At 35.6% G+C, this 58926-nt stretch overlaps 2 long non-coding RNA genes across 3 annotated transcripts; both read right to left on the bottom strand.

Moving 5' to 3' along the window:
* Positions 1-19527: 19527 nt before the first annotated feature.
* Positions 19528-20268, bottom strand: LOC110934519. Its single transcript, XR_002588404.1, has 2 exons — positions 20045-20268; positions 19528-19893 (listed from the first exon to the last, which is right to left on the bottom strand). It is a non-coding gene; the product is annotated as an uncharacterized LOC110934519 (long non-coding RNA).
* Positions 20269-21630: 1362 nt separating this feature from the next.
* LOC110934520 lies at positions 21631-33313 on the bottom strand. Of its 2 annotated transcripts, none has more exons than XR_004891526.1 (4): positions 33261-33313; positions 32620-32669; positions 22867-22887; positions 21631-21680 (listed from the first exon to the last, which is right to left on the bottom strand). It is a non-coding gene; the product is annotated as an uncharacterized LOC110934520 (long non-coding RNA). The 2 variants fall into 2 exon arrangements; XR_002588405.1 differs by lacking the exon at positions 21631-21680 and adding an exon at positions 22611-22693.
* Positions 33314-58926: the final 25613 nt, after the last annotated feature.

Below are 58926 nucleotides of genomic sequence, written 5' to 3'. Positions count from 1 at the left end.
TGATTCTATCTTCTACCATTGATAGAACTGTGTTTTGAATTCTATCGATGAAGCCTGTCAGACTGTTTTCGATTGCCTTTCCAACCTCTTCGGCAATCACTTCTCTCACATGTTCGGTGACTCTTGGCACCGCATCATCATTACCTTTATCAGCCATCTCTATTTCTGAAATGTTTACACAAGTTGTTAAAACATTCCATTTATAACACATGCTGTTCTTGTTTGATTCAATCAAGTTCATAACTTCATTTAATCGTTCTTGCTTTTGATTCAATCAAGTTCACAACTTGATTTGATCGTTCTTGCTTTTGATTCAATCAAGTTCACAACTTGATTTGATCGTTCTTGCTTTTGATTTCTTGTATTTAAATGAGCTTACTTGCTCTTTTCATGCATATTTGTTCATTTCTCATTCTTTACGTAATATAAAATTTATTAACAGAAGTTAGTTCTTACCGGATGGTCGATCAAGCTTGAACCGAACACTTATTGACAACCTGAGGCTCTGATTACCAACTTATAACACCCTTGAATTTATACTAAAATTTATAGCTATTTTATACCAAAAGATGATAGCTTAACATAAGTTTCAAAAATATTACACATCTTAGTCTACTAAGGACTAAGGTAGAACGTACTAAGTCGTTTAAGAATTTGTTTACAACCAAAGAACAACAATTTAACAAGTTCAAAACATAGCGGAAGCTTCGAAGTGGAGTGTTCGGTTCATCATCAAATCACTTGATCCCATCCATGTGACCCACCTAATTACCTATGATCAACCAATAAATCATTAGCCTTGACGTTTATAAATAATAAGATATCAAGGTTTAACATAATATTGAGAATAACAAAAATATAAAAGTTTTCCAGGCTCCACCGTAACTTACGGTGCCACCGTAAGTTACGGTGAGTGCTGGAAATTCTTGGATCCACCGTAATTCAGTAGAAAACCACCGTAAATTATTAATCTCTACCGTAAATTACGGTGACACCGTAATTTACGGTAGCACCTGGGAATTCATGTTTTTGTTTGGTTTAAACATTTCAACCAAAATTCCAACTCTCGGATTTCAGTATTCTGCATTATCAATGCAATAAAAGTCTGATATTTCTAGCACGTCATAATATAACCAACTACATACAACAATCTATCATATTCCGGAATGTAGATCATGTTTTACTTGATTATTTGACCCGTTTGGCTTGTCTATGGAATTCCTTCCTTTATGACAACTACCAACGAGTTTAATTTATTATTCAACCAAGTATTCAATGCAACAATGCCATCGCTTCAATTCATAATAACTAGTAATTTTGATAATCAACTACAATGATCTAATTTCACATAATGTAACGAGTCATGTTACGTACCTTTAAGGTAAACCCTTCAAACATGCATCCACACCGGTTTGTCCGCTAGATGCCCCGGCTTCCTTCCCTAAAGAGTTCAAGCACTTTATGTTTAGAACTCCATGTTTTACACACATAACGCACATTCGTCATACTTCATATTTATGCGTTTAAAAACTTGACAATTCAGTTTTTAAGCCTCCTTTGAGGCATTTCAACGAACATCATGAGGGCAGGATTTCTATATTATTCGTATTCATGTTTATGGATTGCTTATTAGTTAACTTAACTTCAATTAAGCCATCATATATCATGTAACCATCACATCTTTCTGGAACTATCTTCTAAGGTCAATTTACACTAAAATAACCACTCAAACCCTAGAGTTCATTATCATCATGTAAAACCCACAACCCACCTTCAAGGTGTTCATGGAATTTTCCTGAATTTGGTCATGGTTTAGCATGAAGTCAGTTAGGTTTCACTTCTAAACACCTCATCACTTCTAATCAAACCTAATAACACACATGCGACATAAATTCTCAGATTTTCTAAAATCATGAGAATTTTAAACGAAGAATTAACACAAATTTTTACATACCTTGGAATCCTCTTGTGATGAGGATCACAAATCTATGTTTAGATTTCGATTTGGTCTTGATTTGGGCTTTCAATTTGAGCTTTTTGTGACAAGTTAGGGTTTTGGAAGATGGGGGTCGCCCCTCTCTTGCTTCTGTCGACCAGGCACACCAATTTTGGTGTGTTTGGTTTGGTTTTTGTCACAATTAGAATTCAGCTTTCAATTTTTGACAAGTTCAGTCCCTTAACTACCATTTTCTCTAAGTTTAAGTGTTTTAACCATTTTATGAGTTTATTTAAAAACTCAATTTTAACTAGGTTAAGTTCCTAGTTGGTAAATTCTTGTTTATTAACTCTTTCAATTTTCTAATATGAGGATTTATATTTTCGGGTGTTACAGTCTAGTCATGTATTGGTTTTCCTGATTTTGCTCAGATTGATTCTCTTCATTAACTGGTTCATTACTAGCGTTTTCCATCTGATAATTAGTATAAGTGTAAATTATTAGTGTTAAGTAATTATTAGTTAGATATAACAAAGCAATTACACATAAACACATAAAACCTTACAACACATATCTATAACCAAAATTGTCGATGTTCTCGACTTCTACTTTGTTTGATAGCTTATATAGGCATCAATACACACTATCTTTCTTACAATGTTTTATTTCCCATTTTACAGAGTTAGATTTCACTATTACTATTATTATACAGACAGACTTTCCAACCCCACTATTCTTTGATCAACTGGCAGTTCAGTAGTGACGCTCCCTCTCGTCGTACTTCCAGGAGATTTGTTCCCCTATTTCCCGGATCCTATTCCCTGTACCTATCAGTTCTTCACCAAACTGATGAAGTTCGGCCAGGTTTTCATAGCTCATTGGCGGATTGGGGATATGTTCTGGATCAAATTGAGGAAGTAAAGTATAAGGACTATTGATCATATTTTGGAATTGCAAGTCATTTGTCCACCACTCTTCCATTTGGCCTAAAGGTCGTGTGTGGATTAGTGGGTCTGGAATAGCTGGTTCTAAGTTTATTGGGAATTGGCTGTGGCAGGGTAAGAGTAGAGATTATTGCTGATAGGTTCTATGACATCACAATTCGCCAGTAGACGGTCTATTTCGTCTTGAAATGTGATTTCTTCCGGTTGTTTCGAGCTCTCTCCGATCTCTATTCCCTTTTACTTAATGTCTTGTCTTATTTCTATCTCTACTGGTTTAGAACTCTATCCGGTCTCGATTCCTTTTCCTTTGTCTATGGGGTTTTCTATTTTGGGAAGTCTCCTAGTGGCTGGCTTCCTCCTGCGCACTTTCCTCCATCCTACATATCGTCTTCTCTTTTTAGGTTTTGCTTTTTCCAGCGGTGGAGCTTGGAATTCCAGGGGTTCCTCTATGTCAGCAATATAACCAGTAAAGTCATGGGAGACTTCAATTGGTACTGGGTAGAGGTTGAGATTTTAAAATGCTTCCAATATCTCATTCATGCTGTGCAGCATATATGCAAAATGCACAAAAATGCTAAGTTAAAACTTTGGAACAAAGTTTAACAAATATACATTGAAGTTTTATTGCACACTACTTCGTACAAAATATAACAGGAAAGAGAACAAGCTAGGATTTATTTATTTACTATATGGTAGTTTTCTTCTAGACCAGGCTTATTGATAGTTTAGAGGTTTGCATTTTCTGCTACGGTAGCTAGCATATACAGATTTGCCCATTTTTCATCTAATTGGTCTTCCCAAGGTGGATTATTGCCTAATTCCTGAATTTCTGGATTAAACCTCACTTTCTTGACTTGGGGTTTCTGGCTTTTCCTAATGATCGAATTTCTTTTCTCTGGGGTGAGAGGATTCTCATATTGTGCTTTTCGAACAAAAATCCCTTGTTTCGGATCTACTGGGTATTTGGAGGAAGAGGTTCCTTTTTCTGTAGGTGCAGTATCTAACTTGTGGTAAATAGCAGAAAGCTTTTGTTTACCCATACTGTAACTCAACAATTAATTAATTAATAAAACGTATACTCACAGAATGACAATTAGAATTAATCAATAGGCTAAAATCAATAGTAAGCTTAAATCAGTGGCTCTGATACCACCTTTTTCCTGTCACGGCCCTTAGCCCCGGTTTAACCCGGTCCAGAGCCGCGAGGCAGGAAATCCCGTGATATCTGTTTAAATGACAGCGGAAGGTTTCTTAAACAGGATCTTTTTATTATTAAAACTGCTTGTTTTATATAATATAGGGATAAATCCCATAATTTACAATAAGGTGATTTCACAGGGAAATCTTTATTTCTCAAAACATGTTTCTTTATTTATTTACATTGAGCCACTTCTCTAAGCTGGTAGTGCTCCACGGCACTTCTCTTAGCTCACAACAAATCACCTGAAACATGTTTGAAAAAGATTTTGTCAGCGGGGAAATACTGAGTGAATCATTCACTTTACTAAAACGACTCGTTTGTTATAATTTATAGTATTAAGAGAGATTACAATGTTTCTGATATCAAACCAACTACCCACAGTATTTGTCACTCGACTCATTTCGGTGACTGTGGTCATATCACCATTGGCTGCCCCAATGAATGACGAATATCACTTAATTTTAGGTTCGCCCACCTAAAGTGATAACACTAGTAGTAATGTGCACAATACCCCACATACCGGCTGTAATTTGGTGATTACATAAACTTAATCACTGTAATTATAATTCTGAAAATAATTTGGAGTATTGTAAAACATTTGATAAAAAGAGAATGACTCACATTGCAGATTTAACGAGCAGAATATAAGCCTACTGATTAGCCTCGATTAACCTAATTTAACATAATGCACACACAAACGGGTTAGTAACTAATACAGTAGTTACGACAATTCACGAGATTAAACCCTCACAACGATTAATACGGTGCAATACTGAATAATTCAACGGACTCACGACGAATAACAGAGCATAGTCCGAATTCGAACAGCACTCAAATATTCAAGTCGAAATCACGACGAATAATCAAAGTATAAGCTCAATTTGAGCAGCACACAAACAATCGTTGGATAGTTATAATCGATCGGACGTTGAATCGTAATAGCGATCGAGTTGATACCCTGTTTGAGGCAGCACTTCGTGAATCGTGTGTGTTTTGGAACTGATTTTGCTATAACTCGACGTTCACAGTGAATTTCTACGTCGTTTCAACTTCCAGTTTCAAGTCCCAAGGTCCGCTATTTATAGTAATTTTTGGGACATGCTTATGGACCGTATGCCATTTCCCTTACGGTCCGTAAGGGAAGCAGTCTATTTATAGGGTGGCCAGGTTCGGGACTAGCTATGCTGAGTTGACAGTTTTTAATTTTTAAAATTTGACAACGAGATTTATAGATAACCGTCACTAGGGTTTTACCCCCCTGAGTTTTAGGGGCCCTGATCCTGATTCCAATTGTTCTGGAAATTTTAGGGTTTATGCAGAATCACTTGGGTGTCTCAATTAGGGTTTCCTTAATAGACAATTATTATCCTAAGTATTAATTTTAGTGAGAGTTGTTACATGAGGTAAGAGGATTGTGGGTTGTTCTGATTGGAGGATAGGAGGGGAGCTAATGGTGGGCGAATTTTGTGGACTTTTTGGTGGGCTTAAAGGAGAACTGGGCGGGCTTGGCGTTGGGCTGGGGGGTGGGTGAGGAAGGATGGGATCTGAACAGTGAGTACAGGGTGTAGTTGTGGATGGAGTTTCTGAGGTATGAGGCAAGGTGGGAATTTTATGTGTGTTAGGTGTGGGTAGAGAATCTTCAAAATTGGTGAAAGAAAGTTGGGAAGTGTCGGAGGATGCGGAAGGAGATTGAAAGGGAAACACATCTTCGTCAAATTTAGCATGTCTAGTGGTGCAAATTCGTCCCGTTGAAGGGTCTAGACATCTAAAACCTTTGTATTTTGGACTATATCCAATAAAAATGCAAGGAGCACTTCGTGGCAATAGTTTGTGTTTGGTATAGTCTCGAAGGTATGGATATACAAGACATCCAAAAATGCGAAGATTGGAATAGGAAGGAGGTTGTTTAAAAAGAATTTCAAATGGTGATTTGTTTTCAAGAAGTTTTGTTGGGAGTCAGTTTATGATGTATGTAGCGGAAGTGAAAGCATCAAGCCACAACTTTGGTGGAGCATGAGCATTAAACATCATTGCTAATCTGGTTTCAGTGATATGACGGTGTTTTCGTTCAGCCCGTCCATTTTGTTCCGGTGTGTGAGGGCAAGATAATCGATGATGTATGCCATCCTCTTGAAAACAATTTGAACACGGTGGTTTGTAAATTCGGTTCCACCATCACTTTGAAAAACTTTGACACTTTTGGAAAATTGGTTTTGGACAAAGTTTAAAAAGATGGTGAGAATATTATAAAAATCGGATTTAGCCTTTAGAGGATAAAACCATGTAAACCGAGAATAATCGTCTACAAATATTGCATAATACAAGTAGCCATCCGTTGAGGCTATGGGTGCGGGTCCCCAAAGATCACAATGAATTAAGTCTAAAACTTGTTGCACACGTTTGTTATTTTCAACAAAAGGTAAATGTTTAGCTTTTGATAGTTCATAAGAATTACATAAACCTGGTTTGGGCAAGAGGGATGTAACAAAGACATGACCAAGTTTATTTAATGTAGTGATAGTATCAAAAGAAACATGTCCTAGGCGACTATGCCATTTATCGAACGAAGCACGAAGATGTGAAGCGGAAAGAGCGGCAACAAGAGACTTGTGACTTTGAGTAAGAACATAGAAACCATTTTCGCAAATGCCTCTTGCAAGAACTTCCCCCGTTTTTCGTTCCTGAATATGAAAATAATTGTTAGAGAATAAAACATCTACGGGAGAGTCATTTGTGAGTCTACTAATTGATAGTAGATTCTTTGTGAGATTTGGAACAACAATAACATTTTTTTAAAGATATGGAGTTAGTTAGAGATGTGTTCCCGATGTGAGTAACAGGCAATGTTTGACCATTACCAAAAGTAACACGCATGTTACCCTGTGTGGTTTAGAATTATTTAAACCATGAGTATTATTAAGCATATGTGTGGTTGCACCTGAGTCGGCCATCCAATCCAGAGTTTCGGATGCAATGTTACTATGGGCTAGATTTGCATCTAGTGTGACGGCTTTTTGAGCATAAGAGGCTAGTGTAGGACAAGAACTACCATAGTGAGCATAAGAGGCTAGTGTAGGACAAGCACTACCATAGTGACCCTCTTTGCGACAAAGCTGGCAATGAGGGACGTGTTTGGTGTAGTGACTACCACGACCCCTTGAGGAATTGGAACGTCCTCGACACCGAGAAGATGAGGAGGCCATGTGTGTGATGGAAGAAGGCAGAAGAGAGGAATAACAGTTAGGGAAAAAAAAGAAAAAGAAGAAGGGCAGGGATCTCAGGCTGATACCATGAGATTGTGATAACTCTTGAATGATTTGTTATTGAGTATTATGTCTCTATAAATACAAGAGATTATACAATGTTAAAGGAGGGAATTACTCCTTGACAAAATTAAGAAATCTACACATAAATGTACAATTGAATAATAATATCTCCATGAATATTTTGAGGCAATAATTATGGATTGCCTAATAGTTGGCTTAAGGTTTTGTATTCCTTAAGCATTGAAAGAAGCCAAGCCTAAATGTGACATATTAGAATTTAAAAACCGTTCAGTTCAGTACAATACAAGCTGAACAAAAGAGGTAGTAATTTGACCCGTTAACTTGTGTTTGAGTCAATTTCTATCATTTTCTTGTTGAAAAAGGTTGATACTGTGACAAATATAACCTTGGCAATCATATAGACACCCTAGTTGTTTCTTGTTTCTAAAAGCTTAACAATTTAGAAGTTAGAACACACTATTTTCGGTCTTCCTAAACCAACCCCTTTCTATCCTTACAAATAGTGCATGTGTTTGACTTGTTACTCGACCCATCCAATTTATCATAAATCAGCCTAAAGCAAGTTATTACATTTGTCATGTAAATCAACACCCCTTTCATTATCCTATGCCACTATTATCACAGCTAAAGCTTCCACCATTCCGATTCAAAATGATGCACGACAATATTAATGTACGTAATTAATAACTATAACTATTTTGGCCTTTAGTTTTGGAAAAAAAATTAAATACTTAGGGGCTCATTTTAAACCATTATAATTTTATAGATCAAGAGTAAATGCGCGATTTACCTAGAAGTCTATTCACCGATGCGGGCTTTCTCTGCACGCTTAAAAGTAAGATGAGCTCATAAAGAGAGGGTTGACATAAGCCGATTAGTAACAACTGAAAATAAAGGTGACATAATGAGCGGGTTAGGTGGTTTGGGCAACTGGTTGATGTGCAGATATAACCACTCGTTCATCTGAATCAGGTGACGGATCAGCTATTTTTATAGATGCGCCAGTCTCTGTCTGTAGTTCTCTTCTGATAGACCCACCTTTTACCAATTGAACTCCAACTTTGTCACCATCTTCATTTGTTGTGGTATGAAAGGAGTTAATTTGATTATATTCTAGACTAAATTCTTTGGAACAAAGGTATTGGAGATGCCAACTACTACAGTTGTTGGATTACATAAAAAATGTGATGACCAAAAATAGAAAAAATAAGTAAATGTTAATTAGAAACAAAAAATCTGAAAAATACCACTGTCAACTTTCAAGCTGTTCTTGGACATATAATGAATAAGACTCCATAAGTCTCCCCCTGCCCCCACAGTGGACCAAAATCTTTAGGATCTAAGTAAGAAAGCACTGACTGTACTTAAGCTACCTGCAAAATTTTTAAAATATCAAATGATTCATGATACTATTAACTTCATGAAAGCTTTTCTGTTCTAAAAATAAAATGTAACATACCGACCTGCAGTCAACTGATTGCCACCAACATTTTGACTCCCAAGTGTTCTTCTGAAGGAAGAAAATGCAGAGTTTGCTAACAAAATATAAAATAAAAATTACAAAAAGTAAACAATCTGAAAAGGTTAGTCCATATACAAGTAAGAGAATATCAATGTTTCTTCTTGTTACTAATTTTAGCATATTACATGATATAAAGCAGAGAGAATCAAGACCCATCCCAAATATTTTTCTTTCGCTCATAAATTAAGAAAAGGCAAAGCAGGGTAGAATATAGTCATAAAATCAAGATGGTAGCATTTAGGCTAAATGGCTAATATTAGATGAAATTTGTGCATATGTCACTAAAATGCAGTTCAAGGATACCCAATTTAAACCAAGTATGAAAAAGGGACCTTTTTCTAGAGATATACACTTTTCTTAATCAATACTGAAATCCAAGTAAGAATTTTATTATCACCATAAGACAAGAAAAATACATGCATATATGTAGGAAGCAATAAAGAATCTGTATAACAATACCTACATGCCAAACTTGAAATCTGATGTAGTCGAGAACATTTTACCAAATGAATCTTCCAAATTCCAAAAAATAATCGATTTTCACATCAAATCCAATTTGACCCATTTACGGTTGTCGATGCAGCTGCTAAAGCTTTGCCTTTGATGTATATGTGTGGATTTGAACGAATTACCATAACTTTTTTGGGGTTTCATCACCCAAATCCCTCCCTTGTTCAAAACGGTTTGATTTTGCACACTTAGAGGAATCAAATAGATAGTGGAGTGATTCACGAAGTTAGATACTGCCAGAGGGTTTGTACACGTGGTGGTCTGATGGGTTTCTGACGGGAGAGAAGAAAGATAGTGAAATGTGTGTGAGTGACATTTTTATAGAGAACCCTAATTCCTCTTCTACAATTTGAGGATTATAAGGAGATAGAGGGGAGAGTGGGGGGTTATTTTGTGACTTGCTAAACCTGCCTGTGATAGCCTCTCAAAAGCAGTTTGGGACGACGAGAGATTTAAGGGAAAACATAATTAACCGGTGATAACTGCTTCTGAATAGAAGAGAAGGTGTGGAACTGCTATGAACCGCCACAATTACAGTTTTGGTAACTGCTTAGGGAGATCATGGGAAGATTAATGTGGAGCAAAACCACCAATTGAGAAACCGCCACAATTCACTCGATCTATCTATCAAACTACTTCATTCTATTTTTATAACCCGTGAATACTCACGGGTTGTTAATCTATCTTTCTAAACAAAAAAATATATACATATATATTAATAAACGAAAAATTGTATGATAAATAAGGTGTATAAATAAATGACATGTGTATACTTCTGATATAAATGATTTATGTTAGTTATCAAAAACGGACTGTAGGGATAAAATTATAATGGCAATCTGAATTTAAAATACTAAAAAAACAAACGCATTGTACCACAAACGTAAATAAAGGGGGATCGAAAAGTAAATGTAAGATATATGTTTTTTCGAGTTTTAAATAAAAACTGAAAGTCTATTACTGTAGCGCTTCTGCTTGTTGGAGTTTCGTAACCAATAACTTGGAATTCGTTTTAGACCAGTTGAAAAAACAATCGTCACCTAAGGAAATATGTTCAGCTTCAAGTATATCATGCCATCCAACAACACCGTACCCATGGTTGATAAAATATGAAAAAAAATTGTTAGTAATACATATACAAATAGGGTGAAAGATAAATAATAAATAAAAGATAATAAATTGATTGACAAACCTTCTTTGACCATCAATATTGTGTGTACGAAGATTCTTAACCCAAGTATTTCCTTTAACAACTTTGATCTTTACTTCAGAAAACTCATTTAAACCACTTAAGTCAGTAATCAATTTGGGAAGAATCTACATTTGTAAGAACATTAAAAATATGTAAATGTTATTAAATGAAAAAAACTAAAAATTAACCAAAAAAAAATAAACATAAAACAGCATAGTATAATACCAATTCATTAGTTACTGTCATTGCGAAAAAATGATAGTTAGGATCGTCACTAACTTGTAGATAACCTTCCACATTGCTAATATGTTCATATTCTTGCTCAATCAAAGGAGTGTTGTTTAACAAAACTTGACGACAGTGTTTATTGAATATGGTAATATTAAAATGTTTCACGTCGTTTATTTTAAAACACAAAATATCACCAGGATTTAACCTTAGGTCTTCAATAAATTTAAACCAACCATCAGCAAAACAATAATTTGGACCAATCTTTCTAATACGGATTTCCCATTTATGATTCTTGGATACGTTAAGTATAACCTTGTTATCCAGTAAAGGATAATCATAATGTTTTGAAAGAAAAGTATCTAGTAGAACCTGTAAAAAATTCAATTATTACAAATTTATGAGTATTATGTTTTTAATAAATCGAGATAAAAAAAAATAAAAATCTATAATAAAATTACGTACCTTTGGACTTTGTAAAGGATTTTGAATAATTTTACAAAACGGTTTCCCCCACTCTTTATTTGGATCATGACAGAAGAGCTTGAACTTGAAAGTACGATCACCAAGATAGTTGAAAATAATGAAGAAAGATCCATGGCCAAAGTAGTTTAAAACCTTAGACTATCCATCCGTAAAGTAGAATACATCTTCTATTAATTTGATAACAACACACCATGAATGCGTTTCATCAAATTTAAGACTAACAGTTGAGGATTCTAACTTATTCATCCATATAAATCTACTCATACATATAGGTATTTCCTGAAAACCAAAAGAAGAAATGGAAAATTTATTTCGAATAAAAGATAAAACAATACGAATCATTAGTTTAAAAAAATAATGGAAATATTTTATAACCCATGAATACTCACGGGTTGACAATCTATCTTTGTAACCAAATAAATATATACATATATATTAATAAACGAAAAATTCTATGATGAATAAGGTGTATGAATAAACATTTAAAAACTATTAAACATAACAAAGTAAATGTATATCATACAAAAACCAAATATCCAAAACTTAAATGTAAAACAATTAATCACTACTCTTTTTTTTTTGGTGAGGTACAACCAACTCAACATTCAACACTTGATGAGTTTCATCAAAAGAAAAGTGAATTGTATCACGCTCGTTAATGAGAGCACGTTTCATGAATCTGGACCATTTGCATAACGCATAACGCCAACTTTCTCCTCTCTTTTCACGTCTGGTACGGTTGGTAAAGTCGTCTTGCTCAGGCAGATGCGAAAGTCTAACGGTCATAGGTTTAAATCAGCACCAAGTTTAGCCATACTTGAAACCTTATCAGGCAGTCGCTGTATTGTTTATAAAATCAAAATTAATAAGAAGAAGAATATAGAAATAATAATGTATTTCTATGTGACTAAAAAATATATAATTTTTATTATATAGTACTTGCTAAAATAATATTAAAACTTACAAAATCTTTAGAAGCCATACGCCTAAACTTATAAACACGAACATTTTCGTGTTCATCAATAGTTGCCTCGTCAACTACATCAATAGGTGCAACTACAATCTGAAAATAACATACAACAATGATTATAATAACAATATAGTAATTAAATATATAAAGAACCAAGCAAATGTATACTTACCTCATCAAGTTGTAAATCAGCATAATTAATTTCAACACCATTTTTTCCAAGAATTCTTAAATGGAAATAATTTGCAAAACCTCTTTAAATATTAGATAACAACTGGCCTCCAATTGAAACAAATTAACAATAACATCAAAACCAATGGAGAAACCAACTTTACCAAAAAGCGTTTCAATCTTGACGTGAAGGATTTTGTTGCCTACATCTATATTGGAAATTATATCATCTGAAGTATAATCATAGAAATTAGGCAGTATACACTCAGGAATTACCTGTATAAATAATTAAAAAAAAATGTTACTTTTGTAATCAGTTCATAAAACCTAAATATATTAACATAAATAAAATGAAAGAAAAACTAATCTTACAATAAAGTTAGATGTTGTAGGTAACAGAGATGTCCAGAAAGAGCTTTGAAACACACCATCAATGAAATGTGTTAGTTTGAATATAGATAAATCGACAGAATTGAAGAGCACCAAACATCCTTTTTTGAGTTTTAAATGTTTCACAACATTTGACCAACCATGGAAAAAGAAATGTTTTCCTTTGGCTTCACTTAAAGAAACATTAAATTTTCGACCATCTTGAGTTTGTATCATAATATTTTTGGGTGCTTTATCGTTACCCCACAATTTGGATGTAGCGTATAAAGGAATCGCCTAATAAAGCAAGGAATCCAAAATAACTTATAATTATAATTATAATTGTAAATTATAAACCATAAGATAATTTTGAATTGTATTTCATGATAACAAATAAAAAAATATAATAAATGTCTGAATTTAGAAAATACCAGTAAAACTTCGTCTGCTCGATTCATGTGTCTACAAAAGAAAGGTTCTCTAATACTAATTGAAAAACATAACATATTAATAAAATATAACTTGTTAATGGGTATAATGCACAACAAAGTCTAACATTAAAAAGAAAAAAATACCTGGAAGAACTTTCAGCCATATTTAAAAGCTACAAACACATGTAACGTAGAAAAAACAATTAACAATATGTATATTATAAATTATGAAAATAATTAAATTATTTTTTAATTTCAGTCATAATATTTTCTGATTACTTCAAAAACATATATGATATATGAAATAAAATGAATTGTGATAATATATTCTTATCAACCATGTGATAATATATTATTACTTAAAAAACATAAATTAAAACACATACCCAAACGTTATCAAGCATGTGATAATATAGGCTTATTAGTTTCAAAACGTATTACATAATCCATGGTGATTAGTTACATAAACAACAATGTCATAAAGATGTAAAAATAAAAGTTTCTTATACATTAATAGGTTTAATAAACATACACAATTTAATTATCTTACCTTGTAGATTTAATCCACCATTAAGACCAGCTGAGTTGATTTTGATTCGGACAACTTAGATATATAAACAAACTCTTTTGTTATTATACACAAAAACGAATTTCAGAATATATATATATATATATATATATATATATATATATAAAATAGGAGACATATAGTAACATATAAAAATTCAATGTTATTACATATCTTTTGAAATTTTATATTACAAATGAAGATACATATTTCCAAATATGTATTGATAGAAATCAATTGTAATTATTCCATTATAATTTGTTAGAATTAGATGGAAGTTTCTAAAAATAAAATATCATTACGAAAATAAAATCATGCTTGAAGAACCATGATAAAAGTCAAATGTTATTGAATTAAAAAAAAGAGATTTCTTCATAATCATCGATATATATTTAGGTTTAATTTATTAATTTTTTATTATTTAGGTTATATGCTAACATAACCTGAATTTCACATAACCACATCATAAGCATATTAACAACATATACATATTACCAAAAGAAATGTCTAACAAACCATAAGTACTATCCCAAAGTATCAAAACAAACCAACGATAAAACCACATCTAATATTCATACTTAACCATCTAACATAACATAATAACCAACATTCACGAACGGCCTCTTTTCTTTGTGATCTTGGGTATGACTTTGGTCAACATCAAACGCTTAGAAGGCTTGACGTACGTAAAGAAAAGAGTAGAACCGAAGTCGATGTAATTCAATTTCAAGAAAGCTGGCCACTTTTTAAAACCATACCTGAAACCCTTCCCAGACTTCTCGCCTCTTGTGCCCAACTTAAGTAGTTCACATTTTTCGTTCTGAACTGTAACATGGTGCAAGTTGTGAAGAGAAAGACACAGATGGCTTGAAACATCAGTCGGTAAAACGCTGAGAAAAATATAAAAGGATTAATTACATTGTTGATTAAAAAAAAGAGTAGAGCCGAACTGTATTATGTGTTATTAGAAGGAAACAAAAAATTATAAAGTATACCAATATGCTTTCGGCTTTCTTGGTGAATTTAATTACATCAGTTTGTTTTAACTTTTTTGATGTAGAGCATTTACGGCCAACTTGAAGGGCGGTTGATGTTGTGGATCTGAATGACTTAGACTTTACTTTAGCCTACATAATTGAATAAGACACAATAAGTGTAAAAATCATATACATAAAATTGTACAACAATAAGATATACGGTCCTTTAAATAATAAAAGTAACCATTCATGGTTACGGTATCTTACTTGAGAGACAACGTGAGAAGACAGATTTTGCTTAGAAACAAATCAGGTGATTTTCCTTTTCGTTCAACCTAAAGAAAATAAAACAATTAACATATAGATATAGAAGGAAATAATTAAATGAATTATATACTAATTAACCATGTTTTTATACATGTAGTGTGTTGTTTGGTATGAAAAAAGATTTCAAAACAACATCAAACTGGGTTTTCACATTAACAAAAATGAAAGTTGAAAATATTATTTCTTTTTATAGAAAAAAAACATCAAACTATATTATCTAATCATAAACAACCTTTGTCGAAAGCCCTTTATATATGTAATGTGTTGATTTGACCTTAGGATGAACCTACAAAACCATAAAAGATTTAACATATTACATTTAAAAAAAATATTCATTAAAAGGATTACATAATGGAAAACAAATACACCGAATAGAATAAAAAGTTTATTATATGTATTGAAATAAAGTATTAAATTAAATTACTATATAACAAACAACCTTTGCAGATACAGTCTCGTGACCAAATACGATCTTTGACTTTCCTTTTGGGTCATTCTACGTAATAATGAATGATAAACATATAAGTACAGAAGAAAGTAATTAGAAGCATTATATAATATATATATAAGGCACATTGTGAAACACTTACATGAGACCGATAGGCATCAAAGGAAGATGTAAGGCGGTTAGATTCACCAACTATATCACCACCAAGATCTTCATTAACATCACTTTCGTTGGTAATAACCTTCTCTTTGTGTTCCGACTACAAAAAAATAATATTCAAAAACACCAACAATCTTAACTTCAAGATTAACTAATTACCTCGTATTATGAAAAAAATATATTGTAAGCATAATAACACTAACCGCAAGCAGTAAATCAAAACCATCATCTCCGTAAATAGGATCATCCAACACAACAACGTCAACCTTCTTGAAATACATTTGAGTACCAGTTTCATGATTAAAAACGAACAACTCAAAAGTCTCATATCCAGCCATTGTAAAAATAGAAGTAGTCCGGGAATCTAATTCAAGATCCCTAATCAAATTAGACCATCCATTAGTGAAAGCGCATTTGTCGGACAACGCCTCCATCTTCACATTTCAAAACCTGTCACCGAGATAAAGAGTTGCTGATCCACCTTTATAACTGCTGCCATAAAACTGTCCACAGAATTTGTCCGCCATGAGCTGTAAATTTGTTAACAATTATGTTAAACAAAATATGCACAAAACAAAATTGACATAAAAAAAGTAATTATTTTATATACAGTACTTACAATGAAATCATCATCAACTCTAATGGAAGTGATAAAAGAGTTATCCAAAACACATGACTTAAAGACATCGAGATACCATGTACATGGTCCAAGACTGTTGAACAACAGATAATCATTTTTTTGTAAACCACTGTCCGTAACGACTTTACCAAACCCATCACCTAAAACAGGACCCAACCCATAGTTTTCAATTTGAACAATCCATAAGTTGTCAGCAGCAAAAATTTTAATACAATCACCATATGGGAATTGTTCTCCCCACAGTAATGTAGCAAAATCATTCGGTATTTCCTATAATTTGAAACAAAAGACATATAAGTATCAACATATTTTTTTGTAAACATAATAACAAAAAATACATACCACTTTTGTAGGATTATGAACATCGACTAACTTCAAGAAAGAACAACTACTTCTTTTTGGATCCATATCTGTAAAATTATTATCAACATTTTTTTAGAGCAAGAAATAAAATGATAACATCAAAAAATAAACACATTCAAAACAAAGAAAATATTTTATTCTTCCAATTAACAATGACTAAAGATGGAAAATTATTACTGATAAATAAAGAAAGTATACATATAAATCAATAGTACAAACAATAACCAAATTTCACTAACCTATTATCTGTGAACGTAAATTTTAATCACATTGTTATCAAATAATTACGGTTTACCATGAAAAAGGAAATTAAGAAACATAAAAAAAGTGGGAAATTCTTGTAAAGATAACATCAAAATCGGAATCGGATTGTTATTAAAGAAAATTGTGTATAACAGTTGATTGAACATAAGAACATTGTTAAATCTTGTAAATATAACATCAAAATCGGAACATTGCAAAACAATAGGACGAAAACCTCTCAATAACCGGATTAAAGATCAACAACATACCTAATTTCGGTTGATTGTAGTGTATTTTGCAAAAGAGTATTGAAGATTGAAACCCTAGCCATCAATGGTGGTGAGGAAGCGATAACCGAGAGAGGAGGTGAAAGACTTCTTCTTGATGGGTAATGATGTTGCAGGTGATATGATGGTTTTGTTTTGAGTTGCACCAATTTTGAAGTAAATAAAATATAATTACAAATTAACCCCTCATAGATCTCTAATAGTTACAAAAGTTTACAAAATTACTTTCACTAACAATTTACTATAAACAATACACTCAATGTATTCGTTGTCATACATAAGATGATGGGTAGTAAATAAAAATGTTAAATATTAAAACACAATAAATTTGATACGAAAAACATATTAATGCTAAACTGTAGGTGACACAACGGTCTCTTCAAAAGATGCTACGTTATATAGTCCTTGAAAGGTCTCAGCTTCTTGTAAGTATTGAAAATCTTTCGTGCCAATTTTTATTTCAATCATACTACCCCAGTCGGACATAAAAGACCAAGTTTCTTCTCCTTTCTCAACTAACTTCTTAAGCCATGACTCAGATGAAATTGATTTTAGCTTTGTAAAAGAAGACACTTCTGACCATCCTTGATCTTGAAATTTAAATAGCTTCACATTTATAGCATGGGTCTTTACGACAACAAACATATGAAGTGTGTTGCGGATTTTGAAAAACCTACTTTGGCGAGCAACAACATGAGTACATTGTGGTATTGAAAGCTTTGAGAAAGTTTCAGAAACCACATCGAATGCAATCATATAACTTTTAGCAGGCGCCCAATAGTGTGGAGATGCAAAATATAAAACATTGTTGCATAAAGTGCCGGGAGACCACAAATACAACCTTGAAGCGTAATCTGGTCCTTTGAAAAAAGTTAAAGTTTTCCATTGATGTGTGTTCCGAGAATACACACGAGGTACAACATCATTAATACGACGTTGGAGGTGTAATATTTTAACATCGTTAAATGAGTCTAGATAAATCCTAACTGCATCTGCCTTGATATCGAAAAAACTTTTAGGTTTATTATGACACAAATTAAAAAATTTATTGGTGGTTGGATTCCACAGAATCAATTGGTCTGAAGGACCTTGGATGCACATCAGTAAAAGACCATATTGAGAAGCAAGAATCGTTAGATTTGAAAGAGGGGTATCAACGGGGAAGGAAATAAACTTCCTTTCAGAAATGTCTACCTTTCCTCCAATCAAGTTGTCAATATAAATCGAGGACATACTCAACGTGATTAGCTTACGATGTTCACAATTAGACATACGGCGAGAGTGAATAATAGAAAACAAAGGTGAAGACAATTCATAATGCCATTGCTTGCAAACTGATTTAAATCGTCCAACACATTTACTTGGTAGCCTTGATAGAATTTCGTGAGCAAACATTTCAAACTCAAGAGGTTCTATCCTAAAAAAATTCATATGAAACAAATGATAAGATTTATGTATATGAATTTGTGAAGCAAGCAACCAAGAAACATTAATGATCTACAAACATATAACAGAGAAATAATGAATCGTATAAAGATGAATGACAAGTTAAACAAAAATACCACAATAATAGATACAAAAGCAAACCGAAATTCCGAGTTGGAGATAATAACCTCTTGTGTAAACACATCTAATCTGACCCACTAACAAATGCTTTATTTATAATTCCATATGAAGGTAAATATTTATAATTAATGAAGATATTTTATTTTAAGCATGAGATGTCAAGGATTATATAAAATTTAATTAAAATGTCGACTCCATAATTAGATAAAACGGCCATACATCTATTTCATATTATAATAATTTATAAGTAATTAGGATACTCTATTTTAATCATTAGATGTAAAAGATTATATAATTTTTTTATGAAAATAGTGACTCGAAATTTGAATTTTGAAATATTTGTAATTAATGAGAATATTTTATTTTAAGAATCAGATGTAACCGATTATATAAATTTGAATGACAATATTCAATCCATAATTAGATAAATTGAACATAAATCTACAAAGAATAATTTACAATATACAAAGAATAATTAATAATAACTCTTTATTTATATTCAACATCAAGAACCACAATAAAGTGATTAACAATAATTTCATACTATTGATATAACAACATCGATGTTGGGTAACAAACTAAGATCACGTCAACGCATTAAAGTATTGAATTTCAATGTAGTAAAAAATAAAAGTTTTAATGCTAATGTAATAAAAAACCGACGTATAATAAATATAACTCTACGTACAAAAAAAATACAAATGCTAATTAATAATATCATCTCTTATTGATATAACAATAATAAACGAAAATCAAGATAAACCGCAACAAACATTGAGTAAAAAGCAACATCAAGTACTGACATAAATGTTCTGAATACGATTGAACGAAAAAAAAAACATTGAAAACTGTTTGAAGAAACTGAGATGACTATTAGATTCTGAGACTACTTTTCCAGCTTTGGATTCAAAAGACCCACCTTTACATTCAAACCTTCATTGTTCTCACAATCACCCTTAGGCGGTTTAGTAGAAGACTGGGAAGAACATAAATCCACATCATAAACGGCTTCCAAATTACGCTTAAGTTCAATCTCCAGCATCTTCAACCCAACATGGTATTAAGATTCTGATAGTAGTTAAAATATAAATGAAAGCATAATTAAGATTCTGATAGTAGTTAAAATATAAATGAAACCATAATCTAAAATGAACAACAAAATATAAATAAAAATTTAGTTGATACAATTAGAAAAATTAAAATAATAACTTTTGCCCACTTTTCCTTGAATGTCAGCATCTGATCAAAATTGTCGTTAATGAAAAGCCGTGTACCATCAAAATTTGAAGATATCCCCCATTTACCTGTTATTAAGTAACATAAATAAACATCACATTTACTCGAGATCTTGAAGCTTAAGATTGAGGTGTTTTCAAATTAACATGAGATTGAACACTTACCTGCATAACCCAACTTTGATCAAAACAAAACCTCAATTTCAAATAGAAAACCGTGACAATAAAAATAAGGATTTTTTTTATTAGTACTCAACAAATGATCGTTAAATAATTAATTAAAAGTGTAATACCATATAACAAAACAAATATTATATATATTTTGATAAAAAAAATTAATTATCTACATCAAAATTATTTGTCATTCTATTGTAGTTTCCATTTTACTTAAATATGATTGTCAATTAATAAAGAAACAAATTTATCTAAAATAACTTTGATATGTTATTGCATTATAAATGGAAATATTACTTTACAAAACTTTGGAAATTACGAATAGACAAAATCGACCAAATAATTTAACATAAATAAATTATCATTGTTTTGTTAATTATTATAAATATTTATAAGTTTCCTAAAATTAATAATAAGTTAATAAAAATATAAGATATACATCTAGAAATAAGTCAACATACAAATTCAAACATCAACTTATTTGGTAATTTGACTGTTATATTTTATCGTGTGTAAGATATATATTCAATTGTTGTATTTTTTTAATAAAAAAATATAAAACTAACATTCGTATTGAAAAAATACATAAGTAACTATCATAATTCGAACAAAATATCGAATCAGAAATACTCACATCAGAAAAAACTATGGAGGACAGACTCAGTTCAGAAATAAATATCTATAACTACAAAGGAAGTAAGCAATTTTAAAAAAAAAAATATAACCGTAACCTATTTATATAAACAATGTCTAATTAAAGAAACAAACTTATAATTCAAATTTCAAAAATTAACCTTAAAAACAGTAGTCTATTTATAGGAAAAAAATAAATTTTAAAAAGAAATTAAATGTTTCTTTAAAGCTAAATTGAACAAATGATAACTGAAAAATTAAAGAATATAAACTTCAAAACATTGATAATTTAATAAGAATAAAACACACTATATATATCAAAAAAAAATATGATAAACTAACCTTTGTTGCTTGACGAATGGTGGGATTCAGATTGTTATAACGGATGTAAGGAATCACATGAAAAAATACAACCAAAATCATTAACTGCGATAAATGTGGAATAGATGATTAAGAAAAACCCGGAAACTTGATTTTATACATAACAAAAATCAACAAAAAACATCTGATATAGATTTTGGTTTAAGAAAAAAATAAACATGTTCAATCTCTTAGATTAAAGATGTATACTACATAAACAACAGAGTAAAACAACATACCTTCAAGATTTATGGTCGGATCTACAAAATCAGAAAAAAAAAAAGAAGTTAATAGAGTTAAAAAATATTAAACATGTTCAATCGCTTAGATTAAAGATGAATACTACATAAACAACAGAGTAAAACAAAAAAATTAAACATGTTCAATCGCTTAAACAACTTACCTGCATAACCCAACTTTGATCAAAACAAAACCTCAATTTCAAATAGAAAACTGTGACAATAAAAATAAGGATTTTTTTATTAGTACTCAACAAATGATCGTTAAATAATTAATTAAAAGTGTAATACCATATAACAAAACAAATATTATATATATTTTGATAAAAAATAAATTATCTACATCAAAATTATTTGTCATTCTATTGTAGTTTCCATTTTACTTAAATATGATTGTCAATTAATAAAGAAACAAATTTATCTAAAATAACTTTGATATGTTATTGCATTATAAATGGAAATATTACTTTACAAAACTTTGGAAATTACGAATAGACAAAATCGACCAAATAATTTAACATAAATAAATTATCATTGTTTTGTTAATTATTATAAATATTTATAAGTTTCTAAAATTAATAATAAGTTAGTAAAAATATAAGATATACATCTAGAAATAAGTCAACATACAAATTCAAACATCAACTTATTTGGTAATTTGACTGTTATGTTTTATCGTGTGTAAGATATATATTCAATTGTTGTATTTTTTAATAAGAATATATAAAACTAACATTCGTATTGAAAAAAATACATAAGTAACTATCATAATTCGAACAAAATATCGAATCAGAAATACTCACATCAGAAAAAACTATGGAGGACAGACTCGGTTCAGAAATGAATATCAATAACTACAAAGGAAGTAAGCAATTTTTTAAAAAATATAACCGTAACCTATTTATAGAAACAATGTTTAATTAAAGAAACAAACTTATAATTCAAATTTCAAAAATTAACCTTAAAAACAGTAGTCTATTTATAGGAAAAAAATAAATTTTAAAAAGAAATTAAATGTTTCTTTAAAGCTAAATTGAACAAATGATAACTGAAAAATCGAAGAATATAAACTTCAAAACATTGATAATTTAATAAGAATAAAACACACTATATATATCAAAAAAAATATGATAAACTAACCTTTGTTGCTTGACGAATGGTGGGATTCAGATTGTTATAACGGATGTAAGGAATCACATGAAAAAATACAACAACCAAAATCATTAACTGCGATAAATGTGGAATAGATGATTAAGAAAAACCCGGAAACTTGATTTTATACATAACAAAAATCAACAAAAAACATCTGATGTAGATTTTGGTTTAAGAAAAAAATAAACATGTTCAATCTCTTAGATTAAAGTTGTATACTACATAAACAACAGAGTAAAACAACATACCTTCAAGATTTATGGTCGGATCTACAAAATCAGAAAAAAAAGAAGTTAATAGAGTTAAAAAAAATTAAACATGTTCAATCGCTTAGATTAAAGATGAATACTACATAAACAACAGAGTAAAACAAAAAAATTAAACATGTTCAATCGCTTAAACAACTTACCTGTGTAACACCTGGGGAAAATCCGCAGCAATCTTGAATTGCCACTTCACTCGTACTTACTTGTCAAATTTCGGGACGAAATTTCCTTCAAGTTGGGGATGATGTGACAACCCGAATTCCCAAGATCCTTCGACCGTAAGACATAAGCTCCTTCGATAATCTTTCGGATATCCTTCGAACGAAAGACATGAGATCTTTCAAGCTGAGATCTTTCGACATGAGATCCTTCGACAATTTTTCGGCCTAGTCTTTCGACTTAGGACCTCAACTTTCGGCCCAACCTGTTACTTGGTTTCCTATTACGACCGGCCCAAAGCCCCCATCATTATTATAAGAAGTTACGTAGAGGGCATATGACCACGTGAACAATTTCAAACCCTAGCTACCCTCTAGCAACCGCCGCCAACCCCTGCACTACCTCGAAGGGTGATTGCACCCTCGTGATCATCAGAATCCCGGTAAGCACATTCACATAATTTACGATTATTGATGGTTGTAATACATTGCATATGATCTATTGTGTTTAGAAACTATGTGTGCATGATTTACGTTGTTTAGGTGGATTATCAAACTTCATTTATTCATTCCCTGTTCGAGTGTCAATGATTGTTTAACTGTTGTTGGACCGATCAGGTTTACATACATATTGATTGTCTGTGATGTGGTTCGAATAGGGTACTCGATTAGTGGTAGTGATAGGGTAATGATTGAATGTTTAAATAGATAACATGGCTGTTCAAGCTTAGGATACCAGCCGGTTAATATGATTGATTGCCTGTAACACATAGACGGTGAGAGTAATTATCGAATCCGCGATTCGGGTAAACAACGACGTAGACCAGGATTGAATGAAACAAGTAATGCAAATAATAGTTGGGTTCCACTGAAATATGGGCTTAACAACAAACATTTTGGTAAGAATTACATGGGATTAAAGCGTAACTGGGCTGGGGTAAATCGCATCAGAACATGATGCCGGATGGTTGGACCAGGATGTAGTGAGGGGGGCGCTGGACTGTTTTGGGTCCTGTTTAAGCTATCGGGGCCGCCCACCTGTGAGAAATGGTTACGCGGGCCGCACCTTCGGCCGTAACTAGACAAATCACACGAAGGGCCGGGTGTTAAGAGGTGATGTTTGGACCTTGTAAACCGATATGGGAAATATCTGAATATGCATTACACGTTAGAACAATGATTCACAGATTGCTTGTTTAATTGATCACACGAATTACCCGCTATTTTGTTGACTGTTATGAACGTGAAACTCAAGAATTTGAACACCTGAATTTAATGGGCCGTACATTAGGTATTGGGCCGTGCGTATGGACCTTGTGTTATTATCTTGTTATATTGAACTGCAATTTGGAATTGGGTCGCAAACAATGCAAGGGGGCCGGGTCACATAATGTGATATGCTGATACATAAGGTTGGGTGGATACTTTGCATTGATTAGTAAGGGTTTTGTTATAATTCGATGAATGCATATATAGCTTCCTAAGTGTGATTTAATACTCCTGCATGTAATGAAACTAGATGAATGCAAATGAATTTGAATGATTCATGGATGTCGTAACTTGTGTGAAGCGTGATTCCTTATTACGGATTATGTGACAAAATACGTGATTAGATGTGAATACTAAAACTGATTGTTACCGGTAAACCATGATAGGACGTATTTAATCAACTGGTAAACAAGTAAATCATCTTGCCGAGCAAAACCAAGGTGAGTTCACTACATTCGAGCATGCGTCCCAGTGGGTGGGGACAGTCAGTGGGTATCCCATGGGGGGGATAAGTCTTTGGGTAAAAACGGGTATATTGGTTAATATTCTCACCTATCATCTTTTGTAAGTCCCTCATCGGGTATTAGTTAGTAGCGCTACTTAGGTTTGGCACCCTCACCCCGTGCTGTAGAGGACGGAGGTGAACTAATGACCCAGTCTGGCCCAGTACTAGATAGGAGTACGTGGGAAGGGCAGTCGTGTATTTCAGGAGCCGTCATTGTTCGGAAATGAGATATTAACAATATTACTTGCATTGGTCATTGAACTATTTTACATACAACGGGTAACAAACGTTTTCTAAAACTGTGAACTCGCCAGCTTTGTCTGATACACGTGTTACATGCTCGCAGGTCGTTAGGTATCTTGGAATTGGGAAGCTTGCTATCTGGGAGTGCTGGAGTGGTCATGGATCGAGGCTCTTGGATTAAATTACATGTGATACATTGGTTTTAAGCGTTAATACAAAACCATTGCTAAACAACTTATTACATGCTTCCGCTACACAACTTTTGAGAATTAATGTTATGTTGACAACTTATGTTGGTAAAATAATGTCATGATTTATTTAAATCTTTACCATTGGTTCAATGTGATTGGTGGCTCGAACTCTGATGCGTAACACGCCTCGCGGGATTTCCGCAGGTGGAATTTTGGGGGTGTTACAGTTGGTATCAGAGCCACTGGTTATAGTGAACTAGGTTTTAAAACGTTTTATAAAACCAGACTATAACCGAACAACTTCGAAAATCGATCATGACACTCAGCTCCAGATTGCAAGGTTCGTTTCTCTCTCACTTTACACATTACTTGTTTAACAGTCGCACACTCGCAACGTATATGAACTGAAACAATTAGCACCATAGTGACTTGATAGCGTGACCCCACACATCGACTCATGCGAGCCATAGACCTGTGATATCATCTGTTGTGTTGTTTGAACGGGGGAAACTTTGAGCGCGAGCTAAGAAGCACTGAGATAAGCATGCAAATTGCCTTATTATTATGGGTGCACACTTAATAATAACGCGGGGTGCATGCAAGTCCCAGTGAGACTTATCGAGCGTGAGGAGGGTTCTGCCCTACTATGTGTGAACTTAGTAGTACGTAAATATCAGTATGATGCTTGACTCTCATCTTGTTTCGACTTCCAAATCGGTTTATTCCCAACTATAGAAACATGAGTGAACGAGGACACGGACGTGGCAACATCACCATGACTCAGGCTGAGTGGACCGACCTAATCAACACCCGCGTGGCTGAGGCTTTAGCAGCCTATCAAGCTGGTACGGAATGTACCAAGTATTCTTACCCCCATTGTGTACACGGCTTTTCACTTCTATAATGCGAGTCCCAGCGAGGCTTTTCACTTATAATGTGTACACGGCTTTTCACTTCTATTATTTGATTAATGTGACACACAACAGCCTATAGGAGGCATAGCAGTGAGTGACTCTTACATGAACACAAATTTTTGAAACACGAACTTTTCACTTCTCATCAAACTTTACGAACCTCGATGTTAACAAACATTGCCTGAACACTCATCAGAACGCCTAGCAAACTGTGTAGAATGTTAGGTGCTTGTGCGAACGTCCCTGAGTTGGATGTGGTAGCGTCGAATGAATGGTTATTACCTTCCTCACTTATCTTCATTTGTTTGGACCCAACACACTAACGCCCTAAACCTCGAAGTGCGATCACTTTTGCAACACTCTTGAAACACACTGGGAATAATTCGAACCACTTGCTGGAATGGTGGACAAAAGGATGAGTGTGGTATCCTACCGACTTTAGTATTTGGACGACCCCGATTACCAGCAACGGACACCAGCGAACTGACTTCAATCTAAAACTTAACTCTGGTCAGCGACTCGTGGGAGTCAACTGTTACAAACCAATCTGAACTTTAGCAATGACAACCGATTTTAGTGTGGGATGTGTAAATTCCAACACAACGAGTAGTACCTTGGAACTCGGCACGAAGTGTTAAGAGAGGGGCATTGTGGTGGAAGAACGTGGCGTTCGGCTTCAAGCACCAACATTAGAGCAACAGTATTCGTGACACCCAGGTACTTGTAATAGTAGCCTACCGTATGGAAATGAAGGTGCTTTCGGCATGTATTGGACGTTGATAAGTCAAAAACGACCACAACCACGAGAGCGATGACAATACGGGAGGAATCCGCGTGACTGTAACAATTGCACCGGCAGTGGTGCTCACGGAAAGGAAGTTGGGATTGATGTGGGCAACGATAGGACAATAACAACATGGTGGTTTGGATGAGTAGTAAATCGCTCTGCTCTAATTCTGTTTAACCCTGATGATTCGCAAAACCAAACATGTTATGGAACCGGCTGATGGCAAGTCAACTGCGACCACACATGTTAGTTGGGACACAAACTCGACCCTACGGGAGACAGGCATGCGACACCGGTCTCACTCCTACTATCCTAGGTGGTTACGATATAGTAGTCAGTAATGGTTCACTAACTAGACAAATCACTCAGACGCACCCTGTGAGAAGAAATTTAGCGTCACTTTATGCATTGAAGTACCAGAGTGGTGAGAAGATTTGCATCATGTCGGTAATGACAGCCCAGAAAGCGTCTATGAAAGGATGACCTCACTGTAGTAGCAACTAACTCTAATAATCAGACAAAGGACGATAGGAACGAGGATCTATCAATTGTTGTGACTAATCTCAATGTGCAACTCGAAGAACTTTCAGGCATATCACCACAACTATTAGTCAAAAACTCGTTGATCTCACGACTAGGGGAAGCTCCGAATACTCGTACTCTTACCGTCTTGCATCAGAAGGGGTGCAAGAGCAGTATAAGCCACTATGAGAACTGTTCGGCAAGAAGGTTGTCAGACCTAGTTTTTGCTTTGGAAAGCCCCAGATATATCCGGGAGGATGAGCCCTTCTTGGTGTGTGTACTGATTAACGGGAACTCATCAAGGCGACAGTCAAGGAACTGTTTTCCATAACCGTGTATTGACGACCCGTCGACTAGTTGCAAGGAACGAGCTTTATCAGATGAAAGTCCAGGGGAAAAGATTATTAAAGCGACATATCCGACGCAATTCAGCCATGCGACTTTGTATCCCATGACCTTGGGGTGGTCATCACACCCGCAACTCTACGTATCATGTGAACCAACCATGTTATTCGATGACGTATCGAATCTTTCCCAAGAGAAAAGAATATCACAAACATTCTTGCATTTTATTAGAAGAGCCCTAAGGGAGGAGCCATACCGCACGAAGTCTCGATGAATGTAACTTCTGGGTTCGAGAGGCGTCTTTGGTAGGTCATATAATCAACGAAGCAGGGATGCACGTGGATCTCGCTAAGACTCGTTTTGGTTGGGAACTGATCGACACTGAAGAATTCCCCGAGATTACAACGATAACCTGGTCCCGCTTGATGTTACCGCAGATTAATCGCAAGGATTCCGGAGGTCACGTAACTTAGATCTCTCCAGTACAGCCGAGTGATGTGATTGCGAGAGACAGAACAGGAGGACGCCTTTCCAACTTTCGAATCTTAACTCTGCAAAGCGCTGAGCATCGTTTTACCCGAGGGTGTGGGTAATCCAGTGATACATCATCATGTTTGAATCGGAGTCCCAGTTACACGTCGACGCAACACAAGAGAGTGACGACTTACGTAATGGAGTTACAAAGAAGAACAGCACGACACACACAACCGGTAGTAGGAATCGTGGTCTTTGGATTCACTTGGAGGCATTACTTGGGCGGTACCGAACGCGTTACTTAGACCGATCACAAGGGCCTCCCGTGTACCATGGCCACGAAAGAAGCTTTATCAGTTGATGAGAACGCTGGATGGAACTTTTGGATGATTATGACCGAGAGACCTGAACGTGCACGACCTTGCAGTTCACTATCCACTCTGACACACTTGACCAGACTCACCTTGTTCGAAGTGAAGACCTGTTGGAAGAGAATTCACAAGATGAGTTCATGCAAGGCATGGAGGAGCAACTATTGGCAAGGCGGACGCTATTCGCTATCTCATGGAACAAATGTGGATTCCACTATACAGCAACCATATGGAACTCATACTGAGCGAAGTACACCGACTCCGATGTTCCAGCAGTTTGGACTTGATAGGAGATATTAAGATTTTAAGTCTCGTATGGATAACCGGGCAAGAAGGCCCCATAGCACTACATATGAACGATGTTGGACATGTGCGAAGGTCAAGGTGGAACATCGGAAACCTACTTGTTTGAGCAGTAACCAGGAACACCCATATGGGAACGCAAACAAACACCATGAATTTGTCATTGGTTTACTTAAAAACTCAGAACGGAACCGACATCACCTGGTGATCGTCAATTGTTTCACGAAACCAGCACACTCTCTTGCAATCAAGAAAACTAGTGGGTCTTCACAAACTGTGGATGTTCATCTGAGAGAGGCGGTCTCAGGCATGAGGTGCCAACTTTTGTTACTTCTGATATTGGAGCTATACCTGATTTATGACAGGCAATACACGATATCCTCGGCTTACGTCTAGGCATAGACATTTCGTATCACCATGGGGCAAACGATCAGAGTAAACGAACCATCCTTGCACACGAGGACATGCTGTGAGCATGTGTATGGTTAACTGTAGTAGAACTGGAAGGACGCTTATCTTTGGGTGAGTTCTACAGCAGCTGTTACCGTATTAGTATGCATATAACCTTGTTTGAGGCATCGCTTGGACAGTAACGCTAATCTCCTTGTTGAATTAAGGTGGGTGATAACCTAATCACAGGTCCAGGACTTGAGCTCAAAACTCTTGAAGATTGTCTAGATCGGAATTGTTTGATGGCAATGCGTAACTGTTAGGAAAACTGATGAGCTTAAGAAACTCTGGGAGTTTGATGTGGACGAATGTGTCATAATCGAAAGTATCACCCTAGGAGGGTGCGGTACGCTATAGTAAACATAGTAATCTTAGTTTTCGACGCGTGGGAACATTCGAATTACCAGAAGGAAACGGTGACATGGCTCACAAACCCGGACTAATTGATGTTTAGTCGTAATGGTATGTATACCATGGATGTAAGACTGTGTTGTCTGATGAAACCCTTATGATACCTTTGTCGAAATCTGAAGTCATCGGAACAGTATCGAAAACACGGACTAAGGAGTCAAGGTTCGCTAGTATAAGTTGTATGACCATTGTGTGGATTTGTTAAACCTCAATACGTGGACCGAAGTTTACATAGGAATGTAAGGATCCGTTGAAACTTCAGTACCCTCAATGGTTCAAGAGCTGGAACCAACCATGATTATCACTGGTGAATTTCGGGACGAAATTCCTCTTCAAGTTGGGGATGATGTAACACCTGGGGAAAATCCGCAGCAATCTTGAATTGCCACTTCACTCGTACTTACTTGTCAAATTTCGGGACGAAATTTCCTTCAAGTTGGGGATGATGTGACAACCCGAATTCCCAAGATCCTTCGACCGTAAGACATAAGCTCCTTCGATAATCTTTCGGATATCCTTCGAACGAAAGATATGAGATCTTTCAAGCTGAGATCTTTCGACATGAGATCCTTCGACAATTTTTCGGCCTAGTCTTTCGACTTAGGACCTCAACTTTCGGCCCAACCTGTTACTTGGTTTCCTATTACGACCGGCCCAAAGCCCCCATCATTATTATAAGAAGTTACGTAGAGGGCATATGACCACGTGAACAATTTCAAACCCTAGCTACCCTCTAGCAACCGCCGGCAACCCCTGCACTACCTCGAAGGGTGATTGCACCCTCGTGATCATCAGAATCCCGGTAAGCACGTTCACATAATTTACGATTATTGATGGTTGTAATACATTGCCTGTGATCTATTGTGTTTAGAAACTATGTGTGCATGATTTACGTTGTTTAGGTGGATTATCAAACTTCATTTATTCATTCCCTGTTCGAGTGTCAATGATTGTTTAACTGTTGTTGGACCGATCAGGTTTACATACATATTGATTGTCTGTGATGTGGTTCGAATAGGGTACTCGATTAGTGGTAGTGATAGGGTAATGATTGAATGTTTAAATAGATAACATGACTGTTCAAGCTTAGGATACCAGCCGGTTAATATGATTGATTGCCTGTAACACATAGACGGTGAGAGTAATTATCGAATCCGCGATTCGGGTAAACAACGACGTAGACCAGGATTGAATGAAACAAGTAATGCAAATAATAGTTGGGTTCCACTGAAATATGGGCTTAACAACAAACATTTTGGTAAGAATTACATGGGATTAAAGCGTAACTGGGCTGGGGTAAATCGCATCAGAACATGATGCCGGATGGTTGGACCAGGATGTAGTGGGGGGCGCTGGACTGTTTTGGGTCCTGTTTAAGCTATCGGGGCCGCCCACCTGTGAGAAATGGTTACGCGGGCCGCACCTTCGGCCGTAACTAGACAAATCACACGAAGGGCCGGGTGTTAAGAGGTGATGTTTGGACCTTGTAAACCGATATGGGAAATATCTGAATATGCATTACACGTTAGAACAATGATTCACAGATTGCTTGTTTAATTGATCACACGAATTACCCGCTATTTTGTTGACTGTTATGAACGTGAAACTCAAGAATTTGAACACCTGAATTTAATGGGCCGTACATTAGGTATTGGGCCATGCGTATGGACCTTGTGTTATTATCTTGTTATATTGAACTGCAATTTGGAATTGGGTCGCAAACAATGCAAGGGGGCCGGGTCACATAATGTGATATGCTGATACATAAGGTTGGGTGGATACTTTGCATTGATTAGTAAGGGTTTTGTTATAATTCGATGAATGCATATATAGCTTCCTAAGTGTGATTTAATACTCCTGCATGTAATGAAACTAGATGAATGCAAATGAATTTGAATGATTCATGGATGTCGTAACTTGTGTGAAGCGTGATTCCTTATTACGGATTATGTGACAAAATACGTGATTAGATGTGAATACTAAAACTGATTGTTACCGGTAAACCATGATAGGACGTATTTAATCAACTGGTAAACAAGTAAATCATCTTGCCGAGCAAAACCAAGGTGAGTTCACTACATTCGAGCATGCGTCCCAGTGGGTGGGGACAGTCAGTGGGTATCCCATGGGGGGGATAAGTCTTTGGGTAAAAACGGGTATATTGGTTAATATTCTCACCTATCATCTTTTGTAAGTCCCTCATCGGGTATTAGTTAGTAGCGCTACTTAGGTTTGGCACCCTCACCCCGTGCTGTAGAGGACGGAGGTGAACTAATGACCCAGTCTGGCCCAGTACTAGATAGGAGTACGTGGGAAGGGCAGTCGTGTATTTCAGGAGCCGTCATTGTTCGGAAATGAGATATTAACAATATTACTTGCATTGGTCATTGAACTATTTTACATACAACGGGTAACAAACGTTTTCTAAAACTGTGAACTCGCCAGCTTTGTCTGATACACGTGTTACATGCTCGCAGGTCGTTAGGTATCTTGGAATTGGGAAGCTTGCTATCTGGGAGTGCTGGAGTGGTCATGGATCGAGGCTCTTGGATTAAATTACATGTGATACATTGGTTTTAAGCGTTAATACAAAACCATTGCTAAACAACTTATTACATGCTTCCGCTACACAACTTTTGAGAATTAATGTTATGTTGACAACTTATGTTGGTAAAATAATGTCATGATTTATTTAAATATTTACCATTGGTTCAATGTGATTGGTGGCTCGAACTCTGATGCGTAACACGCCTGCGGGATTTCCGCAGGTGGAATTTTGGGGGTGTTACAACCTGCATAACCCAACTTTGATCAAAACAAAACCTCAATTTCAAATAGAAAACTGTGACAATAAAAATAAGGATTTTTTTATTAGTACTCAACAAATGATCGTTAAATAATTAATTAAAAGTGTAATACCATATAACAAAACAAATATTATATATATTTTGATAAAAAAATAAATTATCTACATCAAAATTATTTGTCATTCTATTGTAGTTTCCGTTTTACTAAAATATGATTGTCAATTAATAAAGAAACAAATTTATCTAAAATAACTTTGATATGTTATTGCATTATAAATGGAAATATTACTTTACAAAACTTTGGAAATTACGAATAGACAAAATCGACCAAATAATTTAACATAAATAAATTATCATTGTTTTATTAATTATTATAAATATTTATAAGTTTTCTAAAATTAATAATAAGTTAGTAAAAATATAAGATATACATCTAGAAATAAGTCAACATACAAATTCAAACATCAACTTATTTGGTAATTTGACTGTTATGTTTTATCGTGTGTAAGATATATATTCAATTGTTGTGTTTTTTAATAAAAATATATAAAACTAACATTCGTATTGAAAAAAATACATAAGTAACTATCATAATTCGAACAAAATATCGAATCAGAAATACTCACATCAGAAAAAACTATGGAGGACAGACTCGGTTCAGAAATAAATATCTATAACTACAAAGTAAGTAAGCAATTTTTAAAAAAAAATATAACCGTAACCTATTTATAGAAATAATGTCTAATTAAATAAACAAACTTATAATTCAAATTTCAAAAACTAACCTTAAAAACAGTAGTCTATTTATAGGAAAAAAATAAATTTTAAAAAGAAATTAAATGTTTCTTTAAAGCTAAATTGAACAAATGATAACTGAAAATCGAAGAATATAAACTTCAAGACATTGATAATTTAATAAGAATAAAACACACTATATATATCAAAAAAAAATGATAAACTAACCTTTGTTGCTTGACGAATGGTGGGATTCAGATTGTTATAACGGATATAAGGAATCACATGAAAAAATACAACAACCAAAATCATTAACTGCGATAAATGTGGAATAGATGATTAAGAAAAACCCGGAAACTTGATTTTATACATAACAAAAATCAACAAAAAACATCTGATGTAGATTTTGGTTTAAGAAAAAAATAAACATGTTCAATCTCTTAGATTAAAGATGTATACTACATAAACAACAGAGTAAAACAACATACCTTCAAGATTTATGGTCGGATCTACAAAATCAGAAAAAAAAGAAGTTAATAGAGTTAAAAAAAATTAAACATGTTCAATCGCTTAGATTAAAGATGAATAATACATAAACAACAGAGTAAAACAACATATCTTCAAGATATATACGCGGATCTACAAAAATCAGAAAAAAAGTTAATAGAAGTAGAAAGAACAAAGATTCAACATACCTTTAAATACAAAGGAATAACATAAATTCAACATCAGATCTTCATTCGGAACATATAATAACGAAGTTAAGTTCGATTTGGTGTACGGAATAACATAAAATCAACATTCGATCTTCATTCAGAACATATTATAACAAAGATTTAAGTTCGATTTGGTGTATTTACCTTTGATCTTGATTCAATGTTGAAAATCCGGTGAGAAGATGACGATTCTAGAAGAAAGAGAAGAGAGAAAAGAGTAAAGTTGTGGTAGGTATCTATGATTGTTATGACAATTCACATAGGTTTTATATGATCCGAATATATGCAGAAACAAAAGACCCGACCCAAAAATAAAACGGATCCCGCCTCTTTTTTCTTGGAATTGTGAATGTAGAAAGCAAAATAGGATTTCCCTCCTAAACTAAATTGCCACATAAGCCAAGATGGCCAAATACAAATGCCACCTAGCCCAAATCCATCTCATTTATATATATATATATATATATATATATATATATATATAGAATAGAAAGAAAACTGCCATGCATTGTGTCGCCCAGCCGTAATATTATTATTATTATTTTTATTTAATAAAAATCAGCGTCTCTTGTAGCCAGCCAGCCCATCTGTTTGACAATGGTTGGTCCATCACCATCTACCCTATTTGACGTTTCTTCTTCCTTCACTCGATCTATCTATCAAACTACTTCATTCTATTTCTATCACCCACTTTGTTTGACAATGGTTGGTCCATCACCATCTACCATGGCTGCTTGAAGCCACGGATATGCTTGAATCATCAAGCACAATACATAATACATGATAAATAAGTTTGTACATATTGGATGTAGTATATAATATTGATGTATTTGATCTTTATAGGCAATTAAGCATGTCTATTTTAGTCACTTTTGTTTTTTTTTTTTCCTGTTACACATGCTTTTATTAAGTTTTTATTAAACATGATTTTATCTTGCAATTCTAGCTTTCTTTTTCTCTGCTGCTCTTTTCATATTAGTTTGCTAGATTTAAATAGCTGTACATAAAATATTCATTTGTGTGCTTATATAGGTAGAGGATCCTGTAAAAAGTGCTTAAAGTGTGAGAAGTGTATTATAACACTATATATAATACTATATAACATCATATAAACACCGTATAACAATATGTAACACCATATAATACCATATAACACTATATATCATTATAATAATAAATATAACACTATAGGTTGTCTGATAGCATGTCTATGATAGATGTATAGTGTTATATTTGTTATATAATGATATATAGTGTTACATAATGTTATATGGTATTGTATGGTGTTACATATTGTTATACGGTGTTTATATGGTGTTATATAGTATTATATATAGTGTTATAATACATTTCTCACACTTTTCACACTTTAGGCCCTTTTTACACTATCCTTACCCTATATCTTTTAACCATTTAGAAAACAGGAGTCGCTTCTTTTGTCTCCATTCTAGAGATTATCATTGACTTTGAATGAGCTACCAACATGTTTTTAATATTGTTTAGTGATATAGTTTAACTCGAAATTGCATAAAATGTGTAACAGTATGGATGAGCATTTGGTACTGGTATCGAACTGATACCGTATCGGTACCGAACCGTACCGGGTATATTTGGTACCGGTACCAATTATTCCGTTTTTTGGTACCGATACGGTACCATTATTTATGGATAACACACCGCCTGGTACCGAACCGGTATATTCGCCCAAATTAATTATTGACTTAGGTGGTTTAGTTGAGTTTTCTGAAAGAAAAAAAAAAGGATCAAAGTTGTTGACGGAAATAATTGGGTTAAGAATCTTCGTAGAGAGAATATTGATGATCAAATAAGGTTTGCAAATCGATTACTCATATTATTGATTACTTTTATTTTACGTTTTAAAGCATTTTTCAATTTTCAATATGTTACTAATATAATTTTTTGTATAAAATTTGTTTACAATAGGTACAGTATTGTAGTATTGTTGGATGGCATGATATGATTCAAGTCGAACATATTTCGTTAGGTGATGATTATTTTTTCAGTTGGTCAAAAACGAATTCGAGGTTGTTGGTTACGAACCTCTAGCAAGCAAAAGTATTAGAGTAATAGACTTTCATTTTATATTTCAAACCACAAAAACATATTCAGTCATTTACTTATCTTTTCGGTTATTTTATATTTTTATAGTACGTTGGTTCGTTGTATTTTCATCGTAAACTCTATATTTCGATAATAATTTCACGCGTACAATTTCTTTATGATCAGTATAAACGTAATTTTTTTCAAACAATAAATAACATATCATTTCTTAACACCGCGAAGTTCGCGGGTATTATCACTAGTTTTCATGAAAGTAGTTATTTTTATGAGTTTAAATGGCTCAGATTTAATCTCAGCTAAATCCAATGATTAAGATTGATTTGAAAGTTGGTTAGACTTAATGGGTTTAATATATATATATATATATATATATATATATATATATATATATATATATATATAAAATTATTAACTACTGTAAAAATAGCAGGAGAATATATAAACTTGCCTTCTCAGTAAGTTATTTAAAAGTGACCTTATGGAACTAAAATTATAAAATAATTTTATAATTATCTTTGACAGGAGTTATATATATAATTTGAACAAAAGGTGTTCAAGCGAACCCAACAAAACATGTTCCAACCAATTTTACAATCATATTTGACAGTAATTATATAAGTAGTAAATGAAAATTTTAATAGATATTTATTTTTCTTAGAACGGATTTTAGGTATTTGATTAAGTTTCATATACGAAAAGTTGCATTTTATTTTTTTTTTATTTTGATTAAAGCCAATGGTACAAAGAACTTAACACTGCACTACCGCAATACTCTATATATTGGGTTTATAAAGAACATCTGAGCTCAAATAACATTAGCGTATTTGATGGGTGTAACCTGTAGAGTAGGCCAAGCTCCAAGAAAATTAAGGAACAGAGAGAGAGAGTTAGGACAATTTTCTTCATATATTTCAAGGGGTGTGATAAATATACCGAAGTTAAAGATTAATATACCCAAAAGTCAAATTTAGTAATAATTTAGTAATGATTAACTACTTTATTATATTATTTTATTATAAAGTTAAAAGTAATAATTATGTTTTATTAAAAAGTCAAAAGTAATAATTATGTTTTTTATCTTATTTTATTTTATAATACTTTTGTTGCTTTTTTATATTTTTTAGTATTAATATCAATATTAATAAATAAATAATTAAAACACTTTATTATACATCCCTGAGCGCCGCTGCGGCTGCCGGAAACGGCGACGTGCCACTAATCTTTCTCTTTCTTGTCGCTGTGACATCTAATATTTTCAAAAAAAAATCAAAAATACGTTCTTTATAATAATTTAATATTATCTAAATTTTAACTTTATATATTTAGAAGGTTTAAACAATAACTTTTTAATTGTATTATGTTTTAAGTCACAAGCATGATGATTCATTAGTTCAACCAGTTGGTCATACCAGAACAAAATAATATAAAAAATGTAATAAATTACGGGATATTTGATAATTAATATTCTATATACATTGGCAAGTGGCAACATTGTTCTACAGATTTTGCATATATTTATTTATCTATACAGTTGGTCATATTTATTTTTAACTAAAAAATGGACTGTTTTAATATCACCGTTCTACAGATTTTGCATATATTTATTTATCTATTTTCTTACTAAAGAAAATGAAGTGATTTTAATATAATCGTTCTACAGATTTTATAAAATATGTGTGATATCCAAATGTTATATTGAATTCACTTTCCATAGATATTTATTTATCTATTTTCTTACTAACTTTTTTTGCATATATTTATTTATCTATTTTCTTACTAAAAAGTTTTTAATTGTCTTAAATTTAATATTAGTTTGGTAAATACTTTTTCAAGAACAGTATTTTAGTAAATATTTTTTCCACCAACACTAGTTGGGAAAAAAACTCTATTTTTTATAGGGGTGTGATAAATACACCTAACATATGGATTAAAAGAGTTATATAAAAAAATTAGAAGAGTTGTTTAAAAAAATTAAAAGATATATGGAAACTTGAAGAGTGCAATGAGAATTTATTAGTTTGTGGAAACTTGAAAAGTTGACTTATGAGAAAAAAATAAAAAATAAAAGTTGACTTTGAAATGTATTTAACACAACCCATGGGGAAAAGTAAAAAAAATTGACTTTTTGAATGTATTTAATGGCTGACTTGTGGGTAAACGTAAAAAAAACTTTGACTTTATGGGTGTATTTAACAATACCCTATTCCAAATGCAAACATAAGAGAATTTAAATATGGCGTTCACATGAGACATGTTCCCATAGGGTCCACTATCTCCTTATTTCTAGGAACACCAACTACTCCACTAACAATCATGCAAAACAAACATGCAAAATGTAATGAAAACAAATAAAACATGTGGAAATTAATAAGTGCAATGGGCTCCGTCCATGAGTTTGGCGGGTTTCTTCACATTTCTTTTGGGCCGGTTGCGCAATCCACTAGACGAAGTTAACTGGGCCGTATCAAGTGCCCCTCCCTTAACAACCAGATCGTCCTCGAGTTGCGACACATATTCTTTTGCAATTGCAAATTCTGGAAAACGAGTGATGAGATCTTCATAGCATTCCCAAGTGGCTTCTTCCAGTGAATTATTCTTCCAATTAATTAGGAGTTGCAGCTTTCTTGCTTGCCAACGATGGTCTAAAATACCTTCTGGTTCAGGAGGGTCTTCTTTGAAGGTATCAGCCGGTGGTAGCGGAACGATTTGTGGGTTCCCATGGGCTAGACGTAACAGGGACACATGAAACACCGGATGGATACGAGCATCCGAAGGTAATTCGAGCTTGTAAGCGAGCTCTCCGATTCGTTCCATCACTTGGAAAGGCCCATAAAAACGCCTTGATAGTTTCTTTGAAGACCGAATGGCCACCGAAGATTGTCTGTAATCTCGAAGCCTTAAGTACACCATATCATCGACCTTGAATTGCTTATCGATGCGATGGGCCTAAGCTAAACTAATCACCCTTTGTTGTGCTTTCCTCAAATTTTCTTTCAGTAGCTTCCTCAAGCATTCATGCTCAATCAAACTAGAGTCGATCGAAGCTGTGGTTGAGCTCCGGGGTGTGTAATGATTTATGTCCGGAACGGGCCTGCCATATAAAGCTTGAAAAGGGGTCATATTAATGGCCGAGTGGTGAGACGTATTGTACCAGTACTCGACAAGGTATAAATAGCGATTCCAAGTATGTGGCTCATCACTTGCAAACGAACGAAGGTACGTTTGAAGGCAACGATTGACAACCTCCGTTTGGCCATTCGATTGAGGATGGTACGCGGTTGAATACTTTAGTTTCGTGCCCATATGCCTGAACATTTCCTGCCAAAAGTTGCTTAGAAAAAGAGAATCTCGGTCTGTGACAATACTTTTAGGAAATCCATGTAACTTATAAATATTATGTAGGAACAAGGTGGCTAAAATTACTGCTCCATATTTGGGTGGAAGGGCAATAAAGTGGGCAAATTTTGAGAACCTGTCAACAATTACCCATATTGCAGATTTACCTTGCGATACCGGAAGGTGGGTTATTAGGTCCATAGAAATATCATGCCACACGGTAGATGGAATAGGAAGTGGTTGTAGCAACCCGTAAGGTTTATGGTTCGGGTATTTGACCTGTTGGTAGACTTCACAGCTTCGAATAAAAGATGAAACAACTACCTTTAATTTGGGCCAACTGAAGTTTGCTGAAAGACGTCTAACCGTCGTTTTAATGCCCGAATGACCACCCACTGTTGTAGCATGATATTCATGAAGTAACAGATTGCGAACATCATCGCATGCGGGAATAAATAACTTGCTGTTGTGTAGAAGCAACCCATCTTTAAATGAAAAACGATCATCAGTACCTTTCATCATTCTAGCTGCCAAAAGCGATCCTTCTGTTGACTGATAATAGGCACGTAGGCGATTTAGCCATATTGGTTTGGTGGATGAAGTTGCAAACAACACTGGAATCTCAATTCGACTTAGCGCATCGGCGACCCGATTTTCCTTTCCCGGTTTATTAAAGATTTCAAAACCAAACCCCAATAGTTTTTCGTAGCCCAACGGTACTGTTCAGGTGTTTGCGCCACTTGCGTAAGAAGGTGTTTGAGACTTCTTTGGTCGGTGTAAATGTGAAACTTCCGACCAAGTAAGTACTGATGCCACTTCTTGACTGCTTCCGTAATAGCATATAGTTCTCGTACATATGTCGATGAAACTTGCATACGAGGACACATTTTTTACTAAAGAAAGCTATGGGTCGATCCCCTTGCGACAATACAGCACCAATAGCCACATTGGAAGCATCAGTGGTGACCTCAAAAGGTCGATTAAAATTTGGTAAAGTGAGGGTAATGAGAGATACCATAGAAGCTTTAAGCTGTTCGAAGGCATGAGAGGCTTCGGTTGTCCATTTGAAGTTTGGATTTTTTGAGCAAATCAGTAAGGGGTGATGCGACACGAGCATAGTCTCGAACGAAGCGTGTGTAATAACCCGTTAACCTGAGGAAGCCCCTAAGGTTGGTAAGAGACGTCGGTTCGGGCCACGCTTGGATTGCTTGTAACTTGTCGGGTTCGGCTTCAACACCATTGGATGAAATCACATGACCCAAAATAAGATATAGAATCCACCCCAAAAATACACTTTGAAGCTTTAGCGAACAGTTTATTCGCAGCCAAGGTTTGAAAAACGGCATGTAAATGGTGGTAGTGTTGATTACGGTTGGGGCTGTAGATCAAAATATCATCAAAGAACACCAGAACATACCTACGCAATGCGTCACGAAACACTTCATTCATAGTAGATTGGAAGGTGGATGGTGCGTTGGTGAGCCCGAAGGGCATTACCAAAAATTCATAATGGCCATCGACAGTACGAAAAGCTGTTTTATGAGTATCTTCGGCCGCCACTCGAATCTGATGGTAACCCGAAGTGAGATCAATCTTAGAGAAAACCAAAGCCCCATGCAACTCGTCTAACAATTCATCGATTGTGGGAATCGGAAACCGATCTTTGATGGTTATGGAGTTTAAGGCCCAGTAGTAAACGCAAAACCGCCAAGATCCATCTTTTTTTGCGAACGAGAAGTACCGGAGATGAGTATGGGCTAGTAATTCCATCTCGGAGCATATCCGATATGAGGGAAGTCATGACTTCCTTTTGATACTGAGGGTAGCGGTACGACCGAACGTTAACTGGGTTGGATGATGGGAGGGTGGGTATACGGTGGTCTTGGGTACGGTTAGGAGGTAGGGTTTTGGGGATGTCAAAAATGGAGTGAAAGGTTTTGAGAAGATGATGAATGTGAGGGTCTACATGGGTGAGGGGTGGTTGGATAATGGGTGGGGTCGTAGGGTTATGCAAAAGAATCAATGCATGAACAGAAGCAATAGTTTTTTTAAGCCAATAGGGTATGGAGGGTGGAAGGTGTAACTGGACTAGTGGTGGGTTCCCCTTTAAGAGTGATAGCTTTTTGGCCCATATTAAAGGTGAGTTGTGGAATTGCAAAGTCCGCCAAAACGGGCCCTAAAGTATGAAGCCAAGCGAGACCCAATATGATATCGACCCCCTCAACAGGAAGAACGAACACCGGGATTTTGAAGGCGGTGTCTGATAGATGCAACCCTAGCGCTGGGCACATCTTGTCGCAGAGAAGGTGGTCGACGTTACCCACCATGACTGAAAACCCAGGTATTTGTTGGCTTTCCAATTTCAGATAAGAGAGCAAGCGAGGTTGGATAATGTTATGGGTACTTCCAGTGTCGATGAGTACCTGAACGGGTTTATGATTAACATATCCGGTGACACGAAGTGCTTGTGGAGAAGAGATCCCAAAATAAAAGGCGGTAGATAGCGAGAAAAATTGATGAGTGGTATCATGGGTTGGTTCGATCACGGTATCGGGATTTGAATCTGGATTGGTGGGTACCTCATCTTCATTGTCCACAACTAAAAGGAATTGAGTGGGATTACACTTATGTCCATGGAAGTATTTTTCCGGACATCGAAAGCATAAGCCTTCGCTCTGACGTTTTTGCAAGGCTTCCGGAGAGAGTTTTGTAAATGGTAAGGGCGGTTTGGGGGTGGGTAGAAGAGGTGCGGAATTGGATTTAGGAGCGGATGGAATTGTGGAGGCGGTAATAGTAGAGGAGTTGTTGGATTGAGGAAAAAAAGAACGAGGCTAGTAAGTTTTTGGTTTAGAAAGGTTAAGTTTATCTTCAACCCGTTTAGAAAGACCATAAGCTTGGTGAAGAGTGGTAGGTTTGTGGATGGATAATTCCGCCATAATTTCGGGTTTGAGACCGGAAAGATAGAAATTGAGGAGCGCTTCGTTCGGTAAACCAATAACACAATTGCAAAGCTTTTCGAACTCGGCTTGAAAGGCGGATACGGTGGTAGTTTGCTTGAGTTTAAAGAGGGCAGCCTGATGGTTTTCGTAATCGGAGGTACCAAACCGTAACTCAAGGGCTCGAGTGAATGCCAGCCAAGTGCCAAGGAGTCGATTATTAGCGAGGTATTTGTACCAACTAAGCGCTTCACCGGTGAAGTGAAAAGCGGCAATTTGGAGGCGATCGTTTTCTAGAATGGAGTAGTATGTGAAGTAATTTTCCGCTTGGAAAATCCAGTCCAACCGATTGGATCCGTCAAACGAAGGTAAAAGAATTTTGGGTGGGTGTGGTGTTTTCGGGTCGGGGTGTGAGTTGGAAGGGCCGGAAGTAGCAAAGACACCCTGTTTATCAGGTTTGTCTTCTTTGTTGGTGAGGAAGGCGAGCAAACGATTGGTGGTGTCCAACTGTTGTTGCATGGATGCTTGCATGGAGTCGAATTGGGAGATGGATCTGGCTTCGGAGGTTGCGTGTTTTTCCAGAAATTAGGCGAACTGGTCGCAGAGGTTCTGGATGGGATCATCGGGTATGGACGAATCTTTTCTGGGAGGCATTTGGGTAATCAATGAAAGCACCAATTGATGGGTGTAGCCTGTAGAGTAGGCCAAGCTCCAAGAAAATTAAGGAACAGAGAGTGAGCTGGGACAATTTTCTTCATATATTCCAAATGCAAACATAAGAGAATTTAAATATGCAGTTTGTAGGATCGCGATCTGACCCGAATGAGTCGTTCAGAGGTGTTCTACTTTGTTTCAAGTGCGGAAAACAAGAAACAAAGCTAGGAAAAGCTGATTCTTCACTTAATCTACTGATTGTATTGATATGACAACGATTACAGCTCAATCTTCACACCAGCAGCACTTCGGTATGGAATACAAGGACTGGATACTGATTTCGCCTATGTGACCCCTATATATACTGATCTGATTTCGCCCATATGTACATATGTCCATATAAGCGAAATCACCAATATTCATTTGGGCGAAACCCCTACCAAACACCCTATGAGCGAAACCAGCCTTCTAATAACATACATTCTCTTATTTTCTCGTAAAACGTGCCCTAATCTATACAATTCAATGTAAGACTCGATCCAAGACGAAGTCGACAGATGTAGTGCACTAACAGACTCCCCCTCAGATGTTGACGAGTCGACTATCGAGTCACGACACTGCTGTGTCTTCACATCTTCAGTCTTCACCAGTCTCTGGGCTTTTCTCTCTCTCTATCTTCATCAACAGACTCTCTTTTAATAATATATGCTTGAATATCTTTAGACTCCCCCTCTCGATTTGCTGGCATTTCTTTGTTCTTCAGCAACATCTGATACAGGATCATTGTCTGGCTTGCACAGGTCTAAGATTGATGCCTGGCTTTAACTTTCATCACAGAATCTGAAACCTGGCACTTGCTCTGTTCACAGCGTTTAAATTCCAGGATCGAAACTTGGCTTTCTTCAATCAGAGTCCTCAGGTATTATAACCTGGCTCTTTATCTTTAGGTCCAAGATCGAAACCTGGTAACACCTGCACATTCTTAACCCAGAAGTAAGATTTTAACACTTTAAGAATTTGTATACACCAACACTCTGAAATAATCAGACGACTCCCTCTCATAAACATATGCATCAACAATCACTCTCCCTCAGATCATACACACATGATGAACCACTTGTTGATTTCAAATCATAATTTTGATATTCAATATACACTCCCCCTCACAACAATGTCATCATGTTTAGCACTTGGAATTTTGAAAATCAGCTTTCCAACATCAGTTGTCGAAAATCTTTTTGACTTTTTCAAAAATTTATGCTAAAACACACACAAAATCTTTTTGTATTTTTTGAAAGAAAGTAACTGACACCACTTGTAAAATAATGCAGAAATGAAATATTTACAAATAATATTTTTGTGAGTTTGCGTAAGAGGATCATATCAGTTTTTTTTAGACATGTCACTAACATCGTTAAGCTGCATTACATTTTAAGTTCTAAACAATTCACCTAGATTGTCAGTATATTTGTCCACTTAAATTTTCACACAAATTTCAACTGATCCGAGATACGATGTTAATATTTTAATGACTTGAACTTATCCGTGTGTCCTACTACTTGAATATACTCCCGTATCCAGATCCCAATATTCAGTCTTACAGGTGAGTATACCACAGATGATATCTGTTCAGGGGTTAGGTGCGAGGGCCGTGAGAGCTCAGGTCGATACTTCCGTATACGCAAAGAGATGACGGCTTCGACTTTTCGGTGTGTCCCCTTTAGAGGATCTTTTGATTACAACAGCAGCGACTATCAATTTTATTGTTTCATCAGCTTGCTGAGGGCGAGCTTATACTCCAAAGCTTTTGCAGAAACCATTATCCGGGGACTAGGTCAGTACTTCCATACAGCAGAAGTTCCGGGATAATACCCCAGATATCACTGAGCATAAAGACCTAGTATCTCAGAATAATGGACCTTTCAAACAAGATTTCAGGGGTTACCTATATATCCAAGAAGTTGTTAACCCACAAAACAAGCAAGTTTGAAATTTAGGTTTATATCTCGTCACAATTTACTAAATGTGTAAAAATCTACTGACACATCCACAGTGAGATTGTTTATCACATTTTATCTTTTCAAATCTTTAGCATGTTGTAACAGTCCACTGATGTACTATCATTTCCTCTTTTTCACAGCAAAACTCATTTTTTTTTTATTTTATCATGTTTTTGGCTTTTTCAAATTTTCTAATGTTTTTGGATTTTCTGAAAATTTCTACTCCCCCTAAAATGCAAACACATTAAAGAAAAATTTGAAAACACTAAGCTCTTGACCCACTTAAAACAAAAAAACTAAACAAACTGTACAAAAACTTGACAACTGACATCGAATTGCATCAATTCGCCATCCACTACGGCATAAACAATCAGAACTCCCCCTATCACAAACCATTTTCTCATTAGATCTCAAAACACTTAAGTTTGTTTTAATCAAAATGATTTTTCCGGAAAATGAGTTTGTGTTTATCACTTGTAGATTAACCACTTGTTAAAATCGGGGATATGGTTCATCATTTTGTCTATTTTTATCATGTGTAGTAAATCAAGTACAAATTAATGTCCCTGATTTACCGTTTTGCTATCAAGCAACCTCTGTACCACCTGTAAAGAACACAAACAATACCACTTGTAGGTATATCTGAACAATTACCAACTGTAGGAATGTTACGTCTACATTTACCAATCAGAATGCCGATACCTGCTTCGCACTTACCAACCTGGAAGCTCCGGCGTAGTCCTTTCACCTGTAAAATTCTAACAATTTAAGAACTTTTCATACAAACTCATTAAACATGAATAATGCCAATTCCTGATCCACGATATAAACTTGGGATCTCCGGCGTAGTCCTAAGACTTCATGGAAAACAAACTTCCATCCAAGTCTTCTCAGACTTGATGGCTTTCAACTCTTGCATAGTAGGGTTGTATGTTGCCTTTTTAGTAGCATAAAAATCTTTAACCCCCTTTGCTTTCCCATTCAACATTTTCCCAAATATTTTCTTAATACTCCCATTGAATGTTTTCTCGACATCAAACTTAGTTTTCTCGTTATAAAATTGATTCGAGATATCAACCTTACCAACCTTCTTTTTGACCTCTTCAAATTTCAGTGATGGAAAATCATCATCATTCACTGAAATTTTCACCTCACCTTGTGGCTCCTCTGGCTTTGTGGAACCAAATTCATCACTGACTTTCTCATTAACCTTTTTAACAACCCACACTTGGTTGTTTTCAGCTTTCTTTTTGTAAACATTTTTAGAACACTCACCAACCTCATAAGTTGAGTTTTCAAAAATTTTGAAGTTTTCAGTTGGTGGTTCAATATCAACAACTTTTTCTTTTAATTTCTTAGAAACTCCCTGTTTTGCTTTGGCATTTTTCGAACAGTTCCATGCAATGTGACCAACTTCATTGCATCTGTAACAGGTTCGAGTTTCCTTTGGAGTTGACACTTCAGTTCCGTTCTTCTTCCTTTCAGCAAGAAACTCCTGGTTTGACTGTCTCCAGAAAGGTTTCTTCTGTTCCTCTTCAGCACTCCCGCCTGACACAAATTCTGTTTTTGTTTTAGAATTTTTCTCATTTTTATGATTTTCTAGTGGAATAAAACCAAGACCTTTCTTTTGTAGCTACGATTTTGGTTTGGTTTCTTTTGAAAACCAGAACCAGAATTGTAACCCTTTTTCTTGTTTAAACGTTGTTGAACTCTTGAAGTGTATATTTTAGGTTTTCCAGTAAGATTTAAATCTTTTATTTCAGAAATATTAATTTCTGTCATTTTGAAAACCTTTTTGATCATGTCAAAACGAACACTTCTTATTGGAAACTCCTTGTCATAGTATAATTTGTCAGAATCATTTAAAGTGTATGCTACTTCAAATGTTTCATCATCCAAATTTGCTTTCGATAATAAAAACTCTTTACTGTAAGACCGTTTGACCGAGGACTTTGGACTGTTGACTGACGAATTTGACCCTCCGGACTCAAACTTTGACTCATGCTCATCAGTATCCAACACCTGATCGACCACCTTTTTGATTAACTCAGACGCATGATCAGTGTCAGACGAGGTGAACGTGACATCAATGTTTTCTGGTAATACGTCAGTTGTGTCAGTTTTTAGCTTTATATTTTCTGCTTTTGCAAGTTGCTCCTCATTTGGTTTTCTAGGTGAATATCCTTCCCAAATCGGAGGTGGACACTTGTTATAGCTAACAGTCGGTTTCTTACCATTATCTTTCTTTTTCTTTGACTTCTCGTCTTGAAAAGCTTCCATACCTGCAACAGTTGGGTAAATACGATCAATGAGATAATCAGAACTAGAGTAACTTTGCAATAACCGTCTAATTCTCTCATTCTCAATCTTTTCTGTCTCCAACTCTTGCTTCCATTTAGCACTTTCTTCGATGTAAAAGTTTATTGCTTTCTACTTTGACATCATAACAGCATTCATCATCGTCAGTGCTTGTTCTCTTTCTGAGTTTGTCTTTTGGAGACCAGTTATTGTTTTGTTCAAGACATCATAAGATTCTTTCACAAAGTTGAGATTGAACAGTAACTGCTCCTTCTTCTTCTCATATTCAACAATTATTTCATCCTTTGCTGAACACTCCTTGCATGCTTCCAAACACTTTTCACAAGGCTTGACAACTTCAACAATTTTTTCAACTTCGATTGTTTTAACCACTTCAATCACCTTTTCTGCTTCAGTCACCTTCTCTGTTTCAACCATTTTTTCAGCAACACTTTCAACTTTCTCATTCTGAACAACATCTTCAGTATTCATATGTTGTTGTTCTTTAGCAGCTCGTTTCTCCTTCAGTTTCTCCACGCGATCTGCAAAATAGAAATGAAAACTTTCAGGAGAAAGATGAGATTTTGCAATGTTAATATGCTTCTCTTCCTCATCGTCTCTACTGCTATCATCTGGAGGTGACTGATCAAACTATGCAGATTTTTCAGAATCAGCATCTGATAAACCAGAATCAGATGGTGTTTGATCAAAAACAACTTCTTTTTCTGAGCTAACATCGTTTTGCACACTCTCATCTGCACTCTGTGAACTTTCTTCAACATTTTCAGAACTTTCATCAGAAACAACAGACTCTTCTTCCACACTCTTCACAGTCTCGCCAATCGACTTCATCCATATGGCAAACATGTCTGGTTCTCTGACAATCTTAGCGATGAAAGCTTTGAATTCTCCCTTTTCATCAACAAACATATCCCAGCTGAAGCCTTCAGGTAGTCTTTCATCATCTTGATTGACTATACATGCTTTGCTTTCTGGTGATATGTAGTTGTTCCAGTTGAAATCTACCAAACACGCTCTCTTAGAATCCTCAATCTTCCTACCATGAGCTGTCTGTGAATCTTGTTGTTGACCAACCTGTTGATAAATGGCTTTCCGGTAGTAGTCATCTTTTCCGAACGGATTCTGAGCACCGCTAGCTTCTCTATTCTTGCACTCTCTCTTGAAATGGCCTTTCTCCCTGCATCGAAAACAAGTTACTTTAGATTTATCAAAACCTAAAGTAGATACATGAGCATCAAGAAAGTCATTTCTCCCAGTAATCATCTTAAACTTTTCAGCACGTCTGAGTACACTCGCAAGACACCATTTGATATCCATCAGTTCCATCTCTTTGGCGTCTATTTGATCGTAATCCTCTTTGGTGAGCATAGGATTCCCGATCCGACCAGCCACTAGACCCTCATAAGATAACAACACGGGAGCAAGTAGAGCCATGTGGTCTTTCGCAGTTTCTTCTGAAAAACTTTGACCTTCTGGAAGATTTAGAGCGATGTTGCACTGAATCACGTAACCATTTCCTGTCTTTGTTCTTTGAGACTGAAAGCTTGTATTTGACTCTTTAGGATTGACACTTGGAAATGATGAAAATCCACTGCTGCTTTTGTTTGATCCCTGATTATCTTTTTCTGATGACTCCCAAGCACTGAATGCAGTTTGGATTTTCGGACTTCTCTCAGATTCTGGAACCGGAATACTACCCTTATAGTACATCTTCATGTCCTGTTGACCACTCGGACTGTTCATCCTAGCTATCTTCTGTTGTTCCAGATCCTGACTTTCGATCTTTTCAATAAACTGAGAAATCGTTAGCCATCATAAACACCCGTATTTTTGAGAATCATCAAATACGTTCCCCATTCTTTCTGCGGTAGTGCATCAACAAGCTTATCTACCCACTCTTCACGATCTTTTGTAATACTTAACATTGACATGGATCGCACTAGGTGGCAGTAACGTTCTATCAGCTTCTTCGTATCCTCTCCTGGTAAGCTACTGAACAGATCAAACTCTTTCTTTAGCAACGCCTTTTTGCTCTTTTTCATTTTTTCACTACCCTCAAATTTTACACGAAGAGCATCCCAAATCGACTTTGATGTCTTGTCATGCTGTAGCAGGATAAAGATATCTTCTTTGATCGCTTGTTGAAGCAGACTGATCATCATCTTCTCGGCTGTATACATATTTCTTTCTTGCTCACTGAATTCTGATAACTCTTTGAGAACTTGCAAATCTGTTCGAGGCAACACATATTTCTTCAGTATACATTCCCAAGACCTAAGATGGTTTGCCTGAACCCAATTCTCGAATCTGTCTTTCCACCCATAGTATTCTTCGATACTCATCAGTTTAGGGGGCTTTTGGGTGGTTCCCGTCTCATTTTCTAAACTCATGGCTTGAACAAAAGCAGCTGGACCAGACGGTGTTGCAAACGCGTTATAGAACTCGGTATCCATGATGACTTAGCACGATTTTCAAAATCAGTGACAAATAAGCGAAATCAGGTATACTGGGTGTCCTTTTGAGCGAAAACACCAATTTATGTGACACTGGAGCGAAATCTGATGTACTCAAGAACGAAATTAGGGTTTTGTGGTTCACAAAAGTGAAATCAAGATGTCACAAGAGCGAAATTAGGGTTTTGTGGTTCACAAAAGCAAAATCAAGATGTCACAAGAGCGAAATTAGATGGACCTTGGAGCGAAATAAACAGCAATTGACACTCAAGAGCGAAATCAGAGTGTTCCAAAAAGCGAAATCAATGAATGTCTATATGAGCGAAATCTAATCGGAGGTTAATTTGATCCATTTTACTTTGAATTTAGGTCTCAAACTTTCCAGGGTTAATCAATGTCCAATTATCTATGATCTGTGAAATTTTGAGCGAAATTTGACCGTTAAATCTTGATCCGGTGAAGAAAGAAGGTGTAGAAGTAAGAAAACAAGATGAATTCCAGCTAATCCCTGCAGAACTCCTCCTCCTGAAGCTCTGATACCACTTGTAGGATCGCGATCTGACCCGAATGAGTCGTTCAGAGGTGTTCTACTTTGTTTCAGGTGCGGAAAACAAGAAACAAAGCTAGGAAAAGCTGATTCTTCACTTAATCTACTGATTGTATTGATATGACAACGATTACAGCTCAATCTTCACACCGGCAGCACTTCGGTATGGAATACAAGGACTGGATACTGATTTCACCTATGTGACCCCTATATATACTGATCTGATTTCGCCCATATGTACATATGTCCATATAAGCGAAATCACCAATATTTATTTGGGCGAAACCCCTACCAAACACCCTATGAGCGAAATCAGCCTTCTAATAACATACACTCTCCTATTTTCTCGTAAAACGTGCCCTAATCTATACAATTCAATGTAAGACTCGATCCAAGACGAAGTCGACAGATGTAGTGCACCAACACAGTTCACGTGAGACATGTTCCCATAGGGTCCACTATCTCATTATTTCTAGGAACACAATATGCAACTACTCCACTAACAATCATGCAAAACAAACATGCTAAATATAATGAAAACAAATAAAACATGTGGAAATTAATAAGTGCAATGAGCTCAGTCCATGAGTTTGGCGGGTTTCTTCACATTTCTTTTGGGCCGGTTGCGCAATCCACTAGACGAAGTTAACTGGGCCGCATCAGTATTCCTAACGTATAATGGCTTGTGTTTATTCCGGTTTAAAATTCAGAGGAGGAAGTACGAGTGGCTCTGGAGCAGGTTCCTCGAGATGTAAATTCTCGACATTCTCAAAGCTGAACAAGCTCCTCTTGATCTCTAGGTCAGTATCATTTTTAGTTTCCATTCTCTACTTTTATCTCATGATATATATTAAGACGATTTAATGATTATTTGATGTTTCGACCACAGATGGATCTAGATTAAAAGAACATGGTTAGGTCAAACATTCAATTCTCACCATATGTGGATGGATCTAGATTAAGAGAATTCTATGTTCTATTGAATTAGTGGATCAGTAGAGTTTATACTAGGACTTGTAATATTCTACCATTGACATGAAATTGTAAGAAGGTAAAAGACTGAATGATGATTATTGAATGAGTAGGTTACAATAGATAGGGATTACGAGTAACCCTAGAAACCTACCTAAGCCCGTAGGCTCATAGTCTAATACTCCCCCGCAGTCGTAGTGGAGGAACTAGAAGCTTAAACTGAAAAAAATATGAAACAAAAACAATAATAAACCCTAAAAAACTGTGTTCGATTTCGGTCAAAATTCCATAATGTTGCAATCTTCAATCCATAATCTCCGATCCACAGTTTTAAATGATCTCGTAATCCTACAAGAGGCATCTAATACGGCAGTGCGGCGGCGACGGGTAGCGGTGCAGCGGCAGATCGTAATCCTGCAGGCGTCGCGGCGGGAGACCGTAGTCTAATGATGTAACACCCCATGTTACGAAAGTCAAAGTCAAAGTCAAGGTTGAAGTCAAAGGAAGAAAAGATTGCTAATTGCGATCTGTCACACCTTGCTTAATTACTGATTTGACTTCTTTGACTTATAATCGAATCTTTTATTTTAATCGCTTGAGTTATATTATGTGGAGTATCTGTTAATAATCGAGGTTTAATAGAGATTTATCGCATGTTTTATCGCTTATTCTCTTTATCGCTAATCGTACCGCAATCGCGCTCAAACCTTGATAGGTAGTTTCTGAATATTGTTTTACGTGTGTGTGCTACTTATGTGTTACTTGTGCATGTTTACTTTATGTTCGTGGTGATTAATCGAAACGCAATCGCAACTCTATTGCAAAATGAACCGCAAGTGATACACGCAAGTGATTTATGATGATTGTATGTTAGATATAGTATTTGTGTGTCTATTATTAATCTATCGCACCGAACCTCGCTTAAACGCATCGTAACGCTCAACAAGCGAAACGGAACGTCGAAACGCAACTCTTCGGAGCCACTCGATCGAGTGACCAGTCGATCGAATGGCCATCCGATCGGATTGCCATCTGATCGGAGTGTCATCCAATCGAGGTGCAACCTGTTCGACCCTTGTGCACCTTTCCCTTTTTGGCAACCTATAAATACCCACCTTTATGATGTGACAGCTCCCCCACTCGACCAGCTCACTCAAGGCCTCCTTTCTCTCGATTTCTCGCAATTCTTGTAAGTTTTCAACCTAAATCTTGTACTTCTAAGATCTACATACACTTCATCATTTTCTCTTTTGAATCTTAACTTTTAACCGTGAAATCAACGGATTTGGGGTGTTCTAGGATGATGTCATCATGGAGTTCTTGTGAACTTCAAGTCTTGGCCTCATTCCACCAAGAATAGCTCAGATCTAAAGGATTTCCACATGATTTCACAATGATTTCGCATAGATCTAAACATTTTCAGTGATAAAAGGATTGAAAGAAGCTTTTCTAGCTTTCTTTCAACTCTTTTACACTCAATGCACTCAGAACCGATAGGATCGGAGCTCATTCAGACCTTCCACTCTTCTCTAGTGATGTGTCGGGTTGAGATCTGGATCTTATCAACGAGACAGCTGATTTCGGAATAAACATGAACAACCGTCAAGGAATAGTCAACTAATCGGATTAGGGTGATTCCTGTTCGGTCGGACGATTTGGTACTTGACGAGGTTCCGTTATCATACCGTCTCGATCAAACTGCAAGACTTTCAAAAATAATCAAGTTCAAAATGATTGGGTTCATTGGGACGGATTGCCGTCCGATCGGATAGCCATCCGATCGGACTACTATCCAACCGGGTTGCACTTGGTTCCACACTTAAACTCTTGTTTCAAAATTTTAAGGATCTAAACGTCGAACGGATTGCCGCCCGATCAGATAGCCATCCGATCGAACAACCATCCGACCATTTGACATTTGGAACTTCGACACTTAATCATCTTCATAGTTTTCAAAGAACATCAGTTCTAACGGATTGCTAACCGATCGGATTACTATCCGATTGAGTGGCAATCCTGCTGTGAACTTGTTCTCACTAAGTGTCCTGCCAATCGGATCGCTATCCGATCGAACGACCGTTCGATCGATGACCTGAAAGGTAGAGATACTTCTCTGTTTTCAAAATGCTACAACAAAAACTTCAAAGCCATCATACACAAACACATCCTTACCAAACGAATGTCAATCCAATCGAATGGCCATCCGATCAGATGACCATCCGAACGGATTGACAACCGATCGAGTGGCCATCCGATCGGATTACCACTCGACACTTTGACACTTTGCACCGTTTACGCATCATTCATCGCTTATGTTATCGTTAACTGTGCAGGCTAATCTTCCAGCGCTCCCTTAAATCCAATACAATGTTTATTAACTTAAACGCTATCTGTGAGTATACTCGAACCCTTTTTGCTTTACGCACTTTTGGTTGTTACATACGTTACTTATTCTAAATCATAATCGACACACAACACAAACACTATTTATACGCTAACCGTTATTGCATGCCACGTGTTTTTCAATGAATGCTTGTATGTTATGTTAACACAGTGATTGTTGCCTGACACCTTAGCAACGATAGTACTATAGTTTGGACTCAGCAACTGTCATGGACAGGGGTTGTTAAGGGCTTCACTTCACGTGTCCCGTGTGGATGTGTGTTGCGCATTCTTCAACTCGCAGTCACGTCTGTGCATATTTCTCTGTCAATAACCTGCTTGCCTTCACTTTGAACATGTTACATGCTAGTTATGCGTAAACGATTTTGAACTCTATTATATCTATGAAACTTGTATGCTCACCTTTACACTATGTGTATTGACCTTTATTTTAACGTATGTGGCAGGTGTGTTGAGATGCTAGGATGTTGCTTGCTTTCATGGAACCGAGTAGGAGAGTCTAGAAACAAAGACAATTTATTTATTTAATTAAATCTGAGTTGTCGGAACAGTTTTACTTGTTTTTGAGATTATATGTCTGTAGTAATTATTTTGCTGGATATGTTTTGGTATGGGACTTAACGTTAAATATTCGGTAATATTAGTTGTTATGGATTTCTCTTGGACAATCTGTTTCGCCCAGTGCCATGCCCCGATGTTTCCGTCATCGGTTGGGGTGTGACAAATGAGCGGCGGCGGCACGGCGGCAAGGGGCGGCTTGATGCAGACGCGAAATCAACAAGATGACCTGTAGCATCATCTGTGTGGTAAGAGATTGTAAGAACACTGGTGAATCTAGAACCGAAAACGAAGCTTTATTTGAACATGAAACTAGGAAAAAAAAGAAGAACCGGAAACGGAAAACGAACAGCGGCTGGACAGGGCGGCAGCGACAGTGACGGCACACCGCCCTGTCTAGGGTTTTTCTCAAGTGTTGACGACTACGGTTTGGTTATTTGTTTGTGGCGCGACGGAAACGGTATAGAGCCTAGGGTGGCTCTGATACCATGTAAGAAGGTAAAAGACTGAATGATGATTATTGAATGAGTAAGTTACAATATATAGAGATTACGAGTAACCCTAGAAACCTAACTAAGCCCGTAGGTTCATAGTATAATAAAAATTGGAAAAAAAACATTAAAGTTAACCTTTGAAATAAAATCATAATTCTAACGGTTATGTTATTTTGTTTATTTTTACTTTCAGGATAATGAAATCATATAAAAAGACCAAACTAAAGAAAGTGAGGATGATGATCAGTACCGGAGGCGCGTGGGGGTTCGTTAACGGAGTGGTCGAGTAGAAGCCGTTAGGATTAATGAGACGTAACTTAGAGTAGAGTGGATTGCTGATGATGGCTACAGATTTTGTGACTTCAAGTCTAAGGTAGCAAGAAAGTTGGATTTATCAATGAATAGTGGTTTTAAGTTGACTTACCATCTTTTTAATCAAAAGAAGAGTGTAGTTTTTGATGACGTGGGTAACCAGAAGCTTCCACTCAGCAAGGCTGAGAACAATAATAATCATAATGAATAACGAAATCGGAAGTAAGAAGCTAGAAGAAGGAAGCTGACACATCAAAAGCAGGCGACCAGAAGCTCAAGTTACTTTATACATTGGGACTTGAACTCGGTGGGTCAAAGTGATGGGACTTTGTCCAAAAGTGCATAAATGTGACATTGATTAAACATAAATCTGACACTTACCAAAAGAGGCAAGACCATCCCTGCAAGCAACATTACCTAAGGACAAGCCTTACCACCAATAGAAGGTGTGAGCTGGCACAGGCTTCCCAAGGCAAACCTCTCTGCCTATAAAAGGGAGTCTTCCAACTTGGGATTTGTGGGTTGGCCCAACCAATAGAATGGTTCCTAAGGATTGAGATAATATACCTAATTGTTATCCAGTCTTCTGCGTTCTCGCCAGAGGAAGCTATAGTAAAACTGAAACCATTAACAGTATAAGAGGTACCGTTATAAATAACAACCTATAAGTACTCCGATTAAGTGGCACACCTTTTTCTTTTTATGAAAATAAATCGAAAACTTGCCCAATTTTTTTTTTCCATTCGTCAATTTACTGAGCTAGATGTGTAAATAACGAAAGCCTATAGTATTGCTACTGGGATGGTGACTCAGGTGGTATATACCCTCTAGGTTAAGTTAGAAAAAAGAGAAAAAAAATATTTGAAGCTTATGTTATTCTAACTGGGATGGTAACTAGGGTGGTACATACCCTCTAAGTGAATCGTATGCAAAAGCATGTCTAAGATCAAAACCATCATCCATTATCCATCAGATCTAATCGAAATTACATAAAAGTTTTTATGTAAAACGGTAGATATAATCTTTTAACCTTATACGCTCAAAGCGGGATTAAGAAAGGTTATGGACTCTTGAGTGTGAGATACATAGATGATCGACCCATTTAAACCTAAATAATCATGAATATAGGTCTGGACATTGGTGGTTGGGTTTAAGTGGACCATATACTTGCAATCGCGGTTAATGCGTGACAAGATTTAATAATAAATAACCGAATATATTGAAAAACAGTTATGTGATTGTGATTCCAATGCATAGTTTTTTTTGTGACGGAAAAAGATAAGTGTGAGGATGTGATCGGTCCATTTTAGACCGTGGGGTATGGTGGGGCTTGGGTTGGGGGCATGAGCTGACACGTGGAGTTCGAGCCCTCTCACCGCCTAGTGACGTGTCCGTGGGGTATGGCGGGGCGTGGGTGCACCGTGTGGGTTGGCAGGTTATTAAAATATATATATATATATATATAAAAATTTAAAACCCAAGGCGAATAGGAGGCCACCACATCAAACCCAAGCCCGCCCCACCCCCGGCTTCAAACCCAAGCCCCAAGGGCCACGCCCAACCCAAGCCCCAAGGGGTGGTGGTTTGGGCGTTTTCCCCCAACCCAAGCCCCACACCCCACAGTCTTAGGTACACGTTTTTAGATATTAATTACGGTTAAAATGCAGTGATAATTCCTCTTAACTGACCGCTATAGAGTGGCATCTCCGTCTGCATGATTTAAATAAAATTGTTTTTTTTTTTTTTTTTCGCAAAACCAGCTAAATCGTCAACTATATGGTTTTAGCCGATCTGCCTGGCCAAAACAATCTTTGCTGGTGCGGCTCATTATCACACTTACCTTACCAACACCCTTAAAGACTGGCACTGCACCGTTCACATTTCGCTTTCCAAGGGTGATATAGTATAAATGGTACTCTCAGTGTATAATTAAACATCCATTAATGCATGCTTATTTCCCAAAAAATAAAACCCTAATTTCAAATCCTCCACTAAGACAAATGAATACAAAACCATATATAAATATGAAATGACACTCCAAAGTTATCGGCCTAACTTTTTCTGTAACGGCGAAGACATCGATTGTTTAGAGGTATGTTTCTCCACTAGAATATTTCTTTAAATAATTTGTTTCTAATTAGTGTGTTTTAGTTCGTTAAAGTGGTATTTGCGTAATACAATCTGGGTTTTCAAACTCTTCTATACAAAACTAAAATAGCACAGTTGGAATATCCGTTAGTACGTAGCTATCAATCACACATAAATTAAAATGAGTTTTATTTTTTTACTTTTTATTATTTTTATTATTTTCTGTTTTTTTTTAAGTACAGAGGGATATCAATCACAAATAAATTAAAATGAGTTTTATTTTTTTTACTTTTTATTATTTTTTTTATTTTCTGTTTTTTTTTAAGTACAGAGGGATTACCGACATAGATAACCCTTCTAATTTACTTATGGATTTTTAAAGTTCTCTTAAAAGTATATAACGTTTTTTTATAAATTTAATTTATATGTAATAATTTAATTAAGTTTTCTTCAAAATAATCTAGTAACTTTTATAATTTTCTTGCAAAAGCTACCAATTAATCCCACAGCCCCAAAAAAGGAAAGATAATTTGATTGACGCTGTTCTTTTGTGTTACATATATAGATAACCCTTCTAATTTACATATGGACTTTTGAAGTTCTCTCTTAAAAGTATATAATGTTTTATTTTTATAAATTTAATTTATATGTAATAATTTAATTAAGTTTTCTTCAAAATATTATAGTAATGGACCATTAGTGATTCTTGTTTGTTTTATCCGGGTTATACAATATGAGTGTTACTAATATTGTTTGCGATGTTATGTTTAATTAGGAAAATGGTTAGAGTTTTAGCATGTAGCGGGGGGTCGTGGGATGAGGAAAGAAACGGAGATATGGTATACACCACCTGGGATGGTGTCTTGGTGAGACGTGCCTTAGAGTTGCCGGTATGTGGCTTAAAATATTCTGATCTGAGGACTATGGTTGCAATTGCAAGAAAGTTAAAATTATCCATGCAGAGTGAGTTTACGATGTCTTATCAGTATCCCAGTTCATCGTCTAGCGATCGCAACAAGACTACTGTTGTTGGGATAGAAGATGACGACGACGTCGAGGCATTTATCGACTTAGCAGACGAAGTTTCACCTGAACCGATTACACTGTATGTTGAAGACTGATCTCATCTGTAGGGGTTGATGGTCGAAGTTGGGTCACTGGAGCTGGAGCCGTGTTTTTGTTGAACTAAGATTGTTGTCATCTTTTTATTTTGCATTGATTGTCATCGTTTTCTATGGAGTTTATTTTGAGAAATTATCTGTAGTATTACCAATGTCCTTAATAACAATTGTTGGGATCTATTATCATTTGAGGTTGCAACAAATTTGTTGGTCCAGCCGCCAACGAGGGCAACACTGGTGAATACACCGATGTGTCGTCGGGGTCTGTCAACCCATTGTATTTTCCCATATTTGGTGGAGGTTTTGACCTCATGAGTGAGGCTAGGGCAATTCCTTTTATGAATTTCGAATTGCTAGCAGCAAATTTTGGTTAGCAGCTCTAGTACAAAACCAATTTTTTGGTGTTATAAATTTCATGTTTTTGGTGCTATTATAATAGAAAGCACCAAATAACAACATTACCCGTTAATAACTAAATACATCACTTAAAAATAGATTACACAACACCATTAAATGCTTACAAGTTATACACCACCAAAATATTAATTATTTGATGCTAAGGTTGC

Source organism: Helianthus annuus, chromosome 4 (assembly GCF_002127325.2).
Source record: "Helianthus annuus cultivar XRQ/B chromosome 4, HanXRQr2.0-SUNRISE, whole genome shotgun sequence".
NCBI classification, from domain to species: domain Eukaryota; kingdom Viridiplantae; phylum Streptophyta; class Magnoliopsida; order Asterales; family Asteraceae; genus Helianthus; species Helianthus annuus.
The sequence above is the reverse complement of the archived record's forward strand: the minus strand, read 5'-3'. Positions and strand labels throughout refer to the sequence as shown.